Source organism: Oryctolagus cuniculus, chromosome 7 (assembly GCF_964237555.1).
Source record: "Oryctolagus cuniculus chromosome 7, mOryCun1.1, whole genome shotgun sequence".
Lineage (NCBI taxonomy): Eukaryota > Metazoa > Chordata > Mammalia > Lagomorpha > Leporidae > Oryctolagus > Oryctolagus cuniculus.
The window spans coordinates 60,881,340-60,949,400 of NC_091438.1; the positions used below are offsets into that span (position 1 = coordinate 60,881,340).

The 68,061-nt window shown below is 54.3% G+C and overlaps 4 protein-coding genes, 1 non-coding gene and 1 pseudogene across 10 annotated transcripts in view; 3 read left to right on the forward strand and 3 right to left on the reverse strand.

Moving 5' to 3' along the window:
- Window positions 1–13,736: 13,736 nt before the first annotated feature.
- Window positions 13,737–13,898, forward strand: LOC127493891 (U1 spliceosomal RNA). The gene has a single exon (XR_007924428.1). It is a non-coding gene; the product is annotated as a U1 spliceosomal RNA (small nuclear RNA).
- A 15,353-nt stretch (window positions 13,899–29,251) lies between these two features.
- On the forward strand, window positions 29,252–34,571 carry AMIGO1 (adhesion molecule with Ig like domain 1). 2 transcript variants are annotated; one of them, XM_008264737.4, is made up of 2 exons: window positions 29,252–29,532; window positions 29,942–34,571. In XM_008264737.4, exon 2 carries the CDS (start codon window positions 30,041–30,043, stop codon window positions 31,520–31,522), a length of 1,482 nt encoding a protein of 493 aa, XP_008262959.1. In that variant the 5' UTR covers window positions 29,252–29,532; window positions 29,942–30,040; the 3' UTR covers window positions 31,523–34,571. The 2 variants fall into 2 exon arrangements, with proteins under 2 accessions (XP_008262959.1, XP_017201504.1); XM_017346015.3 differs by having other exon boundaries at window positions 29,329–29,532; window positions 29,938–34,571.
- Window positions 34,572–39,120: 4,549 nt separating this feature from the next.
- CYB561D1 (cytochrome b561 family member D1) lies at window positions 39,121–44,951 on the reverse strand. 4 transcript variants are annotated; one of them, XM_051856182.2, is made up of 4 exons: window positions 44,301–44,945; window positions 43,995–44,051; window positions 43,770–43,807; window positions 39,121–43,242 (listed from the first exon to the last, which is right to left on the reverse strand). In XM_051856182.2, exons 1-4 carry the CDS (start codon window positions 44,446–44,448, stop codon window positions 42,739–42,741), a joined length of 747 nt encoding a protein of 248 aa, XP_051712142.1. In that variant the 5' UTR covers window positions 44,449–44,945; the 3' UTR covers window positions 39,121–42,738. The 4 variants fall into 4 exon arrangements, with proteins under 4 accessions (XP_051712142.1, XP_069934028.1, XP_008262963.1 ...); XM_070077927.1 differs by having other exon boundaries at window positions 43,995–44,054; XM_008264741.4 differs by lacking the exon at window positions 43,995–44,051 and having other exon boundaries at window positions 44,301–44,951.
- Window positions 44,952–45,681: 730 nt separating this feature from the next.
- ATXN7L2 (ataxin 7 like 2) lies at window positions 45,682–54,848 on the reverse strand. Of its 2 annotated transcripts, none has more exons than XM_008264744.4 (11): window positions 54,653–54,848; window positions 52,701–52,766; window positions 52,239–52,343; window positions 51,631–51,841; window positions 51,049–51,239; window positions 50,127–50,209; window positions 49,524–49,777; window positions 48,527–48,725; window positions 48,275–48,396; window positions 47,035–47,830; window positions 45,682–45,832 (listed from the first exon to the last, which is right to left on the reverse strand). In XM_008264744.4, exons 1-11 carry the CDS (start codon window positions 54,777–54,779, stop codon window positions 45,818–45,820), a joined length of 2,169 nt encoding a protein of 722 aa, XP_008262966.2. In that variant the 5' UTR covers window positions 54,780–54,848; the 3' UTR covers window positions 45,682–45,817. The 2 variants fall into 2 exon arrangements, with proteins under 2 accessions (XP_008262966.2, XP_008262965.2); XM_008264743.4 differs by having other exon boundaries at window positions 51,049–51,335; window positions 54,653–54,847.
- A 1,744-nt stretch (window positions 54,849–56,592) lies between these two features.
- Window positions 56,593–68,061, reverse strand: part of SYPL2 (synaptophysin like 2) — a 16,215-nt gene continuing 4,746 nt past the window's right edge. Inside the window, 4 exon segments of the mRNA NM_001081986.1 lie at window positions 56,593–59,225; window positions 61,135–61,326; window positions 62,055–62,256; window positions 63,301–63,425. Of these exon segments, the coding sequence (NP_001075455.1) occupies window positions 59,079–59,225; window positions 61,135–61,326; window positions 62,055–62,256; window positions 63,301–63,425 (666 nt within the window). The 3' untranslated portion in view covers window positions 56,593–59,078.
- On the forward strand, window positions 65,011–65,172 carry LOC127493899 (U2 spliceosomal RNA; annotated as a pseudogene).

The following is a 68,061-nucleotide window of genomic DNA, read 5'->3' on the forward strand; positions in this document are numbered from 1 at the left end:
GCCTCTCCAGTCCCTTTATTCCCCAACAGTCTGGCCCACACCCCCTGCCAGGAGCTGAGATCCAACGGTATATTCAGCCTGCAGCTGCCACTGGTCATGTGAGCCCATTGCTAGGTTACAGGGACCCAAAAATAAATCCTTCCCAACCAGATTAGAAACTGGGGGCCTTGGATGAACCAGGCTCAAAAGAGTGGCAGGAACACCCACAGTGTGTGTGCAGGCCAGGCCTGCGAGGGGACCGGCAGCCTTCCCCATGCTGCCCACCTCCTGTCCATCAGCTGGGGGGCAATGCTGGACCCCCAAAGGCAATTCCAGAGAGTTCCTGCTGCTTTCATCACACCATAAATAGAGCTGCAGGCTGCGTGGCACTGCCTCACTGGCAACCAGGGCCTGCTGGGGCAACACCCCGCTGTCCGTTGCTGTCATCCAGCCTCCCCTCCGTGCCCCACGCCCAGTGCATTCACTGAGCAGCATTAACTGTTTGCCCTGTGGCCTGGGACCCATCTGTGGCAAGTGTCTGGTTCCAGACTCAGGGAAGAGAGATGTAGCAGCAGGCACAGTCCAAGACATTTTCACAAGGGCAGTCTCTGGGTTTCTTTTATTTATTGATTTTATTTATTGATTGATTGATTGATTTGAAAAGCAGAGAGACAGAGATCTCCCTGTGCTAGTTCATTCCCCAGATGCCCAGTAACAGCCACAGTGGGTCAAAGCCAGGAGCCCAGCACTTAATCTGGTCTCCTATGCAGGTGGCAGGGACCCAAGTACTTGAGCCATGGCCTGCTGCCTCCCAGGGTGAGCATTTAGCAGGAAGCTGAAATCGGAAATGGAGCCACGGGGCAGGCGCTGTGGTACAAGGGGTTAATGCCCTGGCCTGAAGTGCCAGCATCCCATGTGGGCGCCAGTTCGAGACTCAGCTGCTCCACCTCCAAATCAGCTCTCTGCTGTGGCCTGGGATAGCAGCAGAAGATGGCCCAAGTCCTTAGGCCCCTGCACCCATGTGGGAGACCCAGAAGAGGCTCCTGGCTCCTGGCTTCAGATTGGCGCAGCTCTGGCCATTGAGGCCATCTTCTAGGGAGTGAACCAGCAGATGGAAGACCTCTCTCTCTCTCTCTCTCTCTCTGCCTCTTCTCTCTCTCTCACTCTGACTTTCAGATAAATAAATAAATCTTGAAAGAAAGAAAGAAAGAAAGAAAGAAAGAAAGAAAGAAAGAAAGAAAGAAAGAAAGAAAGAAAGAAAGAAAGAAAGAGAGCCAGGACTGGAACCCAAACGCTCTTAGGCCGCAGGTGTCTCCAGCAGGATCTTAGCGCTGCCTCAGAGGCCGGCCCTGTGAGTGAGCCGCAAGGTCTCCATTTCCAGCTGTGGGGACAGAGCCTCGGGGAGGCCGGGTGACCTCCTCAGAGCCACACAGGGGAGTGGCTGGTTTTCATCACCCCCAGGTGCATACTTGCCCACGTTTTCATCTTCCCTGGGTGCACACGCCCATGCTGGCGACAGGGCAAGGAAGGAAGCAGGCACAGGAAGGGAAAGGGGACTTCCTGAGCAGCCTGCCCTGGGGGTGGTAACCTGGGCCTGCCACCTATGCTGCACCCTGCAAGCCCAGACACACACGGCCTCCCTGGGCCGCACACCTGCCTCCCATGGCTTCAGGCTCTGTCCCCTTCTCTGGGAGACACAGCATGGGACCTGGATGGGGTCATTCCTGGTGCTGAAGCTGGGGCTGGCAGGTGGGGGGCAGGGTGGGATGAGGGGCATTATACAAATCCCCATCACCCGGCCTCATTCTCCTTCCCACACCAGGGAGTCAGCAGAGCACAACAGGGGCTGGCGCTGTGGTGCAGCAGGTTAGGCCACGGCCTGTGATGCCGGCATGCCTGATGGGCACTGGTTCGAGTCTCGGCTGCTCCACTTTCCATCCAGCTCCCTGCAAACGGCCTGGGAAAGCAGCAGAAGGTGGTCCAAGTGCTCGGGCCTCCTTCCCAAGTGGGAGACCCAGAAGAAACTCCTGACTCCTGGCTACAGCCTGGCCCAGCCCTGGCCGTTTCTACCATTTGGGGAGTGAACCAGTGGATGAAAGAGTCTCTCTCTTCTCTCTCTTTGTGTGTATGTGTGTGTGTGTGTGTGTGTGAGCCTGACTTTCAAATCAATCAGTATTTAAAAAGATAAATAAATAAAAGAGCAGAGCAGTGGAGCTGCAGGAGGTGGGGTATGACTGTCTCACCCCGTATCTTACAGATGAGTAGGCTCCAGGCGGGTGGGAATAGCCCTCCCAGGACTCCTCAGCCTGAGGAGGAAATAGGCACAGATTCCTATCTCTGTTTGATGTCAATGAGGCAGCACAGCTGGGCTCCATCAGGAGCAACCTGGAGTCCCTGTCAACACCTGGTGCCCTTCGACCCCAGGGCCTCCCAGCCGCCTGCTCTCCTCTGCCACACACCCTCCTCGTCCTGATGGAGAGGGGCCTGGACTCCCCACCCCACCCCAGCTCCTTGCTGCCTATTCGCTACCTACACCTACATCAATATCTATATTCACTTATTTTTTATACATTTCTTTTTCAAGAAAGAGCACACAAAAGAGAGCTCTCCCATCCACTCGTTCACTCCTAAAATGCCCACTTGGGCTGTTGTTACGTCCAGAGCTGAATCTAGGAGCTGGGAACTCACTCCACCCAACTGCTTAAGCCATAGCCACTGCCTCCGAGGTCGCATCAGCAGGAAGCTGAACTCAGGGGCAGGAGTGGGTGTGGGCCACAGGTACATTGACCACTAAGCCAAACGCCTGCCCCGTTGCCTCCCTGTTCTGAGCACACTCCTACAGCCTCCTGAAGCCCCCAAAGTACCCCATTCCCCTTCCGCCAGCTCCAGCAACCCAAGCTGCAGGTGTCATGTTGTCCAGTTCAAGAAGTGTTTATGGAGGACCTACTACATGCAAAACTCTGGGAGGGAGAGGTATACAAAAATATAACAAATACAAACCCTTGCCCTCTTGGTGCTTACGACAAAGCAGGTTATAAGCTTCAAGGAAGAGTCCAAAGGAAAAGAGAACCTACTGCTTCAAGGAATCTAGGAAGGCTTCCTGCAGGAAGTGGCATGGTTCTTCAAGGAAGGATTGGAGTTCTACTGGGAGGAATTGGAGGAGGTCAAGGAGGAGAGCAGTCCAAGTAGAAAGAGCAGTCTTCGGCAAAAAATGGAGGCTGGCAAGTTTAAGAAGTGTCAGGGCATTGTGAGTTGTCCTGTATGACCAAAAAAACAATCTGCCTGTGGGGAAGAACTACGAATAAAGAAATAGATTTGTGAGGGTGTGGAAGGTCTTGGGAGCCAGGCTGAGACGCCCGACTGAGAAATGGACACAGCAAAATGTTGGGGGCCGGGTCTGTGAGGCCACGGACAAGCCCAGTCCCGGCTTCTCAGTGAGTCCTTGCTAAGCTTCTCCGGACTCTCCCAGCTCCAGAGCAAGGAGCTGCGCTAATGACTGGGGATGCTCCGTGTCACTCAGGCCCAGGGGGAGGAGCAAAAAACCACCAACAACAAAAAACCCGTGCAGGCCGTCGGGCGCTGAGGCACGTGAACCCATGGCGGAGTGGAAGCAGAGGGGAGTAGCTCAGAGATGCGGGCAGCAGAGACCAAGACACTCGTGTGTTCTGGGAGGGGCTCAGGGCAGGGGCCCGGGGGCCTGCGAGCCACCTCCCTGTGCGTGCGTTCTCCGGGGCGTGCCGGAGTGGTAATCTGAGCGCCTGGGACGTCTCCCCGTGTTTTCAGGATGTCAGCGGAAGCTGCCCGGCCTGAACTGGAGGCACCTGCGGCCCTGGGCCCCTTGGCTGCCTGGCCTAACCTGGGGCACCCAGCTCAAGGCTGAAAACAAAGAGCTGGGCTGAGCTTCCAGCCAGAGATGCAGAGCGCTCCCAGCGGTGCCCAGCCTCGCTCTGGGGGGCGCCCCTGGAGCAGCCACCCCCGAGCGTGCGCACCTTGGCCGGCCGAGGCAGCCTACTCTTCCCGCTCCAGGCTGGGCCCCGTGATACCCGCCTTGGCCCTCTCGCCCAGTCATTCTCTTTCACTCCGAAATTGTCTCCCAGCGGGGCGGGCATTTGGCCGAGTGACTAAGATGACGGTAGGAATGCGCCTGCCTCACATCACGGCGCCTGGCTTCCGGTCTCAGCCCCACTCCCAATTCCATTCCTGCTCCCTGCACACCCTGGGTGGCCACAGGTGATGGCTCAAGTACTTGGGTTCCTGCCACCTCTCTGAGAGACCTAGATTGAAATCCTGGATCCTGGCTTCTGCACGGACCAATCCCAGCTGTTGTGGGCATTTGGGGAATGAACCAGAAGATGGGAACAAACTCTCTCTCTCTCCCTCCTCTCTCTCTGCCTCTAAAATAAACAAATAAAACATTTTTTTTTAAAAAAAGATTTATTTATTTGAAAGTAAGAGTTAGAGAGAGAGAGAGGGAATCTTCCATCTCCATTGGTTCATTCCCTAGATGGCCTCATTGGCTGGGGTTGGGCCAGGCAGAAGCGAGGAGCCAGGAGCTTCTTCTGGGCCTCCCACAAGGGTAGCAGAGACCCAAGCACTTGGGCCATCTTCTGCTTTTTTTTTTTTCCAGGCCATTAGCATGGAGCTGCATCAGAGGTGGATCAGCCATAAGAGTGATCTGTAGCCCCATGTTCATTGCCACTCAATTCACAACAGCTAAGATATGGAATCAACCCAGATATCCATCAGCTGAAGACTGGATAAAGACATTATCATATATATACACTATGGAACACTACACAGTGGGAAAAAGAGAAATCCTGTCTTTTGCAACAAAATGGATACAACTAGAAACCATTATACCTAGTGAAATAAGCCAGTCCCCAAAAGACAAACAGAGCACCTAAAAGGCAGTCTATAGGAGTGAAATCATTACTTCGAGATGTGATCATTTTGAGCAGCCCTTGTCTCAACGGTTGAGGAACAGTGTTGTTTTTTTTTTTTTCATCATACTCTTGTGGAATTCTTTACTTGGTGTTGGGTTAATCTCATGAGTATAAAGTTAACTGAAAATAGATCTTCATAAAAAAATAAGAATGGGGATCCAAAAGGGAGGAAGAAGAGGGTGGGAGTATGGGCAGGAGGGAGAGTAGGGTAGGAAATATTACTATGTTCCTGAATATGTGTATAGGAAATACATGAAATCTGTATACTATAAATAAATGTTTTTAGATTTATTTATTTGTTTGAAAGGCAAAGTTACAGAGAGGCAGAGGCAGAAAGAGAGGGAGATCTTCCATCTGCTGGTTCACTCCCCAAATGGCTGCAACAGCCCTAACAGGGCCAGTCTGAAGCCAGGAGCCAGGAATTCTTCAGGGTCTCTCATGTGGGTGCTGGGACCCAAGGACTTGGGCCATCTTCTACTGCTTTCCCAGGCCATAGCAGAGAGCTGGATCAGAAGTGGAGCAGCCAGGACTAGAACCGGCACTCATATGGGATGCCGGCACTGCAGGCGGTGGCTTTACCTGCTATGCCACAGCGGTGGCCCCCTAAATAAAAATATTTTAATAGTAAAAATATTTCATTAAACCTCATAAGTATGTATAAATATGTAAAAAAAAAAAAAAGTGGAAGAGCCAGGGCTGGTGCCCCCCCCCCCCAAAAAAAAAACACCGGCCCCAAGAAAACATTTTAAAATCAGACAGGATAACCCAGCATTCAGCTGTCACACTGGTCGTGCCCAGCAGTCCAGGGGAGGGCCAGGCTCCCAGGTCTGGGACCTGAGGGGCTCCTGAGGGCTAGAGTGACCCCCTGAGCTGGCAATGGCAGCCCTCAGCCATGCTCCTCGGGACCCACTTGGAGAATGGCACGCGGAAGTGTCTGCGTGACCTGCGTGGTCTAGAGAGGGAGTTGTGAAGGGGCTACACCTGGGCGAGGGATCCTGGATCAGGCAGACTCAGCCGCTGGGTCTCCGGGCCCCCAGGCTGCACTGACAGTCAGCAGCCACAGGGGGGCAGCGTCGGCCGCAAAGCTGCAAAGAAGCCACTGCAGTCTTGGGTGAGAGACTTCTCACTACCACCCCCACCTGCTTTCTCCCTCCTGGGGACCTGCCGGTCCGTGAGTCCCCACCTATTGACACGGGAAGTCTCAGCTGGGAGGTCCGAGGCTCCCCAGAGAAAATCCTTCCTGCTCCTAGGAGCCTGTGAGGCAGCCTGGGACAGACTGGGATCCCAGAAGGAGCTGTGAACCTGCCTCCAGCGCACCTCGCCCCAAGCCAGCGTGAAGCCCAGCTCCAAGTGAGGGTTTCTTGGATCTGGGACCCTCTCAAGGACGCTTCTCCTCCAGATTCCAAGTCCTTCAGTGGCTTCTCTCTGCAGGGTTCCGGCAGGTAGGGGTGCAGGAAATGGCGTGAGCTCTGCAGATGGCACAAGCCAGGCGGATCTTCCAGAGAGGAAGAAATGCAGTCCTAGCACTGGGAAGGGGCAGAGGAAGGGCTGGGTCGCAGAAAGACCCACCACCCCTCAACCTCTAAGGAGCCCCGTGTGGCTGGCTTGTGCGCCACCCGGTGGTGACTTGGTGCCTGAACACCTGTCCCCTCCCAGACGGGAGGGGTCACTATGGCTGCCCTGAGGTCTAGACCCCTCCCTCCCAGACCACCACGACAGCTGCTCTCTCTCCTGCTGCTGGTCTGGCTCTGCTCCCAGCGCCCTGCCCACCTGAGCCCTGCCATTCCCTCCCAGCTCCTGTAATTCCACACCGGGCCCCCAGTGGGCTCAGCCCTTCGGCTTCCCTGCTGGGGCTGCAGACCCGGTACTCGGGGCCTGACCCTCCAAGCCTAGGTGTGTCCTGGCCTCAGCTTCTCTTTCTTCCTGACATCCCCTCTGTCTCGCCTTTTCTGTCTGTCCTTGGGTCATTGTCCGCTTTCTAGATCCTGTCCTCAGTCCCCCAGGCCCTGGGCCTCTGCTCCCTGCCCTGCTCTGTTTCTTTGCCTCAGTGGACACGTTTCCCGCTCCGTCTCTCTCTGCACCCTTGCTTCCTCCTCTGCAGTGAGACAGGGATCCAGCCCTCCTGGTCGGAGGGTATAAATAGCAGCGGGAGGCTGGGCTAGCCGCCAGACAGCTCCCTGCCTCTTCCCTGCAGCCCTGGGCATCCAGGCCCTGGAGAGGGGAGGGCCCCGGGGGGGAGCAGGGAGGTCAGGCTTGAGGGCCACTGTCCAGAGTGACAGACCCAGGTGGAGCGAGGGGAGTGGCAGCAAGCTGACGCCGCAGGGCTGCCTCTGGAGAAGGAGTTCCAGGTGGGAAGACCCTCCCAGGGGCCGCTGGAGCCCTGGCTGCCCGCCTCCAGGGCGCAGATGCCTGGGCCCAGGTGGTTGCCAGCAGATGGCAGCTGGGGCCTGGAGTGGAAGCGGCGCCCTCAGGAAACAGGCGGCCCTCTCACCCTGGCCAGCTCCCTGGCCTAATTAGAGACCGGAACGGCGTGGATGGTCCCTGAGCTCATTATGTCACAGCTGGGGAACAGCTGGCCAGTTTTTTCCAGGCCATTAGCTGTGCCGTGAAGTGGAGAGGGGTGTGTGTGTGTGTGTGTGTGCGCGCGTGCTTGAGCAGGATCAATACCCGTCTGTCTGTGGGGGAAGCGGCCACTCTGGCTGGGCTGTCTCCGCCTGCCACCCGGCTGGGCTCCGTTGTGTTCACACACATGTGAAAGCTCAGCTCCTTCAGGCCTGGCCCTGGGAGACGAGCTGGGGGAGGCACTGGGACCCTCAGGGCCTCCTCCCTCGGGGGCTGAAGTCAGGCCAGAAAGGGATTTGGCTGACCTACCCCGGTCTCAGAGGGGACCTTAAAAGTGCAGCTCCTCTCCACCCCGTAGCAAGATGACACCCAAGGCAGCTGTTCGCCTGGGCCTGGGGCCCCACCTCCCGGTGCTCCTGGGTTCAGCGGGGTTTGGTTTCCCGTGGGGTGGGGAGAAGGCGAGGGATCCTCTGACCCTTGGGGACTGGGGGCGGGGTGCTAGAAGGCAGGAGGGAAGAGAGAGTGGGTCTCACTCTCGCCCCTCCCCTCCCCCTCCCTGTCTTGGACAAGCAGAAGCTGGGCTGGGCAGCCCCTGGCACAGGAGCAAGGCCGTCCGCGCTGGGAGTCCAGTATTACGCAGTGCGCCGGCCTTTCCTTACGGGGTTGTAAAGTGTGAAGAGAAGAGACTGCAGAGCCACTGAGCAGGTCCAGAGCATCACCCTCAGCCTGTCCAGCCTGCCCCCCCAAACCCCAACCACCCTCCTGGCTTTATGGAGACAGAAAGCAAGCTCTGTTAGATTTAAGCTCATCTGTGGCCTGGCTGACTCCACCTCCAAGTGCTCGTTCAGAATCTTTCTAATCCTTGTCCTTCTGTTCCATGCTGAGTTCTCATATAGCCCTGAGGTCCCTTGGGCACACTGTCCTCAGGGTCCGATGGCAGCTTCAAGCTTCACTTGGTGGCGACCGCCGGACTCCTCTCCGGCCTGGCTCCATCCTCCAACCCCTCCAGCCGCCCAGCCCCAGCACCACCACAGGAAGCAGCAGCAGTGGCTGATGCTTTGATGCGGCTGGCCGCTGGGGTCCTGGGCAGCTTCCCACCCCACTGGACAGAAGCCGGGATGTGCACGCACTCTCTGCTCCCCATACTTCCCTCTGTGGCCTCCGTTTCCAGCATCGGAAGCACGGGCATCGCAGGCCTGATCTCCAAGTCTGAGTTCCCTTCGGGCCCAGCTCCAGCCCCGGAGAGCCAGCAGATGGATACGTCTACACGTACACAAAGGGCAGGGGCCCCTCAGGACGTCTTCTTCACTGTACGGACGAGGAAGCTGTGTCCCCGGGAGGAGCAGGATTAGCTCAGGATCACCAGCTGGGTAGAGGCAGTCTGGACACCAGGTTTTCCAACTCCCAGGTGGTCAGTGATGGTTCCTTTCCACCACAAGGCCTTGGCTCTAAGTTCCAAAAGCCACTGAGCAGGTCCAGAGGATCACCCTCAGCCTGTCCAGCCTTCCCCCCACAAACCCCAACAAACTGACCGCAAGCAAACCAAGAATGCACCCCTTTTCTCAGGGCTCTCTGAAGTGGGGGCCCCCTCCCCGGGGGGCTGGTCAGAATACACATTGGTGACGCCACGGCCACCAGAAGTGGCCCCTTCTTGAGCAAGCCTCTGCCAAGTGAGGAGCAGCTGCTCCGCCCGGGCTGGAGCAGAGACACTGGCTCTGCTGTGTCTGCTGTTGAGCCATCTGCCGGTCTGGGCCCAAGGGGTGCTCAGGGCAGAAGGAGCCTAATGACAGCTCGGCAGTGCCAGAACCTTCCTCCATCCCGGTTCGTGGAGTGAATTAGAAGAAATCAAGTAGTGTTCCTGCTGCTGGCATTGGGAGGAAAGGGAATGTCAACGTGGGGTCCAAGATGACATAGCAACTGGGAATCAGAGCGGGCCGAGAAGTGAGTTTCTGGGCCCAGCTTCCTGAGCCCATTGGCAAGGCAACCCCAGTCTCATCTTCTTCTCTTGGCTCCAGCCTTCAGGGCTATGTGCTGAACCCTGGTAGACTAGCTAGCATGTAGGGGCTGGGAGAGAGTGCTGCGGGTAGCCTGCAGAAGGTCCCCTAGCACAGAGTGCTTCAGGGCCGGAGCTCTGGGGGTGGAGTGAGCAGAGCTCCGAGAGGCCAAGGGCCCAGGAAAGGATCTGGAAGCAGAAAGAGGCCCTAGGGAGGGAGATCAGGCCGAGAAAAATGTCTATGGTTTGGAGGGCATTTTTATTTTAAATATTTAATTTATCTGAAAGGCAGAGTTAGAGAGAGAGAAGGAGAGATGGGGAGATCTTCCAGCCTCTGGTTCATTCCCCAGATGGTCTCAATGGCCCAGACTGGGCCAGGTTGAAGCCAGGAGCCAACAGCTTCATCTAGGTCTCCCACATGGGTGCAGGGGCCCAAGGACTAGGGCTATCTTCCGCTGCTTTCCCAGGCACATTAGCAGGGAGCTGGATCAGAAGTGGAGTAGCCAGGATTCGAACCAACACCAGTACTGGATGCCGTTGTCACCAGGGGCTGCTTTAACAGTAAGGCCACAAGGCTGGCCCCTCGAGGGCATTCTTAAAACCCCAGGCAGCATGTCTCACGGTGCCATTTCCTGACTCTGTGGACTATGGCAAGCCCCAGATCTGATCAGGATGAGTTCAGTCTGTGATCAGTGCAGAGGGTGCTCTTGGCCTTGAAGGTTGCTGCAGCTCTAAGGCTCACGTGAGGAAAACGGTGAAAGGCCTTGGAAAGCGTGCCCACTGATGATTCTCATCCTCCCACTCTGTGGTCTGTTGGCTCAGCTGTGGAGTGTGGCTGGAGCGCCTGGCTTCCTGAGTTTCCAGAGAATGCTTTGGATCATAATGCTGTGTACACAAGCATTTTTGACAGGAGTGACCAAAGCAAAGGGGCTCTCCTTCTAGAAGGGATTGCCCAAGCTACAGAAGCAGATGCTGATGGACCTGTAACAGCATGCATCAGTCCAGGCAGGGCCTTTGTTCACAAAGAAGGCATCTGAACAGGGGTTTCCAGGACATGTGTGCATGCACACACATGCGTGCAGGTGCACACACACACAGGCACCATGGCCAGCCCTGGTAGCTTTCCTACTGAGTGTACTGGAAGATTCCTAGCTGATGGCATCCCTCAGTTTCCAGTCCCCACAGGGTCTCTTACCTAAGCGAACAGCAGCATTGACGTGGGGACCCAAGGGGACGGGTTTGCCTTCCATTAGTGGTAGTTTTCTAGAAGGAAGACATGCCAAAGGATTAATATTTGCCACCGGCTTCTAGTATTTCCAAAACCCTGTCCCCTGGGGATGGCACTGTGTCATAGTAAGCCTCTGCCTGTGGTGCTGGCATCCCACATGGGCAGCAATTCGAGTCCTGGCTGCTCCACTCCTGATCCAGCTCCCTGCTGGCGGCCTGGGAGAGCAGAGGAAGGTGGCCCAAAGTGCTTGGATCCCTGCACCCACGTGGGAGACCTGGAAGAAGCTCCTGGCTTTGGATCGGCCCAGCTCCAGCCCTTGTGCCCATCTTCAGAGTGAACCAGCAGATGGAGAACCTCTCTCTCTGCCTCTGCCTCTCTGTAACTTTGCCTTTCAAATAAATAAATAAATCTTAAAAATAAAATTTTAAAAAAACCCTGTCCCCTAAAGCTATGGGGCACTCTGGTGAGATTAGTGCTGTTATCTGGGGCTCACAGAAGTTAGGTACGTTTTCCCAGTAGGGAGGTAACAAAGTCAGTACTGGATCTAAGTCATTTACTTCACTTCTCTTTACTCTCCATGGCCCCTTGCTCCTTTTCAACTTGTGTTGATTTCCAGCTCTTGGGACCTGCGTTGTGGCGTAGTGGATAAAGCCGCCACCTCCAGGACCGGCATCCCAAGTGGGTGCCAGTTCGAGTCCTGGATGCTCCACTTCCAATCCATCTCTCTGCTATGGCCTGGAAGAGCAGTGAAAGATGGCCCAAGTCCTTGGGTCCCTGCACCCACAAGGGAAACCCGGAGGAAGCTCCTGGTTTCGGATTGGCGCAGTTCCAGCCGTTGCGACCAACTGGGGAGTGAACCAGTGGATGGAAGACCTCTCTCTCTCTCTCTGCCTCTCCTTCTCTCTCTGTGTAACTCTTTCAAGTAAATAAACAAATATCAAAAAAAATTTCCAGCTTATGCCAGTCATCTCTCCTACCACAGTCCAGTGTTCTGGATGGCACACCTGTTTGGGAGATTTTATTTTGAAATAATTTCAAATTTACAGAAAAGTTGAAAGAAGTGTATGAAGAGCTCTTCTGTCTTTCACCTAGCTCCTCAATATGTTTTAGGTTTCAGTGTTGCCACTCATGCCTCATCATGTTCTCTCTCTGTCATATACACTTCCATGTAACTTCTGATCCATTGGATAGTCACAGGCGTGATGCTGTAATACCCTTCAATGTGTGTTTACCGAAAACAAGGACATTCTCCTGTATCACCACAGTATGACATCACGATCAGGAAGCTAACATTGACTAAGTAAAGAAAACTACCACCTAATCCACAGATCCCATTCAGATCTCACTGATTGCATTAATGACACTGGTTATTGGCACAAGTTCCAATTCAGGATTGTGCATTGCATTTAATTGCCTTGCCTTTTTAGTGCCCTTCAGTCTGGAGTGGGGCCTCAGTTTCCCCTTGTCTTCCAGGATCTTGATATGTTTGAACAAAGCCTGGTTACTTGGGAGGAAGCCCCTTAATCTGGTTCTCACTGATGCTTCCTTAAAGAATGTGTTCAGGTGCTACATCGTGACCAGGAATACTAAGGAGCGATGCTCCTTTCTTGGTCCACCTCAACTAGAGGCATGCAGTGTGGTTTGTTCTATTAATGGGAATTATAACTTTTATCATTTGGTTAACATCATATCAGACAAGTTTTCCCACTGTAAAGCCAATTAATAGTTATTATACACTCATCAAATAGTATTTGTGGGGAGATGCTTTGAGACTGTAAATATCCATGTTTCTCATCTCATCTCATCTGCTAGATTTTTTTTTTTTTTTTTTTTTTGGACAGGCAGAGTGGATAGTAAGAGAGAGAGAGAGAGAGACAGAGAGAAAGGTCTTCCTTTGCCATTGGTTCACCCCCCAGTGGCCGCTGCGGCTGGTGTGCTGCAGCCGGCGCACCGCACTGATCTGAAGCCAGGAGCCAGGTGCTTCTCCTGGTCTCCCACGCAGGTGCAGGGCCCAAGGACTTGGGCCGTCCTCCACTGCCTTCCCGGGCCACAGCAGAGAGCTGGCCTGGAAGAGGAGCAACCAGGACAGAATCCGGCGCCCCAACCAGGACTAGAACCCAGGGTGCCAGAGCCACAAGGCGGAGGATTAGCCTAGTGATCCACAGTGCCGGCCCTCATCTGCTATTTTAACCCCTACTGATGATTCTTGCCCAAATCATCTATTACCACAATGGTTGCCAAATGATAATTTTCTAATTTCATATTTTTTACTGTATTTATCATTTGGCATTCTAATGCCAGAGAAAGCCTTCTCTTGTCCCTTTTATTTATTTGTATTGTCATTCCTTTCTATTTTACTAAAAAGGTCACAACCAAATACTAATATTATTTTATTTTGATGCCTAAATTGTCCCAGATTTGGCCGGTGGGTATCCTTTCATGGTGAATTCTCTAGCTTTTTATTATAACTGTCTTTATTATTTATTTGAGAGACTGAGACAGAGACGGAGAGAAAGCTCCCATCTGCTGGTTCACTCCTCAAATGCCAAGGGCTAGTGTGGCAGGGAGCAGAGCCAGGAGCCTGGAACTTGTTCCAAGTCACCCACATGGGTGGCGAGAATCCAACTTTAGTCACTACCTGCTGCCTCCCTGGGTCTGTATTAGCAGGGTGCTGGAATCAGGATCTGGAGCTGGGAGCCAAACCCAGTCACTCAGATATGGATTGCAGGTGTCCTAGCCAGTCTCCTAACAACTAGGCCAAACACCCACTCGGTGGGTTCTCTATCATTTCCATTCATTTCCATGCTTCCTAAAGCGTAAGACCTTCTAAGTCCATCTGTAGTCATTTCTAGGTTGATCAGTGCTTTTTTTTTTTTTTAAGTGGGAAATAGTATTTAGAAACCAAGATATTGGTGTGCTCACTGCCACGGGGTGGCATTGCTTCTAGTATATTTCAGAGAGGGCACATAAATGTGTTCTCTCATTTGTTTAAGGCTAGAAATAAACAAGGTTGATTTATTTCAAACAAAGTTTGTTTTAAAAGAAGGGAATTAAATGATCACGAAGGTGGTTTTCCCAGGGCGAGGCTCATCCATTGCCCTCCGGAAGTGCTGACCCCTGCGATTTCCCCAGATGTGGAAAATTCGCCTGCATGATTTGTGGTAGTGGGGGACTGCACTCGTGCTCTCCCCTGCAAAAAAAAAAAAAAAAAAAAAAAAAAAAAAAAAAAAAAAAAGAAGAAGAAGAAGAAGGGAAATGAAAGATAAGTTCATTTTGGTGCAAAAGCTTTTTGAAATCCATGTGTAGTTTTTTCATTATCTATGAACTTTTTGAAGACCCTCAGACAGTGGAATTTCAAAAAAATTTTTGCACCAAATAAACTTATCTTCCAATTCCATTTTCCCACAAATCTTTTGATGTTCTCTCATATATGTGTACACACCCACATCCCTATTTATATTAAAAACATGAGTTCCAACTGACTACCCCAGCTCTGTTCTCCTACCACAGGGCTTATTCCATTTCCAAATAACATGAGGAGCAGGGCTCTCCTTACCCTCAGTGTATTATCTGCTTGCTCAATCTCTGTGCTTGGAACCAATCTCCTAACCACAGAGACCGCCTTCTGTGTGGCAGACTCAGCAGACATGCTGATCAGGCCAGCCCAATCCTGGCCCCAGCCCTGCTGACCACCCCAGCTGTGCAGGCTGAATCCGCCATCCAGTGCAAAGGGAACGGGGACAGGAGGGGTACTTTCTATCATTCTTTTCAAGGATTGGGTTTATGGATGAGCTCATCTTTGTCACACATTGAAATCAATCCTGCCATCATTCAGACACTTGTCATACAACCTAAATGTATTTTTCCCAACAACAGAGCACTTCAGCGTTTCTAATAGAGTAACAGAGCCAGTGTGTATGAAGTTAATTCTAGAGTAATCTGAGAAACCCATTATATATCTATATCTATATTCATTCATTCGTTCTGTATTTTTAAAGCTTTCTCATAATCTGTTCTCCTATTTGTCACGCTTACTTAGATGACGAAGTAGAAGGCCTTTACCCTACTGATAAGCTTAGAAATAAAATTTCAGAAGCCAGTGCTGTGCTGTAGGGTGGTTGACGCCACCGCCCACAGCACTGGCATCCCATATGGGCACCAGTTCGAGTCTCCAATCCAGCATCCCTGCCAATGCACCTGGGAAATCAGCAAAGGATGCCCCAAGTGCTTGGGCCTCTGCACCCATATAGGAGTCTCGGAAGAAGTTCCTGGCTCCTGGCTTTGGCCTGGCTCAGCCTTGGTTGTTACAGTCATTTGGGGAGTGAACCAGTGGATGGAAGATCTCTAACTCTCTCTCCTTGTATCTCTGCTCTGCCTTTCAAATAAATAAATACATCTTTAAAAATTAATCAATTGTTTACCAAAGTATTTCCTTTCACCTGCTGGGCACATAGCTTGACTACACTTCCCGGCTTCCTTTGCAGTCAGCTCCAGTCATCTGGCTGGAGTCTGCTCAGTGAAATGTGGCAGAAATGATGAATACCTCTTCCCAGACCTGGCCCGTAAAACCTCTCGCGTATTCCTGCCTGGCTCCCATCTGCTGCCTGAACTGGAAGCAGAGGATCACGCAGAGGTTCCAAAGCCTGGGCAGGGAGAGCCACAAGATGGGTGGTGTGGGATTCCTGGGACACCCCATGGGAGGCCATCATGTGAATGTCCACATTAAGCTTTTATGTGAGAATGACAGCTTCTATTGAGATTGGCCGCTGAGCTTTAGCGTTTATTGATCACATCAGTTCGCTCACCCTAACCAATGCAGAAAGCCAAAGGGTTGCCCAAATTCGCCCTTTAAAAGTGATAAAGCATATGTTGAACATGACCTTGTGAGCCCTACCTGAGGGCTCTTCCTGTGAGAGCAGACCAAATAGCAGAGCTTAGTACCTTGGAAGGGTATAACCCTATTTTTCAGACTCTTTCACTATTCCAGGAGGGACGTATGTCTTCTCCCTTCCCTTTCCAAAGGAAACTGTGACCCAGGCTTATTTTTATTTTGTGTGGGCCCGTCTTCATCAGATGAAAGCATCTGGCTTGTCTAACACCTAACGTGCAGCACCCCCACAGAGGTGAGTCTCCCCGTGAAGGAAGACCCCTTCAATGTCCTCCCACTGGTGTGAAGTGGGGGCAGGACCCACAGTGGGGACAGGCCATAATGCCTGGGAGGCACGCTGGTTTCTTCCTCTGCACCAAGCAGGCCGGCAGAAGTTCCTGCTCTGGAGACAGCACTTCCACATCCTGTCCTTGGGCAGGCTGATAACTTCCGGTTTCAGCAAGTTCGGGTAGCTCAGGCCGCTAGACACAGACATCTTCCTAAAGAGGAGATTCTCATCCTTCTTCCTCCAGACTAGACAAGCTCTTAGGATCAAGAGAGTAGAGCTGTCAGTTAAAATTGAAGGTGGTGCGCAGTGCAATGTGTGTCTGGAGACCTGGCCGCAAGAGGCACAGGGGGCTTTTCTAGGCTGGGACTCCAGGCTTTCAAGAGAAGCACCGTGAAACTTCAGAGTTAAAGTCACGAAAGCCTGTTTCTGGAGCTGGATAAAGCTCCAAGGTTGTCTTCAAGGTCATCTTGCCTGACACTCTCATCTCATAAAAGGGGATGGAGGATCAGTGTGATTAATGAGCACGTCAGAAGGTGCGGAGGTAGTCAGGGTAGGCCCAGAGTCCTAGATCAATGTTCTCTGTGCCTTTCTTCTCTTGCAAGCAGGTCTGAAGGGAGCCACTGAGTTCCAGGAGCTGGAGTAACAGATGTAATTAGGATACTAAGTGCTGGCGGATGCGATCCCGGAGGACCCATCTCTCCATGCCCTTGGCCAACCCTCCCTGAAAGCCTTTCACTGCTTCTCTGAGAAGCCAGCTCCTGTCATCCACCAGGGACTGACACAAATAGTCTGTCTAGGGTGAGGCTCTCAATTCCAAGGTGAAGCAGGAGTGGGAACACTTTCACTCAGAACTCCAGAGCATCTGGGAAGGGCAGGTGTCTCCAGACTGGAAAGTCATGGAAATTCCCCTGAACCTAGAAGCATGCTTGGAATAGCATCAGCTGCCGCATCACCACTCCAGCCCAGCCTTGTTAGTGAGGCAAGCCGCAATCAGGGAGATAATTAGCTTGCTGTTATTTATTCCCCGCGCTAATCAGCAGCCCGCTGCCTGCACAGTGGAGAGGGCCCCCACCCCCCCCAAAGCTGTGGGGGTTCTCTGGGACCTTTAGTTACGAGCCAGAAAGCAAGTGACAGAAGACAAAGGGGTGGGGAGAGGGACACAGAGTGGAGGAGACCCGGATGCTAGGACCCAGGCTCTGCAGGCTTCTGCACATGCATCGCCACCTGGGGAGAGGCAGCCAGGGATCACCGGGAGCCCGGGGGCAGCTACACTCCTCTTGGTTTGGTCTCAGGGTTGGGCTCTGGTCGATAAAGGGCGGCTGGCGTTCAGCTCCCTGTTCTGCCTCACTGCAGTCAAATTGCCTTTTTCCAAGGCGACTTTCAAAAAAAAGATGACATTTATCAAAGCCTGCTGAGTGGTGACCTTGGTGGGAGGGAGAAAGGGCGGGTTGTGCTGTCTGTGGAAGCAGGGAAAGAAAATGAGGGAAACCTGCAGGGAAGGAAACGCTTTCAAACCTCAAAGTTGTTGGAACAATCACAGGGCGATGGCTCCAGGTTTGGGGACACTCGCTCCAACCTGCACTGCACTCCCTCCTGCCCCCTCCCTCACCCTCACCAGCATGTTTTCACTGGCAATCCCTGGCTCTCCAGCCTGAACAGCAGACTGAAGATGCTCCCTTCCAATAATCATCCCCAAGAAGGGCTGTGGTTTGGTAACTTTGCAAAATACAGAATCTTGGGATCATAGTTCCACAATTTCCACACAGGACAGGCTAAGAGGCTGCCATTTGGTTGGGAAACAGGAGGTAGGTAGGGGCTAGAACAATTGCCCTCAAGCTGTGTTTGCATAGCAAGTACATTGGTGTTTTGTTTTGTTTTGTCTTAAACATGTATTATACATCTGTTTGGAGTAGCAAGAATAAACTTTTCTGAACTGAAAGATGACTTTAGCAGTCATCTGGTCAACCTCACACCCTGTGCAAGATTCCTCCACAAGCTTACTCCCTTCCCTTAGCTGGTCCCTTAAGTCTTCTACACACAAGCTCTTACCTGTCACAATACATTGTGACCATCTGTTTCCTTCACCAAACCGTGGCACTTCAGAACAGAGGCAGTTTCTTGTTTGTCTGTCTTTGTATTCCATTTTTCTACTCCTACATACTCACAAGAGTTCTTGTTATATGTGAATGGGTGTGTGTATGATGGATGGAATGAATGAGCAAATAAATGAACGGACATCGGTGCGAAACAATCATCTGGCTCCTGCTTGAATGCTTTCTGTGACAGGGAGTTCATTACCTCAAGATGGAAAAGAGTTATTATTGGACAATAGAAATGTCAGAACCCGTTTCTGAACACGGAAAGGAAATCTTTCTCTGACACTTCTACTCAAGAGTACAGTTCTGCTCTGTGGATGTCCAGAAGAACAGAGGTTCTCAACCTAGATATGTATGCACCTAAGAAATACACAAAAAACCATGTGTGCCTCTGCCGACATGATTAGGGAGCAGGAACTCACTGGTTTCACAAAGGGAAAAGTATTGCCATATTTCAGTCACACTTCATTCATTTACCCCCTTTCTCATGGAAAATTATACTAGACAAACCAACAAGCCTCAAAATACTCAGTTTGGATTTCTCCCTCAATTTTCTTTGTTTTCTTTTTCTGAAGTTCAGATATTTCCTTTTTTTAAAAAAAAAAAAGATTTATTTATTTATTTATTTGAAAGCCAGAGCTGGGGCCGGTGCTGTGGCACAGCGGGTTAAAGCCCTGGCCTGAAGCGCCAGCATCCCATATGGGTGCCGGTTCTAGTCCCGGCTTCTCCTCTTCCGATCCAGCTCTCTGCTATGGCCTGGGATAGCAGTGGAAGATGGCCAAGTCCTTGGGTCCCTGCACCTACATGGGAGACCCGGAGGAAGTTCCTGGCTCCTGGCTTCAGATCGGCGCAGCTCCAGCCGTTGCAGCCATACGGGGAGTGAACCAGCAGATGGAAGACCTCTCTCTCTGTCTCTACCCCTCTCTCTAACTCTGTAACTCTCTTTCAAATAAATAAAATAAATCTTAAAAAAAAAAAAAAAAAAGAAAGAAAGCCAGAGCTGGGCTGGCACCATGATGTAGTAGGTTAAGCCTCCACCTGTGGTGCCAGCATCCCATATGGATGTCAGTTTGACTCACAACTGCTCCTCTTCTGATCCAGCTCTCTGCTTGTGGCCTGGGAAAGCAGTGGAAGATGGCACAAGTGCTTGGGCCCCCACACGCTTGTGGGAGACTGGGAGGAAGCTCCTGGCTCCTGGCTTCGGATCAGTTGGGGAGTGAACCAATGGATGGAAGACCTTTCTCTCTGTCTTAACCTCTCTCTGTCTATAACTCTACCTCTCAAATAAATAAATAAAATCTTTAAAAAAAAAAAAGAAAAAGAAAGAGCTACAGAGAGACAGGGAGGGAGGGAGGGAGGGAAGGAGAGAGGGAAAGAGAGAGAGAGAATCTTTCATCTGCTGGTTCACTCCCTAGATGGCTCCAAGGGTCAGGGCTGAGCTAGGGGCCTAAACACTTAGGCCATCTTCCACTGTTTTTGCCAAGCCATTAGCAGGGGCCTGAATAGGAAGTGGAGCAGCAGGGACATGAACTGGTGCCCATACAGGATGCCAACAATGCAGGCAGTGGCTTAACCTGCTATGCCACAATGCCAGTCCCTCCCTCCTTACTTTTCTGAAGAAGGCAAAACATCAAGATGCCATTTGTTTTGAGCAAAACCAACTCTTCTCACAGACAACTGGCTGGGGATTAACCATAAACTGAACTCAACTACATATGAGTGGGGCTCACAGGAGGGCACAGGAAGGGCTCGATAAGAAGACAGCCCAACACACAGCTCCTTACTAGATGGTAGCAACTGGACTCATCCAAACCCTCTTTTATTCCGGGAAAGTAAATATCCTAGAGGAAACCAAAGAAGGTAGATGACTTTTGGGTTGCAAACTTTTTTTAAAAAAAGATTTATGTTATATACTTGAAGTTCAGAGTGACCAAAGAAAAAGGGAAAGAGAGAACTCTTCCATCTGCGGATTCACTCCCCAAATGGTCTCAACATCCAGGAATGGGCCACTCCAAAGCCAGGAACCTGGAATTCCATCCACGTCTCCTACCTGGATGTCAAGGGTCCAATCCTTGGGCCATCCTTTACTATTTTCCCAGGCACATTAGCAGAAAGCTGGGTTGCAAGCATAACAGTTATGGGGTTCAGAGTGCAGTGGAGGGAGCTGACTCACCTGCTGATTCACTCCCCAAATGCCTGGGGCAGCTGGAGCCAGGCACTCAATCTAGGACTCACAAATAGGTGGCAGGGACCCAATTACTTGGGCCATCATTGCAGCATTAGCTGGAAGTATGCATTAGCAGGAAGCTGACATTGGCATCAGAGATGGGCCTTGAACCTAGGCTCTCTGATATCGGATGTGGGCATCCCAAGCAGCATCTTTTTCTTTTCTTTTTAATTTACTTATTTGAAAGTCAGAGTTACAGAGAGGGGGGAGGGAGAGAAAGAGATCTTCCATCTGCTGGTCTACTCCCCAGATGGCCATAATGGCCGGGGCTGGACCAGACTGAAGACAGGAGCCAGGAGCTTCTTCTGGGTTTCCCACGTGGGTACAGGGTCCCAAGCACTTGAACTATTCTCTGCTGCTTTCCTAGGCCATTAGCAGGGAGCTGGACTGGAAATGGAGCAGCAGGTATTCAAACCAGAGCCTATATGGGATGCTGGTTCTGCGAACGGAGGCTTAACCCACTGTGCCACAGTGCCGGCACCCCACCCCCATCCAGGCAATATCCTAACAGCTGGACAAAACACCTGCCCCACAAGCCACTTTATGCCATTTCAAAACGCAGTTTCAGTTCTGCAGGTCTTAGGAACACTAGGCCCATGGACACTACAGCCAGGAGGACAACTCCTCAGGTACCCTATGGAGTCCTTCCTTAAACCTCTCTTCCTGAAGCCTGTCAGGTAAAGCGGTTCTCTGTAGTGCTTGAGATTTAATACATGACACTTCATCTTTCAGGAGTAGTTATGATGACTTCCTCCCAAAATGAAGGAAGGGCTTACACTACTCATCCTTCATCTCTGAGCTATCAGAGTTTCCCCATACATTCTCACATAGTCCTCACAAAGATTCTATAATGTGGTTCTCAAATTAGGGTGTGCAAAGAATCATGTGGGATCATCTTAAATGCAGATTCCCAGGCCCCTGTCTCCAGGGTTCTAAGCAAGTCTGGGGTGGGCCCTGGGGTCTTGTTTTTAAATTCTTCGGGGATTTTGATATAGGCAGTTTGAGGCCCACACAGGGTGAACACTTCCCTACAAAGAAATGTTTACCAACTTTTCTGATGACCAAAGTGTTTCCCAGGCTCTTCCCATGAAAAGTCTGACTCAGGGGTCACAGTCTCTGGAATTGTACTTTTAATGGGGCATGTATTCTAACTCCCATTTCATATGTGAGAAAACTGAGAGCCAGTATAAGTGAGACTAGAATCCAGCTCTCTTGACACTTAGCCCAGTGCTCTTCCTACAGGGCCCCAAAGATTATACAACTTATTTAGAGTGCTGAACATAACAGGCAATTGATAAATGTTTACAGAAGTGCATAAAATTCATGTCTTATTTTCTAGAGCCTAGAGGGAAGAAACTATTTCCAAAGCATATTTGCACCCACTCCACCCAACCTCACCCCAAGGCATGTAAGGCAGGGCCGTGCCCCAGGGACCCAGCAGATGTCTGGGAGAATGCACATGATAGGATCGCTGGGCTGCACACCATTCCATCAACTGCCTCTGGCCATGCTCCAGACTGTAAATTAGCTGCCCAGAACTGAACGTGATACTCCAGTCATGGTCTGACCCGACTGAGTACAGCATGAACTCCTTCCCTTGTGTTTTTTTTAAGAGCTGCTCCCTGTTCTAGGGAGCCAGACCGTGTCCTTCCTGCTGGTCTGGTGTGTGTGCTCTCACAGGAATTAGCAGGAACTGCCTGCTCTATTACTGATCCTGAGTCCTTCTCACTCCTCAGGCTTCCTAAACCTCACCTGTCATTCATCAACACCTCTAATTCTTTTTTTTTTTTTCCTTTTATTTATTTATTTGAGAGGTAGGAAGAGTTACAGAGAGAGGGAAAGACAGAAAGAAAGATTTTCCATCCATTGGTTCACTCCCCAAATGGCTGCAACGGCCAGAGCTGGACCAATCCAAAACCAGGAGCCAGGAGCTTCCTTTAGATCTCCCACATGGGTGCAGGGGCCCAAGCACTTGGGCAGTCCCCTACTGCTTTCCCAGGCCAGAGCACAGAGCTCAATTAGAAGAGGAGCAGGCTGGCGCCGCGACTCAATAGGCTAATCCTCCGCCTGTGGCGCCAGCACACCAGGTTCTAGTCCTGGTCGGGGCGCCGGATTCTGTCCCGGTTGCCCCTCTTCCAGGCCAGCTCTCTGCTGTGGCTGGGGAGTGCAGTGGAGGATGGCCCAAGTACTTGGGCCCTGCACCCCATGGGAGACCAGGAGAAGTACCTGGCTCCTGCCATCGGATCAGCGCGGTGCGCCGGCCGCAGCACGCCGGCCGCGGTGGCCATTGGAGGGTGAACCAACAGCAAAGGAAGACCTTTTTCTCCGTCTCTCTCTCTCTCTCACTGTCCACTCTGCCTGTAAAAAAAAAAAAAAAAAAAAAAAAAAAAAAAAAAAAAAAGCTATTTAGGGAGCCAGTGCTGTGGTATAGAAAGCTAAGCCTCTGCCTGCAGTACCGGCATCCCATATTGGTGTGGGTTGGATTCCTGACTATTTCACTTCCAATCCCGCTCCCTGCTAATGTGTCTGGGAAAGCAGAGAAAGATGGTCTAAGGACTTGGGCCCCTGCACCCAGTGGAGATCTGGATGAAGCTCCTGGCTCCTGGCTTCGGTCTGGCCCAGCCCAGCTGTTGTGGCCATTTGGGGCCATTCTCTCTCTCCCTTTCTCTCTCTCTGTCTCTCCTTTTCCCTCTGCCTTTGAAATAAATAAATACATATTTTTTTTAAATCTATTTAGGCCAGAGAAGGAGAACTTGAAAATATGAGTGGATGTTCCAAACAGGTAACATTTGAATGACAGAATAAGGCAAACAATTGTGCAAGGTCATCTGTATAGTGATATCAAAGCCAGGGTATTTCCTAACCGTTGTTGAGAGAGCTAGGATTTTAATAATTTATTTGAAAGGTAGGAACACAGACAAACACACAGATCTCTTATCTATTAGTTCACTCCCCAAATGCCCACAATTTAGCTGGGGCTGGGCCAAGGCCGAAGCCAGGAGTCAGGAATCCATCTGGGTCTCCCATTGGGTGACAGGGACTCAAGTACTTGGACCATCACCTGCTGCCTCCCAGCTTGCACACTGGCAGGAAGCTGGAATGGGAAGTGGAGCCAGGACTTGAGCCCAGGCACCCTGATCTGGAATGCAGAAATCTCAAACACTGTGTTAACCAGTATTTAAAAGCTAGGATTTTTAAAAAGTTAACAATTTCATTTTTTAAAATATTTTATTTATTTATTTGAGAGGCAGAGTTACAGACAGAGAGGGAGAGACAGAGAGAAAGGTCTTCCATCTGTTGGTTCAACTCCCCAAATGGTCACAAGGCCGGAGCTGGGCCAATCCAAAGCCAGGAGCCAGGAGCTTCCTCCATGTCTCCCAGATGGGTACAGAGGCCCAAGCACTTCTGTCATCTTCTACTGTTTTCCCAGACCATAGCAGAGACCTGGATTGGAAGAGGAACAGCTGGGACTCGAACCAGCGCCCATATGGATGCCGGTGCTGCAGGTGGAGGCTTGGCCTATTACACCACAGTGCCAGCCCCCAAAAGTAAACAATTTAAAGTGATACAGCATTTTCAAAACTGTTAGCTCATTTGATCCCCCAAATCTTATGATGTAAACTCGAGTCTTTTTTTTTTTTTTTTAAGATTTATTTATTTATTTTCAAGTTAGAGTTACTCAGAGAGAGGAGAGACAGAGAGAGAGAGAGGTCTCCCATTCGTTGGTTCACTCCTCAATTGGCTGCAATGGCCGGAGCTGCACCTATTTGAAGCCAGGAGCCAGGAGCTTCTTCCAGGTCTCCCACACAGGTGCAGGGGCCCAAGGACTTGGGCCATCTTCTACTGCTTTCCCAGGCCATAGCAGAGAGCTAGATGGGAAGTGGAGCAGCTGGGACTTGAACTGGTACCCATATGAGATTCCAGCGCTTTAGGCCAGAGTGTTAACCTGCTGCGCCACAGCGCCAGTCCCTAAACTCGAGTCTTCTAAAAAAAAAATTTTTGAGAGGCAGAGATACAAACAGATAGAGCACCCATCCATTGGTTCATGCCTAAGATGCCTGCAATGGCCAGGGCTGGGCTGGCTGAAGCCAGGCACTGGGAGTGCAATCCAGTTCTCCCATTTGGATGGCAGGAATCCAACTACTTGAGCCACCACTGCTGCTTCCCAGGGTCTGCAATGGTAAGAAGCTGGAGACAGGACTGGCAGCAGAAACACATAAGTACTCTACAATGAGACGCAGGTGTCTTAACTACCAGTCCAAACACCTGCTTCAAGCTTGGATGTTCTTACTATTCCCATTCTACAGATAATGGGAGGAAACTTAGTAGAATGAAGTAAAATATCTAGTCACACAGCTATTACGCAGCTGTCACTCATCCAAGCCCAAACCCTATGCTCAATCTCCTCAGTTTGAGGAGACTAACATAATACGCTTATTTGATATAATCATTAATTGACTGATTCAGAAAATTATTTGAATACCTGCTGGCCAAATCCAGGACAAATCTCTGCTCTTGAGGAGTCTATGGTCTAAAGGGAAAGCAGAGGGGCAGCTGCCTCTGAGGCTGGCATCCCACATGCCTGCTGGTTCAAGCCTCAGCAGCTCCACTTCCAATCCATCTCCTTGCTAATGTGCCAGGGAAAGCAGCAGCAGATGATCCAGGAGCTTGGGCCCCTGCCACCCACGTGGGAGACCCAGAAGAAGCTCCTGACTTCGGCCTGGCCCAGCCCTGGCCATTGTGGCCATCTGGGGAGTGAACCAGCAGATAGTTCCCACTCTCTCTGTAACTCTTTCAAATAAATAAAATAAATCTTTTAAAAATACAAAAGGGAATCAGATACATAAACAGAAAATAAAATAGCATATGAGGAACAGGCACTTGGCTTATCAGTTAAGATGCCCATGTCAGAGGCCCGAGGCTGTGGCATAACCAGCAAAGCCGCCTCCTGCAGTGCCGGTATCTCGTATGTGCGCTGGTTCAAGAACCGGCTGTTCTACTTCTGATCCAGCTCTCTGCTATGGCCTGGAGAAACAGTGGAAGATGGCACAAGTGCTTGGGCCCCTTCATACACATGGGAGACCTGGAAGAAGCTTCTGGCTCCTGGCTTTGGCCTGATCCAGGCCCAGCTGTTGCAGCCATTTGGGGAGTGAATCAGGGGATGGAACACCTCTCTCCCTCCCTTTCTCTGCCTCTCTTTAACTGCCTTTCAAATAAATGAATAAATCTTTTTTAAAAAAATGCCCTCGTCCCATATAAGATTGCCTGGGTCAGATAGCCTGCTAATGCAGACCCTGGGAAGCAGCAGTGACAGCTCAAGTATTTGGGTGCCTGGTCCCCATGTAGGAGACACAGATTGAGTTAACAGCTCCTGGCTTCAGCTTGACCTATCCCTGGTTTTTGTTGGCTCATGAGGAGTGGACCAGCAGAAAGGAGACCTTTGTGTGTTATTAAGAAAGAAGAAAAATACTGGGGACCAGCACTGTGGCATAGTGAGTAAAGCTCCCTCCTGCACTGCCAGCACCGCATATGGGCACCGGTTCAAGTCCCCGCTGCTCCACTTCCAATCCAGCTCTCTGCTTGGCCTGGGAAGGCAGTAAAAGATGGCCCAAGTCCTTGGACCCCTGCATCCACGTGGGAGACCTGGAAGAAGCTCCTGGCTCCCGGCTTCGGATCAGCACAGCTCCGGCAGTTGCAGCCATCTAGGGAATGAACCAGCGGATGGAAGACTTTTCTCTCTTTCTCTTTCCCTCTCTCTGCCTCTGCCTCTCTGTAACTCTGCCTTTCAAATAAATAGATCTTTTAAAAAAGAAGAAGAAGAAGAAGAAAAATACTTCCAGTGTGGAGAAAAGCAATTCATTCCATTTCATAATCTGGTAAATACATTCCACCTCTTTTGCTCAAGTGCTGAACTAACCAACAACCTTCCCAGTTGTATTTAGGAACACTGTGTTGATCCACTGTGCAAAAGGCAGTAAATATTCACTATAAATAACTTGTTGCTATTTATCCTGCCCATATCCTCTTTTGTTGTGAATTAATTGATAGTTGTTCTGGTCTAAAAAGCAGCTGTGGGAGAGTTATTATGAGTCAATTCTCTGTACCAGTGCCATCCAATGGAACTTTCTGTGATGATACACTATTTAATAAGGTAGCAAGCCACATGTAGTCATTGAGCACTTAAAATGTGGCTGGGAGACCAAAGAAGTGATTTATAATTTACTTTTTTTTTGTTATTTACTTTTAGTTCATTTAAATAGCCACAGGTGGCTAACGGCTATCTTTTTGGATAGCCCAGCTCGTACCCTGGCTACACGAAGCGTGGTCTGTGGACCCAGTAGCCTCAGCAGCATTTTGTCAGCTGTTAGAAATGTAGACGCTCACCGACCCCCATGCCCGAGATCTACTGCTGATTTAGAATCTCTGTGTTAACAAGATCCCTGGGCAAGCTGTATGCTCATTAAAATTGAAAAAGAATATGCTTACTTCTGGGTGAGCTGAAAAAAAAAAAAGAGACTGACTGAGGATCATATCCATGATGACCCCTCCAAATTGTTGACCACCCCTGTTGAAACTGGTCCAGTTCAAGGGAACTTCTTTCTTTGTATCTCACTCTCGCCTACCTCTTAAACATGGCAGAAAGAGGACGGAAGAGAAGGAAAGAGCCTATAGCACTGGGATCTAAACAAAGTTACTATAGAACTTGGGGATCAGGGGTGGGGTGGAAAGGGTATATGTTCTTCAGGGACATCTGTACAAAACGCTTTTGTACGTGTCCTGGGTACTTACTGAATATGGATGATGGGTATACGGAAATCCATTGTACTAGTCTACTTTTGTGTCTTTGAAAATTATCTGGGACCAGCATTGTGGTATGACGCTGGGATTCCATGTGGGCTCAGGTTGGAGTCCCAGCTATCCCATTTCCTATCCAGCTCCCTGCTAATGGCCTGGGAAAGCAATAAAAGATGGCCAAAGTGCTTGGGCTCCTGTACCCATGTGGGAGATCTGAAGGAGCTCCTGGCTCCTGGTTTCAGCCAGGCCCAGCCCTGGCTGTTGTGGCCATTTGGGGAGTGAACCAGCAGAGGTTAAGATCTCTGTCTCTTTTTCTCTCTGTGTATCTCTTTATTTTTTATTTTTTTCTTTTTTGACAGGCAGAGTTAGACAGTGAGAGAGAGAGAGACAGAGAGAAAGGTCTTCTTTATTCCGTTGGTTCACCCAATCCGAAGCCAGGAGCCAGGTGCTTCCTCCTGGTCTCCCATGCGGGTGCAGGGCCCAAGGACCTGGGCCATCCTCCGCTGCCTTCCCGGGCCACAGCAGAGAGCTGGACTGGAAGAGGGGCAACTGGGACAGAACCAGCCCCCTAACTGGGACTAGAACCCGGTGTGCCAGCACCGCCACAGCGCCAGCCTCTATCTCTTTCAAATAAATAAAATCTACCCCCCAAAAAAGAAAATTGTCCACACTGAAAAACAGACATGATTTCAGACATGATGTGATAACCACCCCCACCTGCCCCCCACCCTGCTTTTGTAGTCAAGCCTTTGTGCAGTCTCCTTCCACAATAAATGAGGGGCTTGTACATGGGGCCACAGTGAAGATAACAGGTATGCCTTCTAAGAGTTACGTCACTTCCGTCTTGCTCCCTTGGATCTCCCGTTTGGAGGGAAGTCAGCTACCACCCAGTTAGGACAGGCCTCCTGGGGTGGAACTCAGCTTTCCTGTCAAGAGCTTATAAGGGACCCTACACAGGAGCCTGTAAAGTGAACTGTGAATTCCTCACCCCCTGCCTTTCAACTAATGCCTGAAAACAACAGAAAAAGAAAGACCTTTTTACACTATGCATAGGTTAACACCTAATACTCCAGAAGAGATAATACATTCACTTAAATTCATGGTGAAACATACATGATAGGTACAAATTCCTCTTTTTAAAATTCATAGCAGGCTAAAATATTGAGACATTAATTTCAGCCTTGGTCTTGCTGTTGTAAGAGACTAACAGGAATAAAAAGAGAATTTCTTTCTCAGGGTCCACCATCTCAAAAACAGCTCAACTCTCCAATGACAAGGTCTAGGCTCTTTCTCCACGCCCTTCTTCCCCCAGCAACACACTCGGGTTAACAGGCTCTTAGTGCTTTAGGGGTCCCTTCTTCTTCCCGCCCTCCCTTCATCTGGAGGATCAGGTGAGAGAGAAACTGCTAGGATTGCTCCCCAGGGGGAGGCGAAAGCACCCGTCCTGGTTTAGGAAGAGAGCAAAGGGCGAAGGGGATGGAGTCTCCAGGCATGGAAATCTGGTCCTGGCCTTTCCTCTGGCCTGGTGGGGGCGGGGGGGATTGGGGAGAGCTGCAAGGGCAGTCTGAGAAACGGGGGTCCCAGGGCCTGGGCCTGGAGGCACACGGGGCATCCTGCCCTGGCTCCACTCCTCTCCCTCCGGCTTGCGGACGATGGTGTCCTGTGGCGGTATCCCCAGGGCCTGGGACGAGTAGCACCCAGCACCGAGACTGGAAGAAAACTCCCTTTCCGCTGAATGGCCCCGCCCCGCCCCCGGCCGGATTTTTGGTTCCTCACAGCCCCAGAGAGAAGAGAAAGGGAACTTCAAAACCTGACTGACGAATTTCCCGCCAACACTGACAGGCGGGAGCTGAGCCAGACTTCTCGAAATCGCACAATTAAAAGACGTGCGCCGCCTCTTGCCCCGGTCCCCGCGGCGTATCCGCTCGAGTTGGACTGACCTTTCCTGAGGGCGGATCGGGTTGGGAGAAGGGTCCTGCGCGGCCGAGGGGGGCGGGGAGGGGACGGGGGCGGAGGGGAACGAGGAGCTTAAGGGGCCGGGGTCCCCTTGCCTGACCATCTCGCCACCAGCTCGGCACCTCGGATGCGTCCACGCCGAGGAGGACCCGGCGGGGGTCCCCGGCAGGCGACCTGTCCCGCGCGCGCCCGCCCTGGTTCCGACACAAACACACGCACGTGTGCCCCGCCCCCGCCGCGCGCACGCGCCCCGAGGCTCCGGCGGCGGCGACGGGCGCGCGCGCGGTGCTCGCTGCCCCCACGCCGCTCCCTCCGCGCGGATCGCGGCGCCTCCCGCTCCCGCACCGCGCTCCACGCCGGGCCCGCGGACACGGAGGCGGCGGCCGTGACCGGTGGGCTCCGGCGGGCGCGGCGGTCGAGGCGGCGGCGCGGTAAGCGAAAGGCAGAGCCCGGCGAGTCCCCGGGAGGCGATGTTGCCGGGCGCGGGCCCCTGCGTAAGGCGCGCGCCGTGACAGGCCGGCCAGTGAGGCGCCGCCGGGGAGGCCGCGACGGAGCTCCCGGACTGGCCATGGGCTGAGACGCGTCCTCGCCGAGCAGGTGCAGTGACCCGAGGGCCCAGGGGGAGCCCGCCCCGACAGGCCCCGGGAACCCTCAACCCCATCAGGTTGCGCCCTGCTCTGCCCGGTGCCCTGATGACCTTCCCTCCCGCTCCTTGCAGAAGGCCCTGCTGACCCTGCCTCCAATCCCGGCCGGTGCAGTCCTTGTGACCCCTCCCCCCTCAAACAGCCCCTGACATCCTGTGCATGTCCTCCTCGACCCCCCCGTGTGACTCCAGCCCCCTCCCCTCCTGCCCCTGGACTTTGAGCTCTCTGCCTGCACAGTACCTGGGAACTACCCAGCCATCACTTCCTTTCTCTGCGTGCCCAGAGGGGCACCTTGGGGAGGGGTGGGCTTTCCCGCCAGAGTCCCTGCTGACCACAAACCCATCTTCTTTCTCTCAAGCCAGTAGTGAGAGTGACCCTTCAGTACCCCAGCAGACCATGCCGGGGTGAGTCCCTCCCAGATCTTCTTCCTCGTGGCCTTCCTCGACCTCCCTGGCGACACTATGCAACCCCAGCGCGACCTGCGAGGCCTCCGGCTCCTGCTACTGACCTTGCTCCTGCTCCTCTTCGAGGTGGCCAGGGCCGGCCGCCCAGTGGTTAGCTGTCCCGCCTCCTGCCTGTGCGCCAGCAACATCCTCAGCTGCTCCAAGCAGCAGCTGCCCAATGTGCCGCACTCCTTGCCCAGCTACACAGCAATACTGGACCTCAGCCACAACAACCTGAGCCGCCTGCGGGCTGAGTGGACCCCCATGCGCCTGACCCACCTGCACTCCCTGCTGCTGAACCACAACCACCTGAACTTCATCTCCTCTGAGGCCTTTTCCCCAGTACCCAACCTGCGCTACCTGGATCTGTCCTCCAACCAGCTGCGCACGCTGGACGAATACCTGTTCAGTGAGCTGCAGGCCCTGGAGGTGCTGCTGCTGTATAATAACCGCATCATGGCCGTGGACCGCTGCGCCTTTGACGACATGGTGCAGCTGCAGAAACTCTACTTGAGCCAGAACCAGATCACCCGCTTCCCTCTGGAACTGGTTAAGGAAGGAGCCAAGCTGCCCAAACTCACGCTCCTGGATCTCTCCTCCAACAAGCTGAAGAACTTGCCGTTGCCCGACCTGCAGAAGCTGCCGGCGTGGATCAAGAACGGCCTGTACCTGCACAACAACCCCCTGAACTGCAACTGCGAGCTCTACCGGCTCTTTTCGCACTGGCAGTACCGCCAGCTGAGCTCCGTGATGGACTTTCAGGAGGACCTGTACTGCGTCAACTCCACGAAGCTGCACAGTGTCTTCAACCTGAGCTTCCTCAACTGCAGCGAGTACAAGGAGCGGGCGTGGGAGGCCCACCTGGGCGAACCCTTGACCATCACGTGTGACACCAAGCAGCAGGGCATGACCAAGGTGTGGCTGACTCCGAGCAATGAGCGGGTGCTGGATGAGGGAGCCAATGGCACGGTGACAGTGTCCAAGGACGGCAGTCTTCGTTTCCATCGGGTACAGGTGGAGGATGGGGGTGTGTATACCTGCTACGCCGTGGGGGAGACTTTCAATGAGACGCTGTCTGTGGAATTGAAAGTGCACAACTTCACCTTGCACGGACACCACGACACCCTCAACACAGCCTATACCACCCTGGTGGGGTGTATCCTCAGTGTGGTCCTGGTCCTTATATATCTGTACCTCACCCCTTGCCGCTGCTGGTGCCGGGGCGTAGAGAAACCTGCCAGCCATCAAGGAGACAGCCTCAGCTCATCCATGCTTAGTACCACACCTAACCACGATCCCATGGCTGGTGGGGACAAAGATGATGGTTTTGACCGGCGGGTGGCCTTTCTGGAACCTGCTGGCCCCGGGCAGGGTCAAAACGGCAAGCTCAAGCCAGGCAACACCCTGCCAGTGCCTGAGGCAACAGGCAAGGGCCCACGGAGGATGTCGGATCCGGAATCTGTCAGCTCGGTCTTCTCTGATACGCCCATTGTGGTGTGAGCAGGAGGGGTTGGTGGGGAGATTCTGCCCCAGGAGAGGTAATGCACCCCCCGAAGGATGTGAGGGGATGGAAGAGAGGGCTGGCTGCCCAAGGGAGTGGGTTCCTCCTGGCCTCAAGAGAATTGGTCCTGGGCGCAACAGCGGGCAAGACCCCGGCGAGGGTATGGCTGCCTGCTTTTCCAATATGGATATATTAATCCTCAGGCAAACGCTATACCCCTCCCCAAAGCCCTGGCAATTCTCCGTGCGGTAGAGGAAGAGGAGCATGTCTGAGTTGGTTGGGAATGAAAAAGAGGTGAGGGAAAGAGCAGATTGCCGACCTTTTGAGGTCACCCCTAGCTCCTTACGAGAAAACCATTTGAAAAAAAAAAAAAATCTTGTTCTGTCTCTGCCCACCCATAGCCGTGGTGTTGTGTGTGTTGGGGGCAGCTTCCACAGGAGCCGCTGTGGGGTCAAGCTGTAGCGTCTTCTTTAGGCAGGAAGTCCCACTTTGCAACTGAGGACTTTGAAAAAGGAGTCGGGAAAAGGCTGAGACCTCAATCAGTGATGCTCCCCAAGGCCACTGTGCCTCTTTCCCAATGAGCCCAGGGAGGACGGAGCCTTGCAGGAGCCTGGCCTGTAGCCTGTTGGTTATGGCAGCAATGTGGCTAGTGGGATGTGTGCCTTGTCTTGGGACCAGTGTGGCACAGAGGGATACAGCCTAGGTACCAGCACAAGACTTGCAGGGGTGGGGGTAGGGGTGGGAGAAGTGAACTCCAGATGGGCTAATGCCCTGGTTGGTGAAACCCTTGGTTAGCACTTGACTCTCAGCATGTGTGTCAGACCAGGGTGCGGCTGCTGAAGGCAGAGCTTTCATGGATGCCTGCCACAGATGTGGTACGTGGGCCCCCTTCCCACTTGAAGGAAGAGGGTAGAAGGCCTCTCGTATGTGGGAGCCGGCTGGGCCCACCCGAGTTTCTGTGTTTGCCATCTCTTGGCTCAGCCTCCTTGTCAAGTTCACATGGGATTCCGAGTTTCCCTGAATGTGCTGCTCTGCCCTAGCTGGGTTAGACTGGGCTTGGCGCTAGAGGGGGATTCGGGCTGGATCTCCTCTCTCAGATCTCACTCCTGCTACGCAGCCCAAGTGTGAGATTCTGTCATGTGGGGGGTGGCAGTTAGGTGGCCTCTGTCCCAGAATGGTAATTCAGAGTGTGGCGCAGAGCTCTGCCCCCTCTAGCAGGCTCTCAGCAGTCCAGCAGCAGGCAGTCGGTCACATTAAACTCTCAGGAGTCTAGACAGCTCTAGCTGTCAGGCCAGAGGGAATTGAGAAGAATGAGCCCAGCATTACCTTCCCTCCAAGTCGCAGAGTGCTGTGGACCTGGAGCTGACTGCGCCCTTTAACCTCTGCCCTTGACTGCGGGCCCTGGGAGGTGGCTGCTCTGAGCTGTGGCAGGGGAGGGGAGCAGGGCAGAGGCGAAGGTGGTCCCTGACTTTGGTCTTTTTCAGTGTCTCTTCTCTCCCACGTTTCCTGTCCGTTGGGATTTCTCCGTTTTCTGACCTTCTTTTTAGGTTCCAAGAGGCGTGGTTTACCTGTGGGGGAGGGCTGCTTGCTAGGGGGACCTGACTCTGAAGCTGCCTATGAAGTTTGAGGAAGGGGATGGAACTCAGGCTCTTTCCCTTACCTGTTCCTGGGTCTCGAGACTGCCGGCCACCCTTCGTTAGGAACCTAGTTTCGTCGAGAGAGGTGCGGCATTCCACTCCAGTACTTGCATGCACGTAGGGATGCATGCTTATAGGTGTGCATGCACAGCGGCCCCTTGGCCTCCATGAAGACAGTGAAACTGTAGTCCCCACTGATGCCATTCTCAGAACGGTTCACAACTCCATGCACACAGTTTTGCCCTATAGGAGAGACAGTGAACACGCCAGGCTCCGCACACACACACACACACACTCTCTTGTGCTTTAGTTTCTGAACTCCCTGAAGCTTCACTCACGCCCATGGCGCTGAGTCGCCTCTCTGCAAAGGCTGGAGTTAAGACAAAGATTGAAGAACTTGGGAGAAGGAGTGGCGAGGAACTAGCTGAGTCCTCAGAGGGGAAAAAAATACATATAGAAAACAAAATTAAGGTAGAATGAGATGGAGAACCCAGAAAGAAACCAGGAAAGGAGCCATTGCTCTTCCCGCCTTGACAGCCCTAATAAGACAAGGGCAGGAGGGAAACGTTGTTTGTATTCCAGAGACTTCTGAGGGTTTTGTTACTGGAGCTGTAGGTGCTGGGACTCCCTCCTCAGACTTACCAGGAAGCCGGGGGGAAAATCTCATCTCCATAACGCAGTTTCCGCTCTTGGCGCCACCTAGGGCTCTGAGAATCTTTAAAGTGAATGTGAAATCAAACAAGCCTTCCGGGCGTTCACGCTGAGCTCCAAAGGACGAGCAGGCTGTGTTCTTCTCGTGTCCTCCCGGCTTGGGGAACGAGAAGCAGCCCTGCAGCTCGCAGCTCCCTGCCTAGTCTGCTAGTTTGGCCCCTAGCTGGACACACCTGATAGACGTGCCTGGCCTTCTCTCCGAGAGATTTAACTGATGAACCTCTTTCCGTGGTATCAGCCACTGGAACCCCCAGGTAGCTTTCTACTCGGGAGAATGAGTACTTGGCATTTGTAACCCCACCAGACCCTTGTGTAGAGAACCACTCCCACCCCACTCCCATAAACCAGACATGTCTCCCAGGAAGCAGGTGTCCTTGGAGACAGAGGATGACAGGGCTGTACAATCTGTCTGTGTGATTATTTGTGATCTTTTTTCTTTGCCTGTATTCATGGGGCCCCCCAGGAGGGGGTCAGGAGAGAGGGTGCACCCCAGCTGGGGAGAACAGAGCTGACTGGTTCCCATTTTCTGTGTGTTCTGACCTCTGTACTTCCTTGTGGCCCTGCTGGCCAAGCAGCAGGCCTCCTGTGTCCAGGCCCCCCTGCCTCCCCTGTGTACAACCCAGGCTGGCACACCTCAGAGTCCCAGGCTCTGAAACCTCGACCATGATCATTAAACCTGGCTTGAGTCTCTGTTCTGGCACAGGCTGTGACTGGTTTATTCATCTTTGCAGCGTGTGGGTGGGTCTCACTGGACCTCAGAGGGTGTGGCCTAAGGGAGGAGATCCTTAGATGCTACTACTGTGGGGACATGGGTTAAATCCCCATCTAGGCATCACGATGGACCGTGGCTCAGCAAACTCTCTGTAATGAGCCAGATATTAAATATGTCAGCTTCTGGAGACCCTTTCACTGTTGGAACTTGGCTGTCCCACTATAGTAGGCAACGGCCACAGTCAACATTTATGCAAATGACTGTGGCTCTACTCCATTGCGTGACTCTCTGTTGCTATAACAGAACACCCAAGGCCAAGCACTTTATAAGAAAAAGAGGTTTATTTAGCTCACAGTTTTGGAGTCTGGAAGTCCAAGATCAGGAGGTTGCAGCTGTTTGGCTGTTGGTGAGGGCCTAATGGGAGACAGCATGTCAGCGGCAGGAGCCTGTGTGGAAGAGATAACATGGCCACAGGGAGCCGGAGACTTCTAGGGGCCAGGCAGGCTCTTTTTACGTATTTTTTTTTTTTTAAGATTTTTATTTTATTTGGAAGTCAGAGATCTCCTATCCACTGACTGGGTACTCCAATGTCCAAAGAGGCGGGGCCGGGCCAGGTGAAAGTTAGAAATTCAGAACTCAATCTGGATCTCCCATGCCAAGCCATCACCTGCTGCCTACCAGGGTGCATATTAGCAGGCAACTGAAATAGAACCGGGACCCAAATCCAGGTACTCTGATGCGGGTGTTCCAAGTGGTATCTTAGCTGTTGCATCAAACACTTTTCCTTTGCTCTTTTTATAATAATTCACACCCACGGGAACTAACCAGGGCCCCACAAGAACACTTCTGGGAGTGACACCCCTAATGACCTGTTACCTCCCACCGGGTTCCACTTCCTAAATGTTCCATCTCCTGTCAACATCACACCACACTGGAGACCAAGCTTCCAGCACGTGAACCTTCAGAGGACATGATCAAACAATACCCAAAACAGAATCCAATAAAGTGTTATTTATGGACATTGAAATTTGAATTTCATATAATTTTGACATGTCTTTTGAGTCTTTTCAACCATTTACAAATATAAGAACTCTTGTTAGCTCCCAGGCCACACAGGATCAGGGGATGGGCATGTTTGGTCAGCAGAACAGACCAGTTTGCTGACCTCTGAGATAGTTTCTCAGAGGAGAGGTCTCTGAGGCTTTCGCAGGCATGAGTTTAGGAATCCCATGACTTGGAACCAAAGCTTGTAGATAATGAAGTGTCCCTGGATCCCTGGTGGTGAGGGGTGGTCCTGCAGAGTCCTCTAACAAATCCAGGTCAAGCCCACTGACAGGGACTACAGAAAATGCTGGAACTGACTCAGAAGCAATGGGGAGCAGCTCACTTTCACTACCAGGACATTTTTTTGTCCTGTGTTTGATTACCAGTATATTTTCAGATTTTCATCTCAGGCTAAAAGTCTGTTCATCTAGTGGGCAGGTAAATATTTGACAAGTTAGTGAGTCCTCAGCATGGTGTGGAAAAGTGTCGTTCCCACTGTGGTGGATGCAGCCTATCAGAAAGTGGGCTGGATTCCAAACTCCAGCCATGCAAGTTCTTCAGCTGCTCTCTTGGTACTTTTTTTTTTAATATTTATTTATTTATTTATTTGAAGGTCAGTTACACAGAGAAGGAGAGGGGGAGAGAGAGGTTTTCCATCCGCTGGTTCACTGCTCAATTGGCCACAATGGCCAGAGCTGCGCTGATCTGAAACCAGGAGCCAGGAGCTTCTTCTCTTTCTCCCGTGCGAAGGACTTGGGCCATCTTCTACTGTTTTCCCAGGCCATAGCAGAGAGCTGGATCATAAGTGGAGCAGCCAGGTTTTGAACCGGCGTCCACGTGGGATGCCAGCACTGCAGGCGGTGGCTTTACCTGCTACGCCACAACACCGGCCCCCTCTTAGTACTTCTGGAAAGGGATTGTCATGATAGATTCCAAAGGAAAATGGGAAGTGGTAAGAGGAGGGGGAAATGAATCAGAATTTGAAGAATTACCTCATTTCTCACATGTATAAAATCTCACCCAAAGGGCAGCCCTCCTGTATCTGGACAGCGTCTGCTTCATGAGGAAGCGCTGGTCTGGTGAGGCAGAGACACCCCACAACCAGCCGCATCAGACAAACCAGCCTCGCCAGCCAGTGAGGTGAGATGTTGGTGCCAGAGCACTCCCACAGCCTATGTAGGTTTTCATCTTTGCAAAGCAGTTTTTGCTGTGATTGACAGCTTGGTTGACAGGATGAAGCTGGTAACAAGAACAGGTCTGGTGGGGGTGGTGGTGCGGCACTGTGGGTCACTTGGTTAATCCTCCGCCTTCGGCGCTGGCATCCCATATGGGCACCGGGTTCTAGTCCCGGTTGCTCCTCTTCCAGTCCAGCTCTCTGCTGTGGCCTGGGAGGGCAGTGGAGGATGGCCCAAGTGCTTGGGCCCCTGCACCCGTGTGGGAGACCAGGAGGAAGCACCTGGCTCCTGGCTTTGGATCGGCGCAGCGCCAATCATAGCGGCCATTTGGGGAGTGAACCAGTGGAAGGAAGACCTTTTTCTTTGTCTCTCTCACTAACTCTACCTGTCAAAAAAAAAAAAAAAAAAGGTCTGGGGAGTACTAGCGTGAACGTCTCCCCTCTGTTTTGGCCTGTGCCAAGCCCTGTCTCTGAGCCTGAGAGGTTGTCCCGAGGAAGTCCATGCTGCACCTCTCCAACCCTTCCTGCCCCACCCCACCAGAAGTTCCCCAGATCCTGGTCAAGGTGTGCACTTCTGCCACATCTCATAGCACTTTCCCTAGCTCCTCTTAGGTTGGACTTGGGGCAGGGGCTGGGGTGAGTGCTACTGACAGGTGCCTTTTAGAAGATGAGAGTTCAGTGCCTTTGCTCGCCTGGTCTTCTTCCACCTGTTCACTTGGCTCCTTCCCTTTCCGCATTTGCAGTTCTTGTGCCACATACCTTGTCTCCCAGGAATCTGGTGGCAAAGCTTCACTTTCCACACCCACAGAACAGAAGAGGCTCAGACCCCTGCATTAGGATGACTGACCACAGTGAGCCTGTGCTGGGTGCTGGGAGCTTCCTCTCCTGGGGTAAAACAGCTACCAATCGGGCCTCTTCATCGGGAGGAAAATGGGCAGTGGTAAAGGTGCTTAGACCTACCCTGAGGCCTTCTGGTCTACATAAGCCTGGGTACTGTCCCTGGATCACAGAGGGCACTCCACCACGGCCTGGGAGGTCCCACCTTCTGCAAGCCTAGACAAGAAGCCCTGCGAGGGGCCTGCTGCGTGCCATGAAGTCTTGCTCCCAAAGCGGTGGGCACACATGTGCCGCAGGTTGGGTTGGCGGTGTTTGGTGCTGCTCCCTCACGTGGCAGTAGTTAGCTCTTGGCGTGGGCCTAAAGCAGAACTGGGCATCCTTAGAAAGCGATAACCCCAGTGAGGTAACTGGGGACCTGCTTTAAATACAGGGATGCTGGGGGCCTCTTGTGTATCTCAATGAGATAAGAGCTGTCTACCCCCATACCACAGAATATTTCCTTAGTCTGTTTCCAAGACAGGTTAGAGCCTCATGTGGGATTACAAGCTGGCACTGTTAGTCCCTGGCCACCCTGGTGATAGGCCATGCCTACGGGTGGGAGAGGGGCATCTCGATGCTGACAGTCTGTGCCTCTGTGAAGCCCAGCCCCGTGGTGGGGTCTGTGTCAACTTGCCCCCTGGGGTGGTACTGGCACGCTGTCCTCCTGTCCTTCAGCGGGTCTCTTCTCTGTGCCCCTGTTGAATTGCAGAGGCCACGCCCACAATGCCCGCCTATTGTCATCCCAGATCCCAGGACAGAAAGACAATAAAGGCACAAAAAGCCGAGCCCCGTGCCCACTGTGGTTCCTGCCTCTGTGTCCACTCCAGGCAGGTTGCTGGCTCATCTCACACAAATGGAATGGAAGGTCTCCTTCCCTGAACTTAAAATTTAAACAGACCCGCTCATAGTGCGCATGCACCGTGTGCACGTGCGTGTTCTCATTCCAGTAAAGCACTCTGGAGAGGAGGAGACTGCGACCCAACTCCGAGGGCCTGAAAGAGGGAAAATCAAGCTGCGGGCGTCTGCGGCCCAAGGCCACGCCCCTCAGCTCTGCGGAGGAGGCGGCGCCCCGCTGCGTCTGCTCCCCTTCCCTCAGCAGGACCGAATGCCCTGGGAGAGCTTCCCAGAGGCTGGTGACCAGCAGCTCCAAGGGCTGCAGGCGGACCCGGCAGGGACTGCATTCCGATTCTCAGGCAGCACTATGCCTTGCAAACACCAGGTAGGCAGCATTAGGGCAAACCTCACTGGTTATGGCCTTGCTGGCAGGAGTGGGTAAGAGCTGACCTTGTAGCTCAAAGGAAGACGCAGGTCTGTGTTCTCTCTGGGGGGTCAGCACAGCCTCTGAGACTCAGGACCGCTGCACATCACGATCTAGAACTGTTTATTGCCTCCTTACAGCCAGGCTCAGGCAAAGAGAGAGAAGGACAAGAACACAATGCTACCTCCTGTTTACATTTGTTTAATGTTTTGAGTTGTCCAGTGCCTGTTAACATTCGTTCTGGCATCGAACCCTCACAACAGCCCTGTGAGGTAGGCCAAGCAGCGAGTTGATTTGCCCGTGGCCACACGGGTGTGAGGAGCTGAGGAAACCCACGCTGCTTCCAGGCTAGTGCAGAAGCAGACACAGGGGTATCCGGTGCCCTGAATCCAGTCTTCCTGTTCCCTGAGCTTGCAGAGGGGTCCCAGGACTAGGGATGCCCCTGGAGGCTGAAAGGGTACCCGTGGTTCAGGATCTACAGCCACCAGGGCAACTACCGGTCTTTGCCAAACACAGTGTTCCTGACACAGCCTGACCTTTGACCTTCGTCAGGTGTGAACTCTGATTAGTTTGCTGAGAGGACTCTCAATGCCCACATCTAGGAGACAGAAGCTTCAAGGCATGGGGAGGCAGCAAGACTCCTGATTCCTGCCCCCCCCCCCCCCAGGGGAGCCACCATAGCCTTAGCAGAGGGGGAAGGTGAGGGCAGGCTGACTCAGTCTGTGAGCGCTTAGAGATCTGGAGCTGAAAGGCCCCGGCACCATTCAGCTAATGATTATTATTAACTCTGAACACGCTTCGGCACAGCAGCCAGCTGGCTCCGGGAGGATGCCTGCATCTTTCCCCCGCCACCACACCATGAGGTTTTACCATGGAGCTAGAGGGGTGGGGACAGGGAACAAGAAGGGACAGTGTCAGAGAGTGGGGAAGGGTGGTCTGCCCTGTGAGGGGGCGGGGAGAGCTGAGGCAAGCACTGGCAAGTGACGGCAGCCGATGAGCCAAGGTGATTCCCGGAAGACTTGCTCAGACCAAGCTTGAGCTCAGAGCTCCTGCCAGGCCACCCCAGCCCCAGCCAAGGGGGGCTCAAGGGGACGGAGGGGTGGTTACAGGAAAGACGGGGGCTTGGGAGGGTATTCCAAACCCAAAATAGTAACCCTATTACCATTTGGATTCGGAGACAAGCACCATATCCCTATTTCTGATGTCCTCAAGGTTGAGTCTGAATATAATCAAACATGGAACACAATCAAATTTGGAATCAGGACTTAGTGAGCCTGATATGGAAATTTGTGCAAATGATAAGCAAAACTTTTTTTTTTTTTTTAATCTGAGCACCCTGGCTTTAAAAAAAAAAAAAAAGGAAAACAGTTTGACTACTAGCAGCTTTGCCCAGCCCAGGAACAAGGGCAAAAGGACAGCCATTTGCTTATCCCCCAGTGCCTCTGGTTGTTGCTGCGGAGCCCAGCTGACACCCCAGACACAGGAGATCCAGGAAGACAGGGAAAAGAGAGGGTGCAGGAAGGAGGGAAACACAAGCAGGAGCCATCCGCAGCTGGCAGCCACTGAGGTCCCAGCTGGAGGAAGAGTGCCCTGGCTCTGAGGTCTGATGGGTGGCCAGCTGCTGCCCACGGATGGGAGGGCAGGTGGTGATGGAGGAAGGAATGGAAAGCTGGGAGGTGAGAGAGCACAGCCCCCACCCCCCGCAGCAATCTAGCCTGCCAGAAAGGGCTCCCCCTGGTGAGCGCTCTCTATACTGCACTCAGACCCAACTAAGCCGGAGGAGACCACCTGTGCCCTCCTCTCTGCCCTGCACCCCTGCCCTCTGGCCCCACTGGTCAGAGAGGTGACAACTGGGGTCCCTTCCTCCTGCAGAATATAAACGACTCCCCCTTCCTCCCAGGGCTGGGAATAGACATCAGATGGCACAGCCCACGCAAACTGCCGGCTGTCAGCAGGCCTGCCCACCCGCCCACCAGCCCCCGCACCACCTGGGAGGAGGCAGCACCTCAGGCAGGCTCAGGCTTTCCAGCATTGCCTGCTTGCTCTCAGAACAAGCTGGTGAGCCTCACCTGGCTCTCCTGCCCCGCTGCAGACAAGGTCAGGCTGCCAGCACTGTGAGGGGGGGAGAGGAGCTGGAAGCCCTGGATCAGAGGGCCCTGGGAGAGCAGCTCCTCCGTGTGGCCCCTGGAACCGTTTCTTCCAGGTTCACACCAGCTTGGATGGTTTAAGAGTGGAGAGAGGGTGACGAAAGAGACAGGAACACACAGCCTCGGCACAGTAGGGGCCCCCTTTCAACGTTCAGGGTGGAGAGCGCTCCAAAGAGACGCCGCCTCACCCAGGAGTGGCTTGAGGTCCACGGAGGGGACACGCTGTCCTTGCAGTCCCCATTCCTGTACTGTCAAATCACGCCCAACCTCCTTGCCTCTGAGCCACCCGGACAGAAAGCCTTGCACCTTCTGCAAACCTGGGGTGTCCCAACTGCGGACATCTACGAATGCCTCCCCCTGCTCCGGGAACTGAAGCTCTAGCCTCTGCACCCCAGGCCTCCTGGAGTAGCAACCTACTTCCACCAGCTCGCCTAGCTCAGCTGGCTGTGATCTGTGGGGGTCCCACCTCCCAGACCAAGACGACCACAGCCAGCCCGGCAGGCATCTAGCTCTCCCCACCCGTGGCTGACCAGGAAGCTCTTCCAGTCGGGACAAGGAGGAGTCTGTGCAAGAAGAGGCCCAGCCTCTACCTGCCGGCTGGCTCTAGCTTCAGCCCTCTCTTGGGCCTAAGGGCAAGAGACAATTGAGGAGAGCACAGACGACAAGGAGAAAGGAGCCAGGGAAACTGCTTTCCTTGGGTCAGAAGAGCCCTGCCCCGCTTCCTTGGCCCTTATCTTGTTCTAGAAGCTTCAGAAGAGCTCCACAGAGCTCTGTGCTCAAGCAAGCACCGGGGCCCTGAGAAGGGCCAAGCACGCAACGCCCAGGACTGCTCTGCCCTGAGAGTGGATGCAGGGGAAGAGCCGCATCCAGGTGGGCAGCAGGTGAGGACCCCGGCCATGAGCCACAGGCGTGCTAAACCAAGCCCTTCTGCTCCTTTAAACACTTTAAAGTGACTTTAGTGCCTTTACTGTCCAGGAGATTCTACCTAAGCCGCTTCCCTCCAGGAGTCAAGTTAGCAGATTTCTGAAGGGCCACGCAGGCAGACTGGTCTCCCCAGGTGAGTAAAAGGAGAAGGAATCAGAACTACCATCCTGAGTCCGCTAGGTGGTCCGCGTGGTCCAAAGCTGGGTGGGTGTTCTGTGACGTCAACCCGACTGACACTCATTAGAGACTGCTTGGAAGCATCCATTTCACAGATAAGAAAACTGGGATCCTGAGATACGGAACTCACTGAAGTCACACAGCAGGACCCAAGAGGCCAGAACCCACAGCACGACCCCTGGCCTCTCTCCACTACAGCACACTTTCCCAAAAGTGACCCAAATACGCATGCCTGCTACTGACAACACACAGGAACCCCGCTCTCAGTCAGGTACACAGAAAAAGAGTGACCACCCTAAAACCTTCTCTGCCCCCACCCACTACTCCATCTCTCGTCAAGAGTGGAGAGAGGCTTCAGGACCACGTTTGAACACTTGCCACTCGCACCTGCTACATTTCCCCCATTTGAGTCATCCCTCACCAATAGCAGCTTGCGTTTCTGCAGCCCCTGGCCAAGCCACGAAGCGCAAAACCCCGACCACTTCTGAAGTGGGTCCGCCGGAGGTGCCCAAAGGGAACGAACAGTGAAGTCCACGGCTGGGAGCGCGGAGGCGCTCACATCTCCGTTTTCTTCCTTGGCAAGTAGGAGCTGGAGATCTGGTGCATGATCACGAGGGCTGGATAGAGGGGCAGTGTCAGGCACACGTACCAGGCTGCCCCTTTGATCTGGGCCTGGAACCACACTGAGTACATGCCCAGGAGCATTGTGACTGTAGCCATCAGGTAGACCACCAGTCCACACGTCAGGTGGTAGAGCTTCAGACGAGCCACCCGGGAGACCCTGGCTGCTCGGGGGCAGAGGAGGCAGAGCCCACACAGTGCCTGGCCGCCAGTGGCCAGCAGAGTCAGCGCTCCTACCCAGCTGTGCCAGGACACCAGGTGGGGCAGCTCGCTGCGGGTCCTGCTGGAGACGATGAAGCCCAGGCCCAGGGCTGCGCAGAGGATGGCTAGAGTCTGCCCCGCCCAGTGGAGCCGGATCCGAGCCTTTCGGGAACAGAAGAAGAACAGGGAGTGCTCAGGCGAGAAGAGCAGGATGGCCTCGGCCATGCAGACGCAGAACTGTGAACACAGGAGAGGGCCAGTGAGCACGGGCCTGGCCTGGAGCACTGAGGAAGAGGAGGAGGAGCTCTTCTCCGTCCAAAGAGAACAAAAGGCCTCCTGCCCCTCAGGTCAGCACCGCTGGGGACAACTGGGAGTCAGCACCTAAGCGCGAGTCTCACCGTTCAGGGTGCCATTTCCCCACCTCCGGGACTCCAATTTCCTGATCAGTGCAACAGCTGTCTCCGGAACTGTTCAGTGAAGTGGGAGACGACGGGAGACCACCCCTTCCACTTCCTTTCACCTCCCAGCAGAGAAAGAGGTCTCCTTCACACCTCCCCAGGCTTTCCAATGTCCTGACACTTTACCAGTGGCCCTGCCCTCCCCTGTGCCCCCTCCCTTGCTTCCCAGGCCCATGGGTTGCAGGGAAAGATAGGGCCCTGGCTGTTTTCCCCACTTCTTGGAGCCCTATGAAGGCTGGATGCTTCTCTAGGGGAGAAGCCTGGCATATCCAAACAAAGCACTTGTTGGCAGAAGCCCAAACTCACCGCCAAGGCCATGAACACAGGGTGCCAGGAGAAAAGACCTAAGAATCAAAGAGAACAGGCTGACGGCTGGGCACCATTGTTCCTGACCCCGGGGAGGCTTGCTGGAGCCCAGAGGGTCTGGCTCCGGTGTTCCATCCCCAACCCGAATCAGGAACGTAGGGCAAAGTGTAGCAGCCAAGGGGCTTCAGGGTGAGCAGCCAACAGGCATTCCCCTCAAACACACACCGGTTTGGCCTGGGTGCCCCTTCCAGCACCCCTTCTTCATTTGTACCATCAGGAGCCCTGCTTCGGAAGAAGTGATCAGTCGGCTCGGTTCACTCGTCGGCCCTTCCCCCACAATACGCAAAGCCCCACCCTGCCAGGATGCCCGGGCCCGGGGCCCCCAGCCCCCCACCCCAGCACCCCGCACACCCCTGCTTCAGGCCGCCCCGCCCCTACTCGGGTCCCGACTGCGTCTCCCAGCGAAGCCCCTCCAGCATCCCGGCTCCGCCCCCTTCCGCGGCCCCGCCCCGCCCCGCCCCGCACACTCACTGGTTCCCGGCCGGGACAGCACTGTCAGAAAGATGGTGAAGCCCAAAGCCACCAGGTGCGCCACGATGCCGCTGCCTCTCCGCAGACAGCGGGTCAGTTTCGGCTCCCTGGCTGGAGCGGGAACCAGCCCTACCTCCAGGGGCTGCATGGCCGTGCCGGTCCGGCCCGCACCCTCCGGCTCCCCGAGCGCGTCTTCCGGGTTTGTGATCGCGGAGGCGGCGGCGGCTGCAGGAGAGGCTCCTCCCCAGGGATGCCGCCGGCAGCGCGGTGGAGTCGCCCACAGCGCCCTCTGGAGGTCGGGGGGGAAGCGCGCCTGCCCCGGAGAGGCCGGCTCCCAGGAGGGCCAGTGGGGGCTCGAGGGGACCCAGCGGCGGCCCAGCCCACCTTCCTGTCCACCCTCGTGTCTGCAAGGGCGTGCGTCTCAAGCAGCCGTGGGAAACGCCAAATCCCACGTCCGGTAGGCTGAACCGAGAGTGTGAACCCAGTGTTTCGAACAGCTTTTCAGAGGTACCAGATTTCCCTGGCTACTCTGTCTCCTGTCACCCTCTCTTGTTAAGGGAACAGAAATGATTCCTCCCTGCCTAAAAAAGAATAAAGGAAAGGACATGGCAAAAAAAAAAAAACAAAAAACAAAAACAAAAACAAAAAAAACAAAACAGTGCTCCGGTCCCTGGCGAATTCAGGCTTGAGGATCAACTGAGGGAGATAGGTGTCTCCTCCGCCCTCTGCACAGTGGTCCCCAGGGAGAAAAATGGAACTGGGCACTCCCAGGCCTGGCCGCCTCCACATCAGCTGCTCAGCAGAGACCAGGTGATCCTGAAGAGCCAGGGCCTCCCACACCACAAGTGTTGCAAGTTATTACACCTTTTCCCTTCCTGTCACCACAAAGGAGTGGTTCAGGAGGCCTACCCCTTCCCTCCGGCCAGGCCCACAGCCCACCCCACAGAAGAGGCCCAGCCCGAGAGCACTCTTCTACTCAGTTCAGGCTCTGGGTGGCCAGAACAGCAGGAAAGGGCCACCGGCCAACTCCCACACACCCTCAGGGCAGGGATCCAAGAGCAGAACCACAGTCCTCCGGGCACCACCGTGGACGCCCGCCCGCTCACCCCGCCGGCCACACACCACATTATCCCAGCCAGTAAGGAGACGGCCTGGACGATACGGGACCCAGACAGCTTCACACTATTTCAAAGGCCCACCTGGGACACTTTTACCAGCAAGCTATGGGGGCTGGAGCCTGCTCCCCCTACCCCCACGTCGGCATCTCCCAGGGTGGGGGTCGGGGACAGTAAGGACACTCATTTTGTTACACGTTTTTTTCTTCCTTCTCTATGTTTCTGTTTTTATATTTCCTTAGCAGCAACAGAACAGGGAGACAGTCTTGAGGTATTTTAAAGAGTTTTTTTTTTTCTTAAAAAAAATAATATAAAGTTATAAAAAGCGGCAGCAGCCTGGGGCCCGGATCTGGAGGGGAGGAGGTGCTGGCAGCTCCATCGCAGTGGGCAGGCACTTTCTCGTTAATGGGCTTTTGACTGTGGAAGACAAGAGGTAAGAGGCGGTCAGGGCGGGGGGCCGCCGGTCGTCCTAGCTGGTGACCTGTGTGGACGGGAAGGGATGACGTCTGACTTCCTTCTGCTAGCCTGCCGAGGAAAACTGGGCAAGGGGACAAGTAACACTTGCCCAGAAGGGGCACTTGGGCCCCGTGTACCGGTCAGACCCACAGCTCTCCTCTGGCTGCATCTGGTCCAAGCCTAACTCAGGGCAGCTCCCTGTCCTGTCCCAAGAAGTCCCTCCTGGCTAATGTCACATGAAATCCATGGCCTGCTGCACCAGGGATACTATTAGAAGAGGCAAAAAAAAAAAAAAAAAAAAAAAAAAAAAGCCAGCATCGTGGCTCACTAGGCTAATCCTCCGCCTAGCGGTGCCTGCACACCGGGTTCTAGACCCGGTCGGGGCGCTGGATTCTGTCCCGGTTGCCCCTCTTCCAGGCCAGCTCTCTGCTGTGGCCCGGGAGTGCAGTGGAGGATGGCCCAAGTCCTTGGGCCCTGCACCCCATGGGAGACCAGGAGAAGCACCTGGCTCCTGCCTTTGGATCAGCGCGGTGCGCTGGCCGCAGCGCGCCGGCCGTGGCGGCCATTCGAGGGTGAACCAACGGCAAAGGAAGACCTTTCTCTCTGTCTCTCTCTCTCTCTCTCTCTCACTGTCCACTCTGTCTGTCAAAAAAAAAAAAATTAAAAAAAGAGGCAAAAAAAAAAAAAAACCACAACCACCTGGTCACCTGTCACTTGCACGTGGGTACACATGCACACATATGGACCCTGAGCAGTGCAGTTGCCCTTCCGTGATGCCCTGAGGAAGAACCAGGAGTGAGATCAGCCCGCCCACCTCCCTGCCCGCCATACTGGGCCACAGCTCAGGGGACCTAACCTCCCTTCTCATCAGGGCCCAGCAGCAGCTCCAGGGCCTGGAAGGAGGGCCACAGCAAGAGGCGACCCTGTGCTGTGGCAGGGCAGGCAGAGGACAAGGGCTGTAGAGGGCACGGCTCAGCAGGCCAAAGCTGGGTTCCCTTTCCTAAGAGCTGACCTGCCTCCCCCTAAAGACGGCGGCTCAGCGACTCTCAGCTTCCTCTTCCTCCCGGCCCTGCACAGCCATCTGCTCAGCGCCTTGTCCACGTCAGGTCCCCACCGCTCCCCACGCCCACCATCCCGCACGTTTCAGGAAGCAGGGCCGGTACCTTCAGTGTCGAGCACTTCTCCTCAAAGGCCAGGGCCGGCCCGGGCTTCTTGCGGCGCACAGAGCAGGCCGCGTCGGCAGGGGCCCCAGGCTGACAGTGCTTGGCCTTCACCGGCCGGCAGTAAGTGGCCAGGTTTTTCCGCTTCTTGGCCACCTCCTCCTCAGAGAGGCAGTTGGTGGGCAGGGCCTTGGCTGGGTGTCCGGCGGCTCCCCGGTTCTCCAGCTGAGAAGCCTTGACTGGCGTAGGGGGCTGGTGGGGGGGACCCCGACAGTCCAGGGGCCCTGCCCGCTTCATTCTTGGCCCCACCGTCCCGTTCAGCCCCACGCCCAGGGCTGTTTTAGTCTTGGCCGAGAGGCCCCGGCAGCCAGAGGGTTTGCCCTTTCCAGCGGGCTCCAGGACGCAGGTCCGTCTGAAGGTGGTAGGGCCAGGAGATAACTTCCGCTTTCGCGAGGGGGCCTCTGCCTCCGCCCCGTCCTTGCCTTTGGATGACTTGCTGGCCTTGGAAGGTGGCAGCTTGCTGAAGGACGGGGACGGCGTGTTGGCAGGCAGTGGTGAGGTGATAGCCTGGCTCCCGCCCGTGCACTCTGCCTGGCTGCAGGCGGCTGCCACGCTGGGGGAGCCTGCAGGGTAGCTGGGGACAAGGCTGTCCTTGGTAGGGGGCGTGGAAGCTGGGCAGGCGGGTCTGGGGGGTGGGCCTGGGAGGCGGGGGCAGCTGCCTGTGGAAGGAGGGCTCAGGGGAGCAGGTGAAGGGGAGCTGACGAGGTGGGAGGCAGGTTCAGCTGCCGGTGGGATTTTCCTGCAGCAAAAAGAGAACCCCACTGTGACCGGCAAGCAAACACGAGGGCCTTCCCACAGCAGAAACTGGTCTCTGCCCCGCCTAGAAACGGCGGGCCGAGCCCAAGGTTGCTGCCATCTGCTGGGAAATGCTGGAACTGAGGGCTAGGAAGAAGGCACAGGGAAAGGAAGGAACTAATACACAATGTATGGACTAGCATGCAGGCCCAGTAAGAGCCTCATTTGAAATCTCAGTAACCATCCCTAGTTACACAAGCGACACTGCAGGTGATGAGTAAGAATCAGGTTCACCCTCAGACCTCCCATGCACGCCCTGCCTTAACCCAGCTCCACGCTGCCACCTGCCTGCCCCCTTCGTGCCACTCCCCATCTGGGTCTTCCTGGCAAGCAGCCAAGGCACACCGCGGAGGCCCGAGAAGGGAGTTTTCACCCCCCAGAGACTTACTTCCACATATGGGAGCTGAGGTGCCGCTCCAACATGGAGCTGAGTGCCGAGCAGAACCGGTCCAGCCGGCGGCTAAACACGTAGCATCCTGGGCTCACCAGCCGGCTCCCAAAGGTGCAGAACTAGAGGCAGAAGGGGCATGTTGACGGGGCCGCGGGTGCAGAGAGGGTATGTGCACACAGCATCTGGCCTCCTCCCCACAGGGTGGGCCAGCAGCACTGGGCTACCCCCCATCCCCACCCTGGGCCTTACCGCCTGCGGCCGTGGGGGCCGGGTTGCATAATGGCAGTCAGGGGGGAGGTGGAGGTCATCGGATGTCCCCTCCTCCTCGCTCTCCTCGCTGGAGGCCTGGGCCCCACCCCGGGGCAGGGGGAAGGGGAACAGGCCTGGGTCCCCATCACCACCACAGGGGCCTTCATCATCCACCTCACTCTCAGAGGAGGCCCGGGACCTGGAAGGGCCAAAGGGGTTGTGAGGGCGACGTGACTGGGGTCAGGGTTGGGTCTGCAGCAGGGGGAGGAGGAGGGTGTCGGTGGGGGGGCCCTGAACCCGCTAAGCTGCCGGGGCAGACACCCTGCCGGACGGCCAGAGGAAGAGGAAACAGGAAAGGATGGGAGGGAATGACAGGACCACAGCTCCCTAGGGGCGCTCTCCCCAACCCCTTCACTTCCCAGGCCCTGCCTCCTCAGGGGGAAAATCTGCTCCAGATTCGCCTCCTCCAGAAAATCTTCCGAGCTCAACTGCACCCAGCTCTGGTCAGCCCCGTCAACTCTCTGACCCCCCTTCTTGCATCACATATTCCTGTGAGCCTGTCTGTGAGCTGAGCCTGTGTTTCGTGTCTGCCCCTCGTGTTACAGGCAGAGATGCGTGTGTGTCTCCTTCGGCAAGGCAGGCTCTCCCCGGAGTCCAGCGCAGCCTCTGCACACGAAGGGGCCAGCGAATGAATACACAGTAGGACTGCCTGACCCAGGCCCATGACCCTGTTGGCCCCCCAGTGACACGTTTTGGCCTGTTGGGCATGGCTGGGAACACGTTCCCATCCCAGGTGTTTGGATCTGGCACGCTCTAGAGAGGCTGGGGTACTGTGGTAGGTGAGTCCCTGCTTCCACACCCAAGCTAGGGGCCCCCGGTATCCTCCCACACTCAGGGCCGAGTGAGCACGTTTTCCTGGGCCTGTCTTCAGGGGGCTCCCTACTGGCTTAGGGGCTAAGTATCCCCAGACAAGGTACGGGTTGGACCTCGGACGTACCTGGGCAGTGCACAGTATGGGTAGGTCTGCTTGGAACGAGCAGAGAAGGTGCTGCTGGGAGCAGCTGCTGCTGCCACGACCGGGACTGAGCACGGGGGCTCCTGGGAGGGGCGCTCGAGAGCCGGCTCCTTGCGCCCTGGGCTCTTCTCCTTGGGAGACTCCCCTTTGCGGGAGTTGGCCTTCAGCTCTGCCACTAGCACGTCAAAGTCCTTGGCCCGGCCCTGGACCTCCCGGCGCTGGTGCACCGAGTGGATCTAGAACAGAGCAGGGCGGAGGGGTGGGGAGGGGGTGTGAGCTGAGCAGGGGTAAGGGGCAGCGGTGTGCTCTGGCCTGGGCAAGCGGAGAGAGAGGGGATGTGAGTGTTTGTGGGTTTGTTTGGATGTTTTTTTTCACTCCCCTATGTGGACAAAACCCTCCTTTGGGGCAGGGGTGGGGTGGGATATGGAAGCCACTGCCTGGCTGCTGTCCCCCACCAGGTCCCCTCCCTGGTGTGGGTCTGCCCCCCCACCCTGTGGACAACATCTAAACTTTCCCTGCCCAGGTGGCGCTTCTGTGGCCCTCCCTCACTGTGCAGTAGCCGGGGCGGGGCAGTGGGGGGATTACCTTGCAGGTCAGCAGGCGGGTACAGATCTTCTTGGTCTCTGGATTTATCACCCCACACTGCCTGTTGAGGTCGCACTCCTTCCCTGTGGGGAAGGCGGTTCCAGTGAACCCAAGACCACTTCCAAGAGCCTCACAGGAGGATCTGGTCTCGTCTTGTCCAGGGCCAGGGGAGAACTGGACTAAAGTAGGGGCATGAGCATCTCCCCACTGGGCATGGGAACCATCCCAGTCCTCCCCTTTCCCAGACCAAGCACTCCTTTTGGACTTCAAGCCCAAAGCAGGGCAACACATATCAAGAAACAAAAGCAGGGGCCGGCACTGTGGTGCGGTGGGTAAAAGCTGCTGCTGCAGTGCCGGCATCCCAGATGGGCACCAGTTAGATTTCCAGCTGCTCCACTTCCGATCCAGCTCCCTGTTAATGTGTCTGGGGAAGCAGTGGAAGATGGCCCAATTGCTTGGGCCCCTGCACCCACGTGGGAGATCTGGAAGAAGCTCCTGGCTTCAGTTGTGGCCATTTGGGGAGTAAGCCAGCAGATGGAAGATCTCTGTCTCTGCTTCTTCCTCTCTTTGTGACTTTGCCTTTCAAATAAAGAAATAAATCCTTAAAAATAAAAGAAAAAAAATTTTTTTAAAAAAAGGCAAAAAGGCAGCCACAGGCATCTAGAATGCCAGAGAAATGTGCTGTGAGCTCTCTGGTGCCCTGAATCCAGGTGAGACAAGACATAAAGGCCAATCACTTTAACTTCACCTGCTGGGACTAAGGCAGGAGACCCGGGCTAGAGAGAAGCTTCCCAGGAAGCAAACAGGTCAACCTGGGATGACCAGGCCCACTCCCTCCTGGCCTCTTCCCCATCTGGCCCAGGACAAAGCAGCCCAAAGGAGCCCCCCTCCCTTCCTGAGCCCCAAGACTGCAACTACTCACGAGCCATCTTCCGGTGGCTTTTGGGCGGCAGCCTGGCCCCACCAGGCTCCTTCTCAGGGGGGCTGCCTTCAGCCCGGTGACTGGAGCCCTCACTGGGGATTATCTCGATGTTCTCTCTGCCAGGAGGTTCTTTAGAAGGGGGAGCCGTGGGGGGTTTTCCCGGGGAGTCCTTGGTGAGGCCGCCTGCCTGGCTGAGGAAAGCAGAGGGCGGGGCCACCCTGATTCCATGTCCATCGGGCTTCGGGAGACTGGACATCTTCTCCAGATTCACCACAGGCACGAAAAGGCTACACATGGAAAGAGGGTATGGGCTGGGGGGTGGGGAGACTGGGGCTGTGGCCTGGACTCTAGCCCAGAGCTATCTCCTTCCTGGCCCTGGAACTTGGGTGGGCTCCAGTGGGTCAGGGCAGAACACAGACAGAGGACCCCACAGTCCCTGGAATACATGGGAAGGAGCCGCAGACAGGCGTGGCCACCTCCTGCTATGCGCAGTGCCCCTCAGCCCAGGGTTGCCTCCTCTCGTCATCCCCTCCCTGGGTGCGGGTCAGGGCTGGTCCCGGGGAGTCTGCAGCCTCTCCTTACCAGAGGTTGTCCTTCTGGGTCTTCTCGGGAGGCTGGTGGCCGCGGCTCCGGGACCCCTGGCCCTTCTCCCTGGAGGAGGTTTTGGTGGAACCTGGGGCCCTACAAGCTGGGCCCTGCCCATTCACTACATGGCATTTCTGAGAGCTGGCAGGGGCTGGAGGTGGGGGTGGGGCCCGGGCATAAAGCTTGCTGAGGGGCCCATGTCTTCTTTCTGTCACCAGGAGGCAGAGAGAGTAACGGAGGTGAGTGGGATCAGCTGCCTCCCTCCCCAGCCTCCTAACACGGCCGCAGGCTCAGTTGGAGAAGCTGACGTTCCAGAGCAAACGTGCACTGTTGATCTCCCTGCTTCCCATTCGAACCTGAGCCTTCATGGCTCACAATTCCAGACCGGCTGCCTGAAACTCTCAGCTCCTCCCGACTTCCCCAGACGCTGGAAGGTAGTTCAAATACCAGCGCCGACCTCCCCATAATGCTCCGAGGCCACCGCAGGACCTTCCCATCCCAGCGTCACCCTCTAAGACCTCGCACGACCTCCCAGCTGACCCTGTCCCAGAGTTCCATGCCCCACCTCTCCCTGCCCCGCCTCGCCTCCCTAGGGCTCCCCTCACCGCAGTGCTTCTGGAAAGCTTGAGGCTTCACCACCTGGCTGCAATGGTTACACACAACCAAATAGAAGTCGTCATGGGCGGGGCAGTGCCCGAAGATGGACATGTCTGCAATGACAGAAGCCCTTATCACCGGGGCCGGGGACCCCAGGGCTTTCCCGCGCCCGCCCGCCCGCCTGCCACTTAGAAGGTGCTTCACCTCCCGGCTGACACGACAGGCTTTCTGCCGGATGCTCCCAGCCTCCAGAGCTCAAGCTAAGCAGTCCCGAAGGACATGGGCTTCTGGGGCAGGAGGTGCCAATCACCTAGGATGAGGATCTCCAACAGCAGGTCACGGGAGCCCATTAAAGTGAGGAACCCCCCAGCCTGCTGCTTCAAGCAGCTAGCTCCCTGCGGGGTATGGCGGGAGACCAGAGGTGGTCCTGGCTGTCCCGGGCCCCAGCCTCAGTGTGTGGTGACTCCCACCTTCTTTAATGAGGGTCATGGCATCCAGCTTCTTCGTGTTTTTGCTGCTTTCCTCCAGCTCAGCCCCTGGAAGAGAACAGGAGCTCAGAAGCCCCGGCCTTTCCCCCGAGCAGGGCCAGAGCAGCACGAAGCCCACGCTCCCCGAGAAGCTCCCGGGACGTGGACAAGTCTTTCAGGGGTCCTTCTCGCGCCCGTGCTTCTGTCATTTGCTGCCTCTGGACCAAGCTGGCCCTATCAGGAAGAATCTAGCCACCTTTCTAAGGGCCCTTAGCCCCAAGGCGGACTTCTACTGCAGACGAGCTGGGTGACTGTGGGTTAGGACCATCTCTTTTCTAAACGTACTTCTCCATTGGAAGGGAACAGCCCTTAAATGTTCCTACAGATCCCCAAGTTCCTTCTTGAGCTTTCTCAGACGGGTCCTTGCTGCTACTCCACAGCATCCCAAACAGACACTCCCCAGGCCCACACCTCCACCAACTCAAACTTTGCTCTGTCTGAGTTTTCTCACAGCATTGTCAAAGTTATAGCTGGATCTCAGGTCCTGCACTGATGGGATGGTCACAGAGCAGAAAAACTGCTGTCTCAGGACCCTCTGGCATCTCCAAAGACTCCTTAGTCAACTACACAAGCTCCACCCCTTGTTAGAGGGGCTCTGGGCAGGGCCTGCCCTTGTACCTCAGTTTCTGGGTTAATGACAAAAACATCTTAGCTGTGCAAAGCAGCTCTTGCCCCATCCCCCTACCTCACTCCTCTCCTCTCCCCTCCCTCCTCAACACCCCCTCCCTGTCCCTTGGAAAAAAAAAATCAATTCTGAGTCACCAAAGGCGTCTGACTCCATTTCCGGTTCTCAGTGCACCCAGACCCTGACAATGGCCCCATCCTGGCCCACCCAGCATGGGGCAGCCCCATCCTGGCCTGGGTTCCCAATAAGTTCTGATCTCTGGTGTCCACTAACAGCCTGGTCCCTTGGTAGGATGAGAAGGCTGTTAGCAGTCTTATGTAATGTCCAGCTATGAGGGGTGGTGGGCTAGGCTTGCAGGAGACAAGAGGCAGCTCCCACTCTTTGAAGTCCATTAAATGCAAGTGTGGGGAATGAGAGACAGAACTGAGCTGGGAGTCGGATGTCCCCGAGGAGAACAAGTGTCATTAGAGACCGTTCCATGAGGTCTCCTCCTCGGTCTCATCACACTTGCAAACTTCTTCAGGGGCATGATGCCTGCTGTCACCCCCAAAGGCCACGAGGCCAGGTGCTCCCCGGGGTCCAGGAGACAAAGATCAGAAGAAGGGGCTGTAGGCCTGTTCACCAAAGGCACTCAGTGGCCTGCAGAAGGTGGGGGTCAGGGGAGAACGCCAAGAGGCAGGGTAAGGGGCCCGGGAAAGGACGGGAGGTTGCAGGCATGGATGGATGGACTGAAAGAGGGAGGGAGAGAGGGAGGATGGATAAATGGATGGATGGATGAACTAGAGCGGAGGGGCGGCGGGGTCTAGGAGCACTGCAGCGAGCAGGCAAACGCCGAGAAGGGGCAGGAGGTGCGGGGCAAAAGGCGAAGGAACACGAGGGCTGGGGAGGGGGACACAGAAGTGGGGTGCGTGGGAAACACGTGGAGAGGACTGTTGCGGATGGAGAAAGCCGGAGCAGGTGCAGGAGGGGCGGAAGCTGGAAGGCAACAGGCAAGAAGAAAGATAAAGGCAAGCGGATGTGAGGGCAGGTACTGGGCACCGGCAAAGACAGAGGTGGGCAGGGTGGGCTGCGAGCGAGGGGCCGGCGCTAGGACCCGGAGGCGCGAGGGTGGTGGAGCGGGCGGGCACTAGGACCCGGCGGGTCCTTTGTTTGGGGGGCCGGGGAGCCGGACGGCGGCTCCAGTCGGCGGCTCCCCTCAGCTGGCGGGGGCCCGGAGAGGGGGAGGGGAGATGGTGATGGGGTCCCCGGACTCTAGGGTGGCTTTACTCACCGTCGGCCGCGGGCAGGTCGGCCCGCTCCACCCATGAGCTCCAGCTCTGTCCCGCGAAGTCATCGAGACTCGGCACCCGCCGCTCCAGAGCGGCCATTGCTGCCGCCGCGCGTTCACGCACCGCCATCACCGCCGCGGACGCGCGCTCGCCCCGGCGCCGCTGCCGCGCGGCCCCCTCCCCCCTGCCCTGCCGCGGGCACGCCTCCCCTCGCCCCCCCTACCTTTCCAGCTCGCTCTGTGCGCAGGCGCAACACAGGTTGCCTGCCCCGCCCCGCCTTCCCGCATAGCCTTCTGGGAAATGTGGTCTTGGCGGAGCCGCGGCTTGCCTACGGAGCCTGCGGCGAGCGACCTTCCGAAATGAACGCTTGCAGGGCGAAAAGAGAAGACCCAAGCACCACGATCTCCTCTCCTAACCCTTGTGCACACATTCTTTGTGCCACCAGCCCACTCTCCCAAGCCCGCTGCACACACACCCCAGCCCCAAACCCCTCTCTGCCCAAGACGCCCCCTCTAAGCCGTGCGTCCCCCTGCTGGCTGGCGCCCCTTCCGGGGCTGGCGGCCACGAAGCAACGGTGCTCCCCTGTAGCTCGAATAGGGTAGGTGCAGGGAGGTGGGCGCTGTGAATCAGAAGGGCAAGGGGAGGGAGTCTGTAGGAGGTGCTGAAGGACACGGGGGTTGGATGGGGGAGGGCCTCGCTCCCGTGTCGTGCCTCCTCTGTGTGGAACCCACGCTGGCCCGATGCGGAGCCGGGGGTCGGAGTGGCGTTGTCTGGGTTCGGGAGGACCTGGCTGAGCCGATCAGGATCACCTGTCAGAATGACAGAAGGGTATCTTCGAGCCAGAGCCAGCCCCGGAACCGGGGTGGCCCCGAGGCTGCTGGCGTTTGCTGCGTCTCTGCCGATCCGGCTCTCTCCTCCCAAGAACTGCGATCGATAATCCGTACCGCCTCTTCCCAAACCCTGTCTGCACCCGGACTCCATCCATCACTTTGGCTTCTTTTTCTAATGAATATTTTCCTGCTGGAAAGGCCGTTGCTTCCAAACCCTCGGAGAGGGAGATTTCTCTTCAGATCGGTCATTTTCCTTGCTAAGGCCTGGACAGAGTACCTGAATTACCCACCTCTTTTTTTCTCAGCTGATAACATTTCTTCCCACCTTCACACAAGAAAGCCTGCCTCCTCTCCCCTGCCCTAATCGCATCAGAAAAGTAATGCAAATCTTTTTCCCCTCACCTCCTCCCATCTCCCCCTATATTCATCCCTTCAGCTAAGGGGGAACCAAGTTTGGGAGCAAATAAATCAAGGTCTGTGTCTTGGAGACCTCAGGCTTCTTTTCTTTTCTTTTCTTTTCTTTTCTTTTCTTTTCTTTTCCTCCTCCTTTTCATCCAGGGAAGGTTTCAGTCCTTTAAGGATAATCTCTGAGGGTAAGGATTAACAGGAGACCCATAGGAGCTCACTAGGGGTTCCAGAAGCCTGGGGAAAGTGAATGTAAAAACGTGCCTGCGTGTTTTTTCTCTCAGGGATGTACACTAGCATGTGGCTGGCTGGCTGAAGGGAGACAGCGGTGCAGGTTTGTTCAGCAAGAACCTTGTAGTTAAGAGAGTGAAGCATATGGCCCTCGACTCCTGACAGGAAGCTTGTTTGGGTCACAGATGGTAGGAGAGCACATGGAAACAGCAATGTGGAAGCCACTATGTCTCGCCTTTTGAGTTTGCTCCAGATTTGCTAATGAGTCCCAGTTACTTTGGACTAATTGGGTGCCACCGAAAGAGGAGATGTCACCAGACTGGGGCCTGCCAGGAACAACTGCTCAGCCAGCAGACTCTGTTGCTTTGGAGTGCAGAATGGAAGGGAGCAGAATGACGTCTCAGTGGAAATGCTGATATTTGTCCAAGAATGTAAAGCAAGGGAGAGGAAGAGAAAAAAAAATCCCCAGAAGGTCTGCAGTCTCGGCTCCTCTGTGGCAAATGCTCGCAGCACTGTTTATTCAAATGTGTAATAACAAGCACCAGAAAACAACATGCAACATTCTCCCCCCACCCCATCTGCAATCCCCAACGTAGGAGACCGATGACCATGACGTTGGAGGGAATCTGTGGCCAGGAGAGGTCCTGGGTGGCTCCCTGGCAGGGTCAGGGTTCACTAGGGCAAACAGCAAGTGCCCTGCCTGGCCTCCTGCAGCAGCTGGAGAAACCAGACACCGTCTCCTACCTCAGGCCCCACTAGGCAAAATGGCAATGCCAGCCCTGGTTGGAGGGGACAGAAGTCCTGTGAGGACAGCCCAGCCCTCTGGAGGTAATGAGGTGAAGTGGCCTTTCCTCCCAGGGTGCTGTGGAGAGGGAGACAGCCAGAATGGAGGCTCCCAGCTGAGAACATGGCAGAAGCAGAGGAGGCTTCTGTGCTCCGGCGAGAGGCCTGGGCTGGGGTCCTCGGCAGGAGCAGATCCCCGCCCCCCAGTTCCCTAGTTGAAGGGGACTATAGCTGCTAACCGTGGCCCCCGAATGAGACTACTTTATCCATCATATTTCAAATAAATTACAAATACAGACACAGAATCCAAACAAAGTTCGTCAGAAGCTGCTCACAGACCACCCCCAGGGGCTGGCCTGAAAGAAAGTGAAGGTCACCCCTTTGTTCTCTGGAGCTGTTGGCAAAACCGTCCCCCCTTGTCCTTGAGTAACCATGGGGACAGCTCAGGACGGACAGAGAGAGTGAGTTTCAGAATATTCTCACCTCATCGCCTTTCTGCTCCTCAGACCCCTTCCCCACAACCTAAAATACAAAACCAGCATCCTAATTCTTCCACCAAGGGACTCCGGAGCCTTTGGGGGTGTAAATCTCACATTCCCCCCGACCCAAACTCTGATCCAAAGAGGACGGGGTGGGCCAGACCTCTGGGTACCCCAGTAATGCACATGTTACTGTGGATGGCATCCAGGGAGGGAGGAAGCTGAAGGGGGTTGGCTGCGCCCTGAGGAGAGACTGGCACAGGGCACATTCACCTTTGGGATACTAAATGGGCCAGTTGGCATGGGATTGGAAAATGGCTGGATTCTTTTCATCTTTCCGCGGGCAGCCCTGTGGCCAAGTCGGATGGAGCATTTTGAGCTGGGTGGGAGGCAGATGGCCCTCACCCAGCCAGCCCCGGCTCCCAGAGCTTGGGGGCGTCGAGAGGGACTGAAGGAGGTCAGGAAGAGGAGACGCACTGAAGACAAATACGGAGCTGGGTCCCGAAGTGAAGAAGCACCAATAGCATCGGCCTGCCCTGGACTGGGGATGGGATGGCGGCTGGGAGGAAAGAGGAAGAGGGCGGAATGGGAGGGCAAGGGGACAGGACGCATCCTTTGGTAAAGATGAGAAGGAGTCGTGGAAGGAGCAGGGACAGAGAGGAAGGAAGAAGTGGGCCCACGCATCCACGTCCTGGGGCTCTGGGGCAACTTGGCCTCCTGATGGTCCTTTGGGCCTTGCGAAAGCCCCCTTCTGGCCCCGCAGGAATGAAAGGCAGGCCCCAACCGTCTTCAGAGAGGATCTCAAATGCCTCACATCCAAGAGGCTGGGGAAGGGAGAGGGATGGGGAGGGGGAGGTAGTGGGTGTGGGGGCGCTGAAGTGAGGCTGCTCCCAGCCCCCTCACCTAGTGTCACAGGTGTGAGACAGCCCAGGAGGGAGGACTGGGTAGGGGGGAGGGACGGAGTTTCCAGAGTGAGTATAGCTGACAGTGTTGGTGGGAAGTGCCCCAGCCTAGGGGGCGGGGGCTGAGGGGCTCCAAGAAGCTGATTCTGCCAGCAGTTTTCTTGGCTTTAGTTCAGGTTGCAATTTACCTGATCCCAGCTGAGCGAGGACCTCATCAGGACCCTGGAAAGGGCTGTTTGCTAGGCCAGACTGCCTCCCTGGTCCACATGGGGTGGACTCTGCAGACAGCAGAGAACAGAGTGGAAGCCCGCTGAGCTCTGGGCTGACTAGGGATCAGGCACAGAGACCAGATGGCTGCCTGTGAGGGGGCCACCCAACCACAGTGGCCACCTGGCCACAGGGGACTAGGGGAAGGCTGCCAGCCGTGCTCCCCTCCCCCACTACATTTGGACAGACAGAAAGGAGCTGCTGAGCCAGTCTCGGGCCTCTGGTTTCCTGCCCCAACCCTCACCTGCAGCAGTAGCTGGTAGACTGAGGCTATGAGGGTCCAGGTGAGACCCAGGTAAGATACCTGGATCCAGGCCATTCACAAGAAGCACTGAGCTCCTGCCATCTGGGGCTCCAGTGAGAGAAGGGATAGGAAGCCATGGGAAGGCTGCTCAGGTTTCCACCAGCTGATGCCTGCCCATCCCAGACTGATGGGGGAGGGGAAGTGGAGGAGGAGGAAGAGGGAGGTCCTGGAAGCCGGAGGTGGTGAAGAGGTGCTGTCCAGTTCGGGAGTAGCCAGGTGGGGGCTGCTTACTGCTTCTCCACTGCTCCCTGCTCGGCTGCGCTTTCCTGGCTGGGGCCCTGGCCCTGGTCCTGGCCCTGTCCATGCCATGGGGTCTCCTTGAACACAAACCAACAGTTCCCGGCCCAGAGGAAGAAGTTGATAAAGCCGAAGAGCTGCAAAGACATCAGGGGAGTTTGTGAGAATGGCACGGAGGGCATCAGGGGGACAGGGATGAGGGAAGAGGGGCACACAGAGGGCTGGAGAGACTAAAGGAGCAGAAAGCTGGATATAGAGGCAGGGGTCAAAGCCATCACCCATTAGGCGGTTCTCTGGGGAATGTGTTAGTCTGCCCAGGAATGTGCTCTTGGTCACTAGCAGAATCTGGCCCTGGAATGACCATCATGCAATAGGCACAGCAAGAAGCCAAGAGGTGGGGGCCAGGAGAGCTTCCCACTGCACCTATGGAGCCCTGTTGGGAGCACCTTCAGAGGGTGGGTATGGCCGGCACTGTCCGAGGTGTCCCTCTCCTAGGAGCAGGGAACCAGCCTGCAGTAAATTTACATAGTTATTCAAAATATTTAAAAAACAGAACAGCAGGAAGTAAAGGGGGGAAGTATAGTGATGCCTGCAATTAATTTTGAAGTACACTAGGAATAAGATGTGATGAAAAGGTTTGTAAAGTGTTAAAAGTACAATCTAGGTGGTAAGTATGTGGGTGTCCACTGTAAAATGCTTTTAACTTGGGGCCAGCGCTGTGGCGTAGTAGGTTAAGCCTCTACCTGCAGCGCCAGCATCCCATATGGTTCAAGTCCTGGCTGATCCACTTGGAATCCAACTCCCTGCTAATGACCTGGGAAAGCAGTGGAAGACGGCCCACGTGCTTGGGCCCCTGCACCCACATGAGAGACCCAAAGGAAACTCCTGGTTCCTTGCTTCTGATCAGCCCAGCGTTGCAGCCATTTGGGGAGTAAACCAGAAGATGGAAGACCTCTCTCTGTCTCTCCCTCTCTGTCTGTAATTTTTTATACCTTTCAAATAAATACATAAATCTTTCAGGGGCTGGTGCTGTGGTGTAGTAGGTTATGCACCTGCCTGTGGTGCCGGCATCCCATATGGGTGCTGGTTCGAGTCCGGGCTGTTCCACTTCATATCCAGCTCCCTGCTGATGGCCTGGGAAGGCAGTGGAGGATGGCCCAAGTGCTTGGGCCCCTGCCAACCATGTGGGAGACCTGGAAGAAGCTCCTGACTCCTGGCCTCAGATCAACCCAGCTCCACCTGTTGCGAACATTTGGGGAGTGAACCAGCAGATGGAAGACCTCTCTCTGTCTCTCCCTCTCTCTGTCTATAACTCTGCCTCTGAAATAAATAAATAAATCTTAAAAAAAAAAAACTTAAAAAAAATGCTTTCAACTTTGCTGTATGTGTGAAACTTTTTATAATAAAATGTTGGTGTTGGGGAGGGAACCTGTCAGCAAGGTTCCAGTAAGTTTCAGAAAGCTCTCCAATATAATAACCACTAAACATCTCAGTTGTGGGGTTTGGAAAAGCCTAAGGTATTTGCAGAGCCAGGCTGAGGCAGCTGGGATGACAGGGTGCAACTGAGAAGCTCATAGCCTCAGCTATTTCTCAGTTGACATGGACACAACATTTTAGCACATGACCAAATATGTGTATTCCAGCTGGACCCACCATTGCCACAAAGCCCCTTTCCCCTCAGGAGGGCCAAGTGATAATGAGTCCCTTCTCACTCACTCGGGGTCTGCTCCCAGCTTCAGCCCCACCCTGGCCCTATTCACATGCTCATGTGGGCACACACACACATCACGGGACATGGACAGCAGGAGCGGCCGGCAGCCACACAGACAGCGTGGTGGGAACTGGGAGACAGAGTGGCTCTCCAGTTCCCTTCGTCCCAAGATGTCTTCTCCATGTCAGCCAGACACCAGCAGCCAGCATCAGGCCCAAGGGACACCAACACTGGGGACGCCTCTGTGCCTCTCAGAACCTGCTATCTGGGACCAGCCTGAGCAGCTGCGATAGTGCTGCCTCCCCCAGATCATGTCGCTGGCCTCAGGGTCTCACCACAGAGATGTTGGCCAGTCCCATGGAGGGTGTGGCCCCGGCACTGCACACGGCTTCCTCTCCATGGCACACGGACATGGCTGCCGTCAGGCTGGATGGCCGCGTGGCCCCCTTGACGTCGGTCAGGCCTTTGCCCCAGGCAGCTGCAGCTACCAGCCAGAAGAAGGTGAAGGAGACAGTCACACAGAAGTCCTGGGGGCAGAGGGGATGGGAAATGCACTCAGAGAGGCCCCACTGGGTCGAGTCTCCGCCTCTTTTCCTCTTGCCATCCTGGGGTCTGGGGACAACTGCCTCTTCCCCTCTTCTCCAACCCTAGAGCCCCAGGGGACCCAGACTGTCGTGGAAAATGTGGTCAGTACCACCAAAGGAACCCCGCCATGCAGGTACTCCTTGCCTGTGTCCTCTGAACTCAAAGTCAGGTCACAAAGTACCCAGCTAGCCTCACTGTCAAACTCACGTGGCTCAAACTCCCCACTCATGCCTCTCAACTTGTCCTCTGATCACCACTGCTCAGCCCTCAGCAGTGGCAGAGGGCAGCAGACAACGGGGCCCCCTCTGGCACATCTTCCACCTAGCATGAATAAGGGGAGCTCACGTGTGCTGAGGTTAACTATACAGCAGACCCTCTCCATGGATTCTTACTGCATCTCCATTTCATGGTATGAGGAGCCTGAGGTTGAGAGAGGCCAAGTAACTTACCCAAGGTCACACAGCTAGCAGGGGACAGAGGTGGGATTTGAACCCAGGCAGTCCGTGCTACTAGGGAGCCTCCAGTGAGCAGGAGCAAGCGACGGGAGGTCGAAGGCAGAGGCTCCCCACATGTGTCAGGGACCCAGCAAGGCCACCGTGTTGCTTCTGACCCCAGCCCCCGGCACCGCCTCAGCAGCTTCGCCCATTCCTGGGGGCGCTTGCTCACTCACCACCAGCGGGAAGCGCTTGTTCTCCGTGTAGAGCTTGTGGAAACGCAGGTAGACGACGAGTGCAGCCATGGTATAGAAGAAGGAGAAGATGCCGAGGGTCACAAAGAACTCGGCCGGGGCAGAGAAGTCCCCCATGAGGTGCATGGTCTTGGAGGACGAGTCGTCGTCACAGAGAGGCATCTCATACTCAATCCGGTGCAACCTGCAGGAAACACGAGTGGCTGTCCTGAGCCCAGGCGCTCCTCCCTCGGCCTGCCCCAGGGGCAGTCCTGTGCTAGGCCTCGTGCTGGGGCTCTTATGGGACCAAGAAAGGGGTTGTGTAGGGAGGGCTGGGACTGAAGGAACCTTACAATCCAGACAGAAACTTCCCTGAGATTCCAGAGGAACCCTACGTCCTCCCCAATAACCATCACCCCACACTCACTCCCTTGCCCAAATATGGCACCCCTGCATCTCCAAGGACTCTTAGGGCACAAAATGTAAAGTCCATCTATTTCTGGTAGCCAAGCAACTAGGTAGGTCAGCTTCATTCTATCTCCCTGGGAAAGCTTGGCCCACAGTGGCCAAGTTCAGGTTGAAACTACCCATTCCCCGGCCTTATGTAGGCTCCCAAACTAGATTATGTTGCACTAAATGAAGAGAAAAACAGAGCCTGTTATATACAAGAAACAGTGGGTTAAACCTGAGGCCTGAGTCTAGAATTTTCTGAAAAGGTGAGCCCCATCCCCATCCTCCTCTTCCCTCTTGGACTCCCCACTCCCTCAGTTTCCAGATACCCAAGAAAGAGAATTCTCCTCTGCCTCCTAGTCAAGGCGTGCCTCCTTACACTCTGGTGGTACCAGCTAAGCATCCCACATCAACTATTAAGGAGCTAAATACACAGAGCCTTCCTTACCCTCTCACAGAGAGGAGGCGGCTGAGGGTCACGAAGACCTACACAACCTGCCCAGCCTCCTGTAAGTCTCCATCCCAAACTGCCTGGGCTCTTTCTGTGGGAGCCATTGTCACCTGCTAGTGCTTGTCTATGGGCTGGAACAATAACCTATCTGTTTCCCCCCATGTCTTTCTCTGATCAGTGTGTCTGAAACTGCTACCAGGCAGAAAAGGCCCCAATCTTGTGCTATCTGAATCTGGGGTAGCACACAACAAGTGGTCTTTAGGTTTCTGGAGGAGGAGGAGGAGACCACACAGGCCCTGCCAATTCAGTGCGAGAGGCTGTGCTGGGTAAGAACCAGTTCCTGCTCACCTGAAGGGATAGCCGAACAAAACAATGATGGAGCTCACATCCTTGGCTTCGTTGTTGCAGCGAACCATTGCTCCTGTCTCCCCGCTGTAGGAACCGCAGGACCCGAAGGCGAAAATAGCAAAGAGCTGAGAGAGAGTGAAGCCCCTTTGAGAGTCAGAAGGCTTCAGTTGGCCAAGGTGAAGAACCGCCCCCTGACTCCCAGCAGGTGCAGGCATGGAGGGTGGGGGAGGGTCAGGATTCCCTTTTATCATGTTCCTCCTGGAGAGGGACCTATGGCTTCCATTTGTCTTCCAGCCTCAGGGAGATGTGTTCACTGCATTGGGTGCTAGACCAAATAGCCAGATGAATTAGGTTGACTTTGAGTGCTGTTTGAGAAGGAGATGAAGAGAAAGGAAGTGCACAGTTTCCAGGTCTCCCCACTAGGCAGGCCACTGCGGACCCTAGGTAGCCTCCTTGAGCTGATGACCACCCAAAACCTCTGCTATTCAGACTTTTGGAAACCTCTAGCTCACAGCTAGACTTGAATTTCCTCCTCAAGAGAGAGGCACCTTCAGAAACAAGAACTAACCTCCACTAGGCATGGCTGGAATGCTTTTCATTTCCCCACTGAACCAGTCATTGAGTCTATCATAACCTTGGTGGTCCCCTGTGGTCTCCTGTCTCCCCGCAAGAATGGTATAGCGAGAAGGGGACAACATCCACCAAGCGTCCAGAGGGGCCAGGCTGCCATCCCATGGTACCGACGGCCTAATTCTTCCTCTAAAAGTACATTTCCTCCCAGCCGGCAGTGCTGGCTGGGCTGGTGCTGACAGTTGTGGCTCAAGCCCAGGGAGACGCACCTTCCACCACTTGCCTTATCAGCCTCCACTCTTACCCCACTGGTATTTCCCTTTGTAATCTGTTGATGCTGCCATTCTCGGTGTTAAGAACCAGAGGTGTTTCTGATCCCCTGAATTGTTTTCTTCTCCACCTTTCATCACGTTTCACTACACCTGCTGTCTCGAGCGAAATAAAATGTCTTCATCCTGTGATTTTTAAATTTCTTTCTGGGAAACACACTTTGGTTAGAAAAGGAGGTGAGAAATTGGCATCTCGTACCCTCCCACATCGTCTGCTCAGCCCTGGGCTCCTTTGGCTTGTACATGATGTAATCATACTTGTTAAGCAAGGAGCTTATTCTGTTAATTGTTCATTTGTGTGTGTGTGTGTGTGTGTGCTTGTCTGTGACTGGGTGTCTTGGATATTAAGCCCCCAGATGTCAGCTAGTCTACATGCCAGCCATGCACCCAGAGTCTAGAATAGAGTTGTATGCATGTTATTTTGCTAATACTTGTTAGTGTTGTGCATTCAAAAGAGACCTGGGTTAGAAGTCTGGAAGTCCGGGTTCTAGTTCTGGCCCTGCCACTAATTAGACGGATGACTCTGCTCTTGCAGTGTTGGTCTCATCATCAGTAAAATGAGGAGTTTGGAGGTTATCATCGGGGGCCTTTTCCAGCTCTGGAATTCTCTCACTCTCTGAGGGTGATACTATCAGCGAGCTCTTGGCTGGGCTTGCCAACAGCTGTGTTCTGGCCCTGGGTGGTGTCCGCCTTGCATTGCCTGGCCTGGCACATCTCCGTGCTGGAGCCACTGACCTCTCTCTAAAGGTTGCCGTGGGGAGGTCTTTACCACACACATGAGAATTGTCTCCATTTTAAAATACATCCAGGAATTGCTTCTCAGCCTTTTGGCTGAGATCAAGTGTAGGATCTGTTCTTAGCAGTTTAAAATACATCCAGGAAAGGAGAGGGTATGCTCTCTCTCCACTGCTTAAGTAACCTGAGTTAAATGAAGTGTTGGAAGCTGCAGTAGAGCCTGGTTTTCTCACCATCTTGACAGAGTTGGAAGGAAGTCCCTGGAAGCCTCTGCCTCATCACTGCTTACATTCTCCAAGCTGCCTCCTGGGCCTAAGGGGGGAACTTCCACAGCCCTCCCTCACAGTAGTTCTCCACGCCTCACCGGCTCCTCGGCTGGCTGACTCCTCTTAGGGGTTTCTTTATTCCTTTAGCTTCTGGTGCCCAGAACAGGGGGGTAATTAGGATGTCCCATTCCAGGGAGGGCAACACAGGTGGATATATTTGTACGCACTGGCAGTTAGTAAATGGCTCCTTCCAAGTGCCCTAAGAAAGCAGATTTTCTATTCCTGGTTTGGGGGCAGGGACTGGTCAGTTATGGAGCCGCCTCTGTGCCAGCACTCTCCTGTCAGGCAGCCCACAGAGAGATGCCAGCTACTGAGCAGTGACTACCCACTGAGCACTTTCCACGCACTATTAGTTAGCACTACATAAACAGATAAAAGGGATGCACTGTGTCATAGAGGGTTAAGCTGCTGCCTATATCGCTGTCATCCCATAGAGGCGCTGGTTCGTGTCCCGGCTGCTCCATTTCTAGTCCAGCTCCCTGCTAATGGCCTGGGAAGAGCAGTGAAGGATGGCCCAAGTGCTTGGGCCCCTGCCAAGCACGTGGGAGACCCAGAAGAAGTTCCTGGCTCCTGGCTTCTGCCTGGCCCAGCCATCTGGGGCGTGAAACAGCAGATGGAAGATCTCTGTCTCTCTCTGTCTTTCCTTCTCTCTCTGTAACTCTGCCTTTCAAATAAATTTTAAAGACAGAGAGAAAGAGAAAAACATTCTCTGTCCTCATGGAGCTCCTACTCTAGAGCTGCACTATCTAAAAGGATAGCCAGCAGCTAAGCATCACCACTTAAATTTAAATTAATTTAGGTTAAATTAGACTAAGAATTCAGTTGTCAGTCACACTAACCACATTTCAAGTGCACACAGCCACATGTAGCTAGCAGGTACTATGCTGGAAAGCACAGAGTACAGAATTTTCCCACCATCACTGGAAGTACTGTTATGTTTAAATGATGACCTTGGGGTTCTAAAAATCCTGAACCCTGCTCTCTGATTCCTCAAAGGGAAAAATATGTCCACAGGAACTTAAATATTAACTCTATTCTCTTCCAGTCTGATTCTTTTCTTTCTTTTTTTTTTAATAATTTTTTTTTTATTTTTTGACAGGCAGAGTGGACAGTGAGAGAGAGAGACAGAGAGAAAGGTCTTCCTTTGCCGTTGGTTCACCCTCCAATGGCCACCGCGGCCGGCGCGCTGCAGCCGGCGCACCGCGCTGATCCGATGGCAGGAGCCAGGAGCCAGGTGCTTTTCCTGGTCTCCCATGGGGTGCAGGGCCCAAGCACCTGGGCCATCCTCCACTGCACTCCCTGGCCACAGCAGAGAGCTGGCCTGGAAGAGGGGCAACCGGGACAGAATCCGGCGCCCCAACCGGGACTAGAACCGGTGCGCCGGCGCTGCTAGGCGGAGGATTAGCCTAGTGAGCCACGGCGCCGGCCTCTTTTCTTTTTTTAAAAGACTTATTAATTTGAAAGTCAGAGTTACACAGAGAGAGAGGAGAGACAGAGAGAGGTCTTCCATCTGATGGTTCACTCCCCAAATGACTGCAACAGCCGGAGCTGTGCAGATCCGAAGGCAGGAGCCAGGAGCTTCTTCTGGGTCTCCCACATGGGTGCAGGGGCCCAGGGACTTGGTCCATCTTCTACTGCTTTCCCACAGGCAGTGAGCTGGATCAGAAGAGGAGGAGCCGGGACTAGAACCGGCGCCCATATGGGATGCCGGCACTTCAGGCCAGGGCGTTAACCTGCTGCGCCACAGAGCCAGCCCCTATAGTCTGATTCTTTAAAAACCAAATTCTCTAAACATCTTACAGGATAACCCTTTGCCAGAATATATTTTTTAAGATTTATTTATTACTTTGAAAGTCAGAGTTACACTGAGAGAGAAGGAGGGAGGGAGGGAGGGAGAGAAAGAGAGAGAGAGAGAGAGAGAGAGAGAGAGAGAGGTCTTCCATCCACTGGTTCACTCCCCAAATGACCGGGACGGCCAGAGCTGGGCTGATCTGAAGCCAGGAGCCAGGAGCCAGTAGCCTCCTCTGGGTCTCCCATACAAGTGCAGGGGCCCAAGGACTTGGGCCATCCTCTACTGCTTTTCCAGCCCACAGCAGAAAGCTAGATCAGAAGTGGAGCAGCTGGGTCCCGAACCGGCACCCATATGAGATGCTGACACTGCAGGCTGTGGCTTAACCTGCTACGCCACAGCGCCGGCCCCCACCCAGATGGTGCTGGATGACACACAGTTTGCTACAACTGTGGACAATGGGATAAGTGAGGAGACTTGCACAGGTTTGGAGAGCAGCAGAACAAGGATCTCTGTGATGATCAAACCCAAAGGCTTCATTTCACTGAGATAAAAACTGAAGTCCCCAAAGAGTAAGTGACTTTCCCAAAGTCACATCTAGCTAATGAGAGAGCCAGGCTCAGAATTCACATCTTCTGAGTTCCCATCCTGTGCTTTTGCCTCTTCATTCATTCATTAATTCAATACCTATCAAGCATCTACCTTGTGCCAGGTGCTATAAATAGGAAGATAAAGAAGACCTGGAGTGTGGTGTTAAAACAAACAGGCTGGCACTGTGGTGCAGCAGGTAAAGCTGCCGCCTGCAGTGCCGGCATCTCATATGAGTGCCAGTTCAAGTCCTGGCTGCTCTACTTTGATCTGGCTCCCTGCTAATGCGCCTGGGAAAACAGCGGAGGAGGATTCAAGTCCTTGGGCCTCTGCACCCACTTGGGAGACCCAGAAGAAGCTGGCTTCATATCATCATCCCAGCTCTGGCCATTGCTACCATCTGGGGAGTGAACCAGCAGATGGA

Bases quoted from the DNA above. Each gene is read 5' to 3' on its own strand.
- CYB561D1 (XM_070077927.1), bottom strand. From the start codon at position 44,448: ATGCAGCCCCTGGAGGTAGGGCTGGTTCCCGCTCCAGCCAGGGAGCCG. The intron at 44,055-44,300 runs GTGAGTGTGCGG...CTTCTTCCGAAG, and splicing joins GCTGTCCCGGCCGGGAACCA to CAGGGCTCCTGATGGTACAA. The intron at 43,243-43,769 runs GTGAGTTTGGGC...CTGTGTTCACAG, and splicing joins CTGTGTTCATGGCCTTGGCG to TTCTGCGTCTGCATGGCCGA.
- ATXN7L2 (XM_008264743.4), bottom strand. From the start codon at position 54,779: ATGGCGGTGCGTGAACGCGCGGCGGCAGCAATGGCCGCTCTGGAGCGG. The intron at 50,210-51,048 runs GTGAGTAGTTGC...CCTTCCCCACAG, and splicing joins AAGCCACCGGAAGATGGCTC to GGAAGGAGTGCGACCTCAAC. The intron at 48,726-49,523 runs GTACGTCCGAGG...TGGCCCTTCCAG, and splicing joins CCATACTGTGCACTGCCCAG to GTCCCGGGCCTCCTCTGAGA.
- AMIGO1 (XM_008264737.4), top strand. From the start codon at position 30,041: ATGCAACCCCAGCGCGACCTGCGAGGCCTCCGGCTCCTGCTACTGACC.